The sequence below is a fragment of the Zophobas morio genome, unplaced genomic scaffold (genome assembly GCF_036711695.1).
Source record: "Zophobas morio isolate AGI-343-1 ecotype UQ-CSIRO unplaced genomic scaffold, CSIRO_AGI_Zmor_V1 ptg000599l, whole genome shotgun sequence".
In the NCBI taxonomy this organism is placed as follows: Eukaryota; Metazoa; Arthropoda; class Insecta; order Coleoptera; family Tenebrionidae; genus Zophobas; species Zophobas morio.
Window position 1 is genome coordinate 44223 of NW_026972702.1, and position 60713 is coordinate 104935.

General features: G+C 30.2%; 1 protein-coding gene, 5 long non-coding RNA genes and 1 other non-coding gene across 8 annotated transcripts; 2 read left to right on the forward strand and 5 right to left on the reverse strand.

Annotated features, from left to right (window-relative positions):
• Positions 1-9450: 9450 nt before the first annotated feature.
• LOC135121484 (superkiller complex protein 2-like) lies at positions 9451-27353 on the forward strand. The gene is made up of 40 exons (XM_064045797.1): positions 9451-9502; positions 9564-9673; positions 9756-9921; positions 9991-10055; positions 10114-10225; positions 11134-11214; positions 11800-11873; positions 11956-12045; positions 12365-12469; positions 12902-13021; positions 13159-13249; positions 13300-13354; positions 13536-13593; positions 13643-13731; positions 14455-14539; positions 15125-15231; positions 15282-15358; positions 15421-15520; positions 15938-16037; positions 16247-16323; positions 16377-16489; positions 16618-16715; positions 17368-17419; positions 19224-19261; positions 20055-20112; positions 20162-20256; positions 21074-21178; positions 21365-21448; positions 21885-21956; positions 22009-22110; positions 22683-22779; positions 22891-23003; positions 23101-23194; positions 23245-23350; positions 23412-23565; positions 24110-24241; positions 24805-24883; positions 24945-25084; positions 25873-25976; positions 27254-27353. The coding sequence occupies exons 1-40, from the start codon at positions 9451-9453 to the stop codon at positions 27351-27353; spliced, it is 3750 nt and encodes a 1249-aa protein (XP_063901867.1).
• A 2458-nt stretch (positions 27354-29811) lies between these two features.
• On the reverse strand, positions 29812-30275 carry LOC135121482 (uncharacterized). The gene is made up of 3 exons (XR_010278997.1): positions 30221-30275; positions 29946-30038; positions 29812-29871 (listed from the first exon to the last, which is right to left on the reverse strand). It is a non-coding gene; the product is annotated as an uncharacterized LOC135121482 (long non-coding RNA).
• An 84-nt stretch (positions 30276-30359) lies between these two features.
• Trnac-gca (transfer RNA cysteine (anticodon GCA)) lies at positions 30360-30431 on the reverse strand. Its single transcript has one exon. It is a non-coding gene; the product is annotated as a tRNA-Cys (tRNA).
• A 1780-nt stretch (positions 30432-32211) lies between these two features.
• LOC135121497 (uncharacterized) lies at positions 32212-33269 on the reverse strand. The gene is made up of 3 exons (XR_010279003.1): positions 33126-33269; positions 32842-33068; positions 32212-32763 (listed from the first exon to the last, which is right to left on the reverse strand). It is a non-coding gene; the product is annotated as an uncharacterized LOC135121497 (long non-coding RNA).
• A 335-nt stretch (positions 33270-33604) lies between these two features.
• On the forward strand, positions 33605-34687 carry LOC135121473 (uncharacterized). Its single transcript, XR_010278991.1, has 4 exons — positions 33605-33670; positions 33737-33868; positions 34025-34163; positions 34597-34687. It is a non-coding gene; the product is annotated as an uncharacterized LOC135121473 (long non-coding RNA).
• Positions 34688-36267: 1580 nt separating this feature from the next.
• Positions 36268-36834, reverse strand: LOC135121500 (uncharacterized). The gene is made up of 3 exons (XR_010279007.1): positions 36746-36834; positions 36473-36528; positions 36268-36423 (listed from the first exon to the last, which is right to left on the reverse strand). It is a non-coding gene; the product is annotated as an uncharacterized LOC135121500 (long non-coding RNA).
• Positions 36835-48000: 11166 nt separating this feature from the next.
• Positions 48001-48754, reverse strand: LOC135121471 (uncharacterized). Of its 2 annotated transcripts, XR_010278989.1 has the most exons (5): positions 48573-48754; positions 48372-48494; positions 48248-48315; positions 48139-48185; positions 48001-48085 (listed from the first exon to the last, which is right to left on the reverse strand). It is a non-coding gene; the product is annotated as an uncharacterized LOC135121471 (long non-coding RNA). The 2 variants fall into 2 exon arrangements; XR_010278988.1 differs by having other exon boundaries at positions 48064-48185.
• Between the last annotated feature and the right edge of the window lie 11959 nt (positions 48755-60713).

Consider the following 60713-nt stretch of genomic DNA (forward strand, 5'->3'; position numbering starts at 1 on the left):
CTTTCTCAAATGTTTAATCTAACACAAGTTGCCCCTTTTTTCCTATATTTTTATATCTAAATAGAACACTGGGTAATAAGAAACTAAGTAGGTGAGCACACAATAAAGGGAAAAGGAATACATTCAATAACATTTATTTAAAGCAAATAGTTGGTAGCATTGAGCGCAAACTGCTTAGGCTTGCTAAGAATTTATATTATTACCTAAGCTTCCGGCAGCTCTCTCCTTATTTCATACATACGAAGGGCGCCTCTATCCCTCTCGAATGTGCAAAATGCGAACGTCAAATATAGCTTACTCCCAACTGGGAGTTCTATCCGAATTTGTTAACTCGATCGAGCACCAGGAAAAGTCGTTTGTAAATATCCAAAAGTGGAATTAAACCTTTTTTTGAGTATCGTTTGGTTTAAAAATATATTAACTCTTTTGTTAAAAGAAAATAACTTTTGTGCTTAAATAATATTTTCTTGTTTTCTTACCTTTTTTGTTCATAATACTCACTTTTTAGGAGTTAAAATATTTTTTGTTAGATCACAGTAATGGTCTACTTAAAAACACAGCTTTATTTTCAAAATTAAAAAATGGTAACAACCCGAACTCTTATTAATTCATCATTCCTCAAACGGGGAAAGAATTAAATTAATATCACAATAGCTGAAGGGTTAAAGTGGAACTATTAGTTTTTTTTATTACTAAAAAATGTTGAAATTATTTCTTTCTCCCTTGAAAAGTTTTGAAAGTTGGGGTTTACTAGCTAAGCGCTAACCGTTTCCTAAAACTTAAAGTAGTTTTCAGTGTTTGTAAGTTATTGAGCCCACCTGTATACTTTGACTTTTTTTTTAAAGCAGTGGCATGCTACCGTCGTTATAATGAAAGTAACAAAATTTATAGTTTACTTTTTGAGTGGTGGGAAACTAACCAATTCTATGTAGCCTAATATATTATTTTTTTGTTTAGTTCTCCTAATAAACTTAGTCGGCATTCCCTCAAGTGAAAGGTTTGGGAGAGCCGTCTTCCAGAAGAGAAGTCTGCCTTACAAGGCCACAGCTAAGAAAAAAGTAAAATTACTAACACTGGTGGTACCTCCATAAAATCTTTTAATAGAAAAATCGTGAGCGGGTAAATATTTCATGAATTAGAGCTACAAATAAAAAAAAAATTAATTGTATAAACCTAAATTATTACTAATGTAATAATTATGTTAAAAAAGCTATTATTCACTGTATTGTGTTAATTTATATATTACTACGATGATTATAAATTGTAGTATTCCTATTTCTTATTAATACTATACTATATTTATGTTTTGACTTTATTATTTACTATTATGATAGCAATTAAAGTTTTTACTTTTTAATATATTAAGTTGTTGCTGTCTCGATATTTTTAAGTTAAAAGGATTATATTTCAAAAAAAGTTAACCTCGTTACAAAGTATCAATGGGATTGAAATGGAAAATGATTGCTTCTTCGCTGTGTTTTAGTTAGCTTATTATTATATTCATCAAAATTTATATAAATAATTTGTTATTGTCTCCTCCCTGCTAAAATATTTTTATAGTTTTAATATAACCATATCATGAGTTTCAAAGAGAAAGTAGGAGTAAGTGACGGTATATTAGCAGCTTTAATTTTACAAAACTAACCTTTCTTACAACTTGTCGATATAAGCTAGTATGTAAATCCTGCCACTTCCACTACTCAAATTCGGTAATAACACAAATATACTTATTATAATGAAACACTGTTACACCTTTCTAATACTTTTTCTCTTTGGAACCCACCTTTTTTTTACACACCCCACTATTAACGGACATGAATTTCATCAAGAAAAGAAAAACACGGTAATAGAAACGAATCGTGTAAAACTTATTAACAACTTTTATTATCCAAATTTGTCGGAGGTATACGAAACTTTTCATAAGTGATGACCAGATATCATTCAGCTTTTAAAGTTTTAGAAATACTTTACATAATACTTGCTTTAAATATTAAATTTCTCTGCATTCTTTTACTTTTCTTCCTTTGCAATAGTTCCTTAAGTCCATTTACTTTTAATCTGGTCGTGGCGTTTTCCTCTGCGATGCGTCCTTGTGTGCTATCATAACATTTATCACTTTCAAGTCTTTCGCTTATTAATTTCATATTAAAAGTTTCAAGTATAGTTGATTTCTTATTATAAATAAGCTGAGACCAGTGGCAAGGGGATAGAGATATATTAATATTCTTTATTGTTGAGGGTTTAATATTACCATTTAGATTTAATAAATATTCTTGAGGAACTTTGCATGTACTAGTAGTGTTACAATTTAGAACAGGATGAACTTGATTATAAGATTTATCCTGAATTGAACGTAAAGTATATGGAGCACTAACCATCGCGAGATCATAAAAACATGGATTAAAAGGTAAATTACGACAATTCATCCCCAAAGGAGGCTTTGGGCCACTGTGATAATTATCAATTAACCCCGCTTCTAATTTGGAAATAAGTGTGAGTTTGCAATTTGGGAACAGTCCGTTTTCAGTCATAGTACCTTCTCTTAATATTTTATCTAACCAAGAAAAAGTAGGTAATCTATGTCGTTTACAGCTTAATCAGTACAAATGATACTATAAAAATTTATACCTTTATATAACAAGGTTTGGCAGGTACTTGGAATTCCAGTTTTTCTTGCGATTCTCCGTTTTAAGGCATGAATATAGTCAAACTCATTCATTTTCACGCGAATGTATACATTGGAGGTTATATAAGTAACAATATAAACATAAAAAGATCTTTCCCACCTAAGAAAATGTAAAATGTGCTGAAATTTTATTATATTAGCGTTACTGTACCAAGGATTGTTATTTTCATTATTAAGTGAAGTATGCAAATTAGTTTGATGACGAAAGCTTTCACCACGCTCCCTGCACATTTTACTTGGATTTTCCTTGAGAAAAATATTATTATTATACCAGCATCTCTTGCACATCTCTTATTAAATATAATTTTTGTTTTTGCGAGGTGTTTTCTAATAAGTTTAAGGTTATACGTGTTAAAAAAAATATAACTTTTGTAGTACGAACCAAAGTATTAATTGTTCGGACTGTTCAGTTTTTAAATTAAAAACGTGAATATTAATAATTTTTAAAGCAACTTAAAAAAAGCACTCGAGAATCAAAAGTAAGCTAAATCACAAAACCACTAAAACTTTGTGATGGGTGCATATATATTGAAATCTAAAAAAATGATTTATCTAAAATAAAATCTTAAAATATTTTCCTTAGATAAAAATTGATCAAAGATTGTGTTAATTCCTTTATAAAAGTTAAACCCTTTTTTTTCCAAAATAAGAGATCATTCGTAGTCTCTGCCTTATTTAGTTTGAATAGCTCCTCCCTTAAAAAAACTAGATAAGAACAACACGCTACAAAAGCTAGAAAGCGTCATACTTCAATAACTTACATCAACTATATCTTTTCTTTATTTATTATTTCTTGTAAGGAAACCTTTTCCACAGAACAGCACAAAAAATTAACTTTTTATATTTTTTTTTGTAAAGTGTATTTTTCCTAAAACTGTTAATACTTGAATCATTAGTTAAAAAAATGTTTGTGTCACGTAAATCTATTATTAGATTTATAAGCAAAAAAAAAATGTAATTTGGGTATATGAAATAATCGATTAACCGAATTAAGAAATGTGGTAATACTTGATAACTTTTAAGTATGCAAACCTATAGTTAGTTCATTAAAGAGATAACTTTTCCCTAAAAGTTTACAGGCTACACTAAGTTGGTAACCATAGTAAATCAGCAAGTTGGATTATAGATATCTGTTACATTAACAAAATATAAGAAAGCACGCAAGTTTATAAAAATCAGTATTTTTCTCAGACCTCTGGTCATTACAACTGACTGGGAGCAGGTTTGGCTAATGTGTTCTGAGTTTTGCGTATTCAAATAATAACAAAAAAGGAAAAAATATTATGTGCCTCTAAGATACATAAGTATTTTTGTCGCAACTCAACTGATGAACCACATTGTAACTTGAAAAAACCTTAGTAAAAGTAGACAGGGAAAAATAAATTAAGCTACATCTTATAGAAGTTTACATTACTTCTCAGGAGGTGGCTAAATATACAATAAAAAATTTATAAAAGTTGACAGATTGCCTGCTTGCACAACTGTCAAAGAATTTTATTGATCTTTTTATAAAAAAACAAAACTTAAATTTTCCTATGACATATGGCTAAAATTTTAAATGTCACTAACATTATGTAATAATAGATGATTGAAAATTTTATGAGCTTATTGAACAAAAGAATTTTTTTAGCCTAACAGTCATATATCCTGGTATTCCAAAAAAAAAGCTGCTTGTTTTACCCCAGTGGCCAAAACTACTAGTTTTATAATAGATTTATTGAAAGCATTGCGTTTAATTGTGTTTCTCAAATATCATTTCAGAATGATTGGCCCCTGCTTTTTTCCAAGAGTTTCTTAATATAATATAGATGAACGGAATAGTAAAAATTATATAATACTTCTTTCCTTCGGAGTTTTAAGAATTTTTTACTCATTAAATTTTTATTGGAAACTGATCGCTCTCAGTTTTATATATTTCTATAACTGCAGTAATTAATGTTTTACTAAATTAAATCTTTCTGTAAGTTGTAGCAATTTAAGTATTTTTATTTACTTATTGAATTTATCTCATTTTCAGTTCAGGATAGTCATAAAAGTGTATTAAATTTACTTTAACTAAGTCCAGTGTGTAGCCTAACTTTGCAGCGTGAGTAATTTACTATTAAAAAAATATTTATTGGGCTCATTAAACTGAATTTGAGAAAGCAACGCAGCTTGTGATGTAGAAGGTAGTAGTCGAGTATACAATATAGTTGAAACCCTAAAAAATCATAAGTGGGTTTTATATTATAAAACTAGTTATAATGTATATAGGCTAAGGAAAGTTAGTAGTTTTCGCCGAAAAAGTTAATTTGTTATCGCTCACAAGTTTGTGATTACTTTGCTTTGGACATTGAGTCATTTTATGATCTTATATGATTTATAATTTTATATAAAGTAGCCTTTTAGGCAGTTAATGCAAGAATTGGAGCTATTTAAAATAAAAAAGTGGTTAGCATCGAATCAAGTGGTTTATTATAGTGTTTAGTAGATAAAAAAATCATGCAGTTATAGGAAACTATTATAAACTACTCCGAATGTTAAACTTAAGGCGAAAGTGCCACAAGATAAACTTTTTTCGGGTGTAAGGAAGGATTTATAGTTAATAATTTTTTAAAAATGACCCTAGTAACAGATTCATTCTTGCGAATTAAAAGTAACTGTTTTTTTCTTTATAATAATGCTTTTTTAATCATCCTAAAGTACATTTATGTTCTAAAGTAGCCTTCACATTCTTTAGATTAAATATATATAACTTGCTGGAAGCGCTTGTTTAATAATATTTACTTTTCGGAAAAGTAAAATTTGGTGAGCGATGTCACGAAATTTCGGGGAAAATAAAATAGTTACAAAAGAGTAAATCCCCCAATTTTGTCAATAAAAAACTTAGTGGTTGGCTGGTATAGAAGGGGTGGGATTTATTTATGACATTTCTTTAAATTAACATAATAATTTACTACTAGTTTAAATATAATGGGGTATAACATAGCTTCTACTAGTAGTACTAATAATAATAAATTTTAACTGAATATTCAACGTGACCTAAATAATATATTAGTTCAATATTTTATATTTCCTATGGAAGACCATAGGAAGGAGGATGTAATTCTACACTTTAGGCTTAATAAGTACCTTTGATCAAGTTAATAAACGTTAGAGGGAACTAATAAAAATGGTTTTTGACAACTAAAAAAAATAAAATAACTAGAATACAGTAACAACCTATACATATATAAATAATAACTTTAGTATTAAAATCTACTATGCCAAGGGAGGTTGAGGTTTTTTGTTGATAAAATTAGTAAAGTATTACTAAAAAAGGTCTGTTTATTAACTGGTCCAAAAAGTTCGGAAACTCCCGTCCAATGAACTCGGAGATCTCAACCAATGAGCTTTCTTGTTTTTATTATTAATTTATTAAAAGTTTTTTTGGGTTTGCAGAAATTAATTTTTTCGCAGCCAACAACTTGACTTTCTACGGTAATTCTATATTTGGCAATTTTATATTTTATTTTTGCGTTTTATTGTTTTGTATCGGCTTAAATTTTTATTTTATCCTCTGCGCTCAAACAATGCTAACCTCTACTTTATTGAATATTCTTGACCTCGCGAAAATTTGGTTATAGGATTCTGCTTTACTATAACTTATTGCTGCTTGCACTCCAGAGAATATACATTTTAGTTATGTAGAGCAGTTTTATTTTTAGATTCATCCCTATTATATGTTACAAGATAATTATGTTGCCTAGGCTGTGCACTAGGATAGGTTTGGCTCTTGTTCGGGTATATCGAAGATCTAAACACGATAAGGTAGGAACTTCTATAATTTCATAATACTTGCTTTGTAGGTCGTAGTAGTATAGAAACGCTCTTGTTACCAGACGTCCAAGGTAAGTGGCAGAGAGTAAAGAAAACTATAACTTGAAACCTGCATAAAATAACGAACAAACTACTTTACAAGATAGCTTGATAATTTTTATCAGTACTTAAGAATTTGTGTTCTAGATACAGCTTTGCTAGATTTTTTTGCTTTTTTGCATAGAACACAGGGATCTATATTTAAATAATCACTGTAGTACTCCATTTTGTAAATAATTATTTTTACAAAGTTAAAAGGATAATTTTACTTTGGCTATTACCATATCCCTTACATTATTACCTAAATGTTGCATTCGCTTAATTGCGTTCAAATTGTTATTATAGTTTTTAGCTTGTCATATGGGAAAAAATTATATAAACTTCGTAAAGAATCAAAAAATAAAAATTCAAAGGAGTTTGTTAGCGCAAAAGGGTAAATAATTTTGTCAACAACACTTTACTTTTATTGCTTATAACTAATAATTCTTCGTAGATATATTTATCTTTTCTTAAAAACTGAGTTTAAATTTTTTTTCATTCTCGGCTACTTATACACGCATATAATGCGTCGAATGTTAATAATTTTTTTTTTTTAATAAAATTTTTATTATTTTTATACCACTATCTGTTACACTTATAATGCGGTTATTCACGTTTTCAATGTAGTACGATGCTTACTGTATTGTTGGGAAATCTATAAGCTATTAAAACTTTAAAGTTTCAAATAGTTGCCATCTTATAATTCCTTTAATTTTTCAAGGCATTTTTATATGTTAACATAATTTCATATGCTGTGTACTCTCTGATTCCAGCCTTTGGGTACTATGAAGCTAGATTCACCTCATTGGTACTTTAGTGTTTTCTACTTAAACTCTGCACGATTTGCTTGTTTGTTGGGTTTAATTTGGTCAGCTCCTCCGGAGCGACCTTAGGTTAGTTATTTGATACTTTTAGCGTGAAGAACTTACTTCTGGTGTTAACAGTCTTTTTTGGCTTATCGATAAAGTTTTATTTGTCTTGTTTATATTTTCATTAATGAAGTTATTAATCGTGAGAAGCACTCGCAAACTCCTGCCTTGTTAAGGTTAATAATTCTTTTCTTTTCCACTAAAACTCAACTCGCCTACTTTTTTTAAAAATCCTGTGAACTATTTAGAATACCTAGGAATTGGAGATTAATCCCTTTATGGCATGCTTTTGCCTCTCCCTCTGCTTTAGGGTTTTCCCTTTAAATAAGTGAAATAATCCGAGCAAATTAATTGGAGGTCTAACTTCAATTCACCTTATTTAAGGCAAGCTGGCTTTTGGCGAATCACTTTTGTGGGGACATCTCTTGTGGTTCAATCCTTACCTGTGGTTAGCTACAGGGCTCCCGCGTGTTAAAAGAATTCTTATTTGAAAAATACAACTACTTAAAATTGAAATTCACGGAGCTCAAAAGCGGCAGCGGTGTTTACTCTACCGTATAAAGTGAGGCGCAGTACTTCTTAGGATAACTTATTGTAGTATGAAGAGAAAGAAGGCTTAGATACAAATAAAGAATCCTCCCCTAGCTATAGAACCGTGCTTTAGCTTATTCCCTATATAAGATAAGGATAAAATAAGAATATGTTGTACTAAAACCGAACTGGTTTATAAATAACTTTTGAGTAATCAATGCTAAGTTATTACGAACTAATTCTAATTGAGATTTTACTGAATTTACTAGTTGTAAAGCAATAAATACACTTAAAGATAGCTTTACCTTGCTAATAAGGCCAAAGATCTAGTTATATTATTTCGGATTTCAAAATAACAGAGTAAATTACCTAATTTTATGAATGAGAAGTGACTGAAGATTGAGAAGTTTGTTTTTTTACAGGAATCCCTTGGTAACTATTCAAACCAAAAACCAAAATATAAAGCAATGCAAAAAATTTTTTAAAAAGTTTTAAAATTACAAGTACAATTAACTCGAATGTCTTTTGCAATACTTGAAAAAACAGTTCCAGGGTTTCTAAGTATTTCAAAAGATCAAAGCAATTTCTACATCAGTCTTAAAAACAGCCGTCGCATGCCACTGGTAAAGACTTCAACTTGGAAGTTTGGAGAGCTCCTTCAGACCGGGACAATCTGCAATTAACTTTTTCTTAATTTTATAAGAGAATAAGGGTGTTTAACGAGCGAAAACACCTGTAATATTAAATCCACGCAGGTTAAATCTCCAGTCGTTTCCTCCTCGAACCAATCTGAATACTTAAGCAAGTAAGTAAAAAAATATCCTTAATAAGTGAGGAGTTGTTAACTTTTTTTTTTAAAGAAAAAGAGTAATAAAACCTCCTACGAAATAAAAATAATGTCGTTTCTATACATTTTAACTGTGGCTAATTCACCTTAAAATTCCCCAATCTTTAAAAATTGCTTTTAGCTTACGCTTTATTTCTATTAAAATCCAGGTTTCACCACATTTAACAAAATTTGCAAACAACACAATCTTTATTATTGCAACTAATAGTTTATGATAGTTTTACTTTATGCAAAAAGTTACATTCTAGTTGCTTATTCATCCATAATAATTACTCTTTTTTTTTTTTTTGAATGTTTCTTGTTACAAATAAACTACTTCTTAGGTAATAGAACCTTATCTTAGTTAAATTGCCTCGTCCTCTTAAAAATTATTTGAACATCCTTTCTAATTAAATATTAAAAGTTAAAGATCATAACTTAAAAAAGTTTTTAATTTCGTCATAATACAAGCCGAAGAAAAAGTAAATGTCACTTTTGTAAAGGACACTAACAGTACCCCACTGTCGCCATAGGAAACCTCAATCACCTCTGCTTATAGTATTATTGCACGCTTGTAATTTTTCAGGTGCAGTCTTCGCAGGTTTTAAAAAATTAACCAACTTTTTGTGTTTATAGAGAATTATATGCTATATTAAGCTAAGATGAACTCTTTTATGAAAGAATTAGAAAACGCAGAAAAGGACATTTTCGCTAGTAATTTGTTTTAACAATTGTAGTTTACTTTAGTCTTTTGTTATCTGACTTTTTAAAAAAGACTCAAGCTCTTCTGAACCTTTGGGCACCCTTAATTTTTTAAAATATGGAAACAGTAATCAAGTTCAAATTGAACCTTTAGGCCATTCTGCTTTCCTCTATACGAACTTGGTTTTAAATTTTTATAATCTGCAAACTTTACGAGATATGTTAATATTGTAAACAATATAATTGTTACTTTTAAATATACAAGAAAACTTTCGAGGTTCCTCCTCTTTATAACGATAACTTAGCGGAAGTTTTAGAGGAATCTTTTCTTACCGATACTTCTGATTTATCTATAAACAATCCGGTGCGTTTGCAACAATTTTGGGAACACGAATTAGACGTTACTTCCTTGTTTCACTTGGAGCCTACTCGTAGCGATATTTATATATAGAGATTTATTATTATACTTTAACTTATAAAATAACTATTACACCTTTCAGCCTGTCTGTATAACTATAAATTTCTCTTTGATCCTAAAAATGGTGAAATTACGAGTTTTTCAGAGGTTATTATTGTAACAGTTATTATATGTATAATTTCTCTAAAACAATTTACGTTTTCAGGAACTTTTAGTCGATCCATCTGAAGCAAGCAGTTCTTGTTCTCTTTTAAGAGCTCCCAGCCGCGCTCAATATTTCGTTAAAGGAACTTCAGAGCAATTACCCTTTCTTCCTGGTCTTTATATTATATCTTATTAAATATTATCAATATATTAATTATTTGTCTATTAATTTTATTTTACCAAAAATAATCTTTTAATTCTTTTTTCTATTAAGTAAATTTATTTTATAATTTGGACTTATAAATAATAAACTTAAGCTACACACCTATTTCAGTAAAGTTCTGGATGTCTATTATATTATTCAATATTTAGTTTGTTAGAATTGTACGGCTATTCAAAATTGCTAAGTTTTTTATGATATTAATTATAATTTTATTAGTATATTGCAAAACTTGTAGTAGTGCACAATTTTTTAATAACTTTTTTAATCAAAAATAGTTATGCATTTGTACTGCTAAGTTAACTTTACAAAATTTACAAACAATGTTTCATTTTAATTTAACAAAAAACATAAAGTTTGAAAGTTACTATAAAGTATTTTATAAATTAATTTTGTATTAATTATCCTATAATATAGTTCTAGCTGAACTGTACCTATTAACATTAATTTGCGAAAAATAAAATTTATAATAATTTTTTTAGTAACTATTTTTAACTAACTTTTTTTATTTTGAAGTAATAAATGTTATCTTCTTGTAAAGGATCGATTAATTACTATAAATTTCACCTTTTTATAATTTATTAAAACAAAATACTTTGATTCAATAATTTTTTTTATCGTAAATTTTAAGAAATTATTTGAAGCTTTTTCTGTTAATTTTTATTTAAATAAAAATAATAAATGTTAAGCGTTCAAGTGGATTCTTTAAAAAAAAGTATTTAATATATTTTTTATATTTAGTATATTTTATAATGAAGTAAACTTTTAGAATTATCAAAAATTTCTTTAAACTTAATAATATTTATTATTGATTTTTATAAATAATTACATTAATAATTATTTTTAATTATTTATTTGTAGGAGGAATGGCACAGCCTGAGAGTAGAGTTTGCGCTCCCAAACATGAAAATTCTAAATTTGAAGAGTTCAATTTTGACGATGGTTTTATATTTATATTAACTCCTAAAACTTTTTACTTTACTTTATATTATTTCTTTGATTAAATTATTTTAAATCAACTTTTATACTTTCAACTTTGAACTATTAATTAATTTAAGATTATAAATTTTTTCTATTAACACCTTAAATAAATTTTATTGTAATTTTTTTTTCTTGATATAAGTTCTTGATTACCAATTTTCGTTACGTAAGTTTTTTATAAATAGAGTTTGTTAAAATTATAGTATAAAAATACTAATGAAAGTAAATTAACTTAACTTTTATTTTATTATTTCTACTACCTTTGCGATTGTTGACTAAAATTTAATAACATTAAAATTTTTTAAAGAAAAGGAATTTATTAATTCTTATTGCGCTTTTTTATAAAAGTATATAAAAAATTTCAAATTATTTATAATAATTATTAATTTCTATTGAATCTATTTGGCCCAAATGAACCAGCAGCCAATAATACTACCTAACTATTTATTATTGACTACACTTACACGCACCCATTTTTATTAACCAATGAAATATGTATTTATTGCGCTTGAATTAGTAAGTGATGCCTTTTACTTAAAACTAAAGAGTTATTGGTCTTCCCTCCGGGCTTCCAGCATGGACTGGTTTTTGATAAGCCAGACTCTCCCACGTGGCGGCTGGTATTATTATAATAAAAATAAAAACTCTTTCTTTAACATAAATGTATTTAATTCTTATTAACGTTATTATTATTTTAAAAAGGTCGAAAGTGCCTCACGTGGAACGCCACCCTCAACCAGTAATCATATAATGAAAAGTGAAGACAATGTGTTTGTGTTTACATTAGAAGAAGTTTATATTTACTATTTTTTATTTATATAAAAGTTATGATATTTGTTGTATGGATTTATTTATTTGTTACTGTTTATATCTATTATTATTAGTTTTCTGTTGAACTTTATATGCTTGATATATATACTTTTTTTATATTTATTATCAGTTTGTTTATAATATATTGTATTTTTTCTATTTTTTTAAACTTTTTATTACTTTTTATTCCTTTTGTTTTTATTATTATTATTACTATTTTATCATAAACTTTGTATCCATCTATTATTAATGTTTTTCTTTTTACTCTTAACTTTTCTTTTTTATTAATTTGTTTATAAAGGAAAAAGTCGAATTTACTGAGGATAATGAAACCATGAACATGAACTTAACTATCACCAAAGATGATGAAAGTTATGAAGAGCTTAAAAGTTTTTTAAAGGTGGAGGTTATTTTCTTCGTCTTTTGAAAATTATGAACTTGTCTTATACTTCTTATTCGTATATACTTATATTATATATTTTTGACATTCCTTCTTATTTTATATTTTATATTATATATTTTTTTATATTATTGTTCTATATTTAAAATATTTATTTACTATATATTTTTAATGTTTTAATAATTACTTGTATATTTTATATTTATTTACCATACACTTTTAACATTTACTACTATTATTTGTATATTTTATGATTATTTATTTTATATCTTCTGATAGTACTGGTATATAAATAATAAATATTCATTTATTTAATATTTTTGATATTACTGTTATTATTTATATAACATATTTAAGTATCATATATCCTTTATTGTTATTGCTTGTATTTTAATATATAATCGTCTTATAACTTTAATAATAATTATTATCTGTAAGACTACTTCTCAGCCAACTTTGCTAAGTAAAGAACTTTTAGCCGAGCAGTTCGCGGAAGCGGTTGATATTACGAAAACTGTTCCCGATTTTTACACCAAAGTTCCTGACTTAGCGAAAACGGTTGAACTATTATCATTATTCCAGTATTTTTATTTTTATTTACTATTATTAGAAATATTGTAACTACGATTATGATTAGTTATTATTATTTTTACCTTATAACTACTTATAACTATTACTTATTATTTCTGTAAAAGTATCCTTTTGAACTCGATACTTTTCAAAAGCAAGCTATTCTTTGCTTGGAAAATCACCATAACGTTTTTGTTGCAGCTCATACTTCTGCTGGTATTATTATTATTTTGTGGTAGTTATTGTTATTATAATTATAATTAAAGGAAAAACTGTAGTGGCTGAGTACGCTATAGCTTTATGTCAAAAGCATATGACAAGGTTATAATAAAAATAAATAATAGTAAACATTACTAAGGATACAAGATATAATAATAATTAGTATTTAATAATAGGAATAGTAGTACTAAAATAAATAGTATATAATTATTCCCATAATTAAATATTAATAATTATTAATAGAAATTAATATAATTTCAATAAATAATAATAATAATTGCAGGGCGATCTACACTTCTCCTATTAAAAGTTTATCAAACCAAAAGTTCAGGGACTTCAAAGTTTGTATAATCATTTATTATTATAACTATTATAATTATTATTATTTAGAACATTTTTGAAAACGTTGGCATTCTTACTGGAGACATTCAGATAAACGCCGAAGCCAGTTGTCTTATTATGACCACTGAAATTTTAAGGTTCTCATTCACATGTTTTTAATTGGTCAGAAGATTTACAACTGCCAATAGTAAACGATATTTTGAAAGGAAGAACAAATTTATTAGAAACTATAATTATAATTATTATTATTATAATCTTATAATACCTAATATATTTTGTAGTTTTTTTACGTTATTAAATTTTTTATAGCCCTGTATACTTTAAACAAAGAAGACTTTAAATTACCGCAATAACAGTAAAAAATATATTATATACATATAATAGTAAAATAAACTGTATAACTGCGAATTCACACTTGTACAAAATGTATTATAAAGTTGCTTATGTTTATAGTCAAGTAAAAACTTTTATTTTCAAATATTCTGTTAATGAATATTTAAATAGTATAGCTTTTTTAATTTTTAATTATGCAACCTTACATATTTTTATTTGCATCCACTAAATTTACTCCAATGGTACATTACCGATAATTGCGCGCGCAGTTGAAAGTTAGATTCTTTTAAGACTGCATGTACATACCATGTGGAAACCAATGACAAAGCGCGTATACAACCATAAAATAGCTTACTTGTTTAACATCTTCTGGGTGTAGTGCGAAGTAAAAGTTCTACTCCGTCTTCTTTTCATTATATAATATCAAGGCGCCTATAGTTAAATCGAGCACTACGCGAAGTGGGGATCTAGAATAACACTTTTAAGGAAAACTTTATATTTTAATTTATCTAACTTATTATTTTAAGATCGATGCTTTATAGAGGAGCCGACTTAATAAGAGACGTTGAGTGGGTTATCTTTGACGAAGTGCATTACGTGAACGATGTCGATGTGCGTTATTTACTATATATTAAAGAGATGATTGGTCTAATTATTTATTTACCCAACCATTTCATAAATATGTGAGCCTATTTAGTAATTAAGTTTACGCTATTTTGTCTATTCCTTAGCGATTGGCTATTATACCCTCATTAATATCTTATTGGTTATCTTTAAATTGCATATTTTGTTTTTTGATCTAAATATTCGTTGGTTGGATTTTTTATAAAGTTTTCTGATCAATTAAATATTATTATCACTTCTATTAGTTAACTCTGTTAATGTAACTTCTAAGTGCTTTATATGATTAACGATTGGTCATTTTATAAATTGTTATGAGAGATAAAGTCTTATAAAAACTTTTATTAAATATTATTAATGATTGCTGTGTTATTGTTATGTGGTTGGCTATTTATACATCCACATTACATATTACAATTTATTGGTCGACCTATAATCTGTATTATATATTATTAATTTTTCCTTAATTATCAATTTATTTTAATGTCTCTTTTCATTTGCTTTCAATATTTTTTCTTTTATAGTTATGCTTTAATAAATAAAAAATAGTTAAAAAAATTAATTTTTTTATGAAAGCGTGGAGTGGTCTGGGAAGAAGTAATAATAATGCTTCCTGACCACGTGGGTTTGGTGATGCTCTCCGCTACCGTCCCCAACACAATGGAGTTTGCTCAATGGATTGGGTAATTATTATTATCATCATTATTTATTATTTTTTATTGTTATTGAATAGTCAAACGAAGAAAAAAAAGGTCTACGTTATTTCCACTTCTCAAAGACCCGTTCCATTGGAATATTATTTATTTACTGGTAGACCATTTTTCATTGGTTTATCTGCCAAATTATATATAATATGAGTGGCTTATAATGAGGACCTGTCCTTCCCACACGAAAAGACGTTAACATAAAATACTCCATTGATCAATCGCTACATAAATTTATGAGTGCCACCAAAGAAATTTTAAATCACGGGTTTTACTTGTTTTACAAAATTTGTTAATTTGTTGAATTTTTATTTTATATACCTTGGTTGAATGTTTCATAAGTTACTATTGAGCTTTACAAAATTACTGGATAACCACTTCTATATTATTTATTTCTGTTGTCCAATTACAGAAGCTCTGCTAGAATGTATCTAAAATAATTTTTCATTGGCTACTTATTATTAACGTTTTAAATATTGCATTTCTTCATTTTTTTCCACTTTGATAGGCTGCTTTATCACTATATTTTTATAATTTAAAAGCTATATGATAACCTTTCTCAGCTAAATAACCCCGCATTTGGAGATTTATTTTGTTTCCGTTTGTATACTTGTATAAAATCCCTAAAAATATTTTATTATGCTTTCTTAATAAAAAATCATTAAAAAATGCTTACTTTTTTCAGCTACGAAAGCGCCAAACTGGCGGTGGCTCCGCCGGCCAAGAAAACAAGCTCAAAATTTGGACCAGTTTCTGGTGTGACCGTTGTTTCCAATCCCCAATCGGTAACCGCCTTTAATTATTTATTGCATGCATGATTTTCTTTTCCATTGGTTGTTATTTTTTTATTAATTTTACTTTTTATGAAAATCTCAAAAAAAGTATTAATTTTGGTTACTGTTTTTTATTATTATTTTATTTATATATAATTTTTATATATTACATATCTACTTTGTATGTTTATTATATTTACTTATTATTTGGCTCACTACAGGATAAAAATTTATATATAAGTCTCGTTAATGTGCTTGAAAAACACATTTTAGTTCCAACTGTGATATTCACTTTCAGGTTTACTTATTATTATTATGATTATTACTATGACTCATTTATTATATTATTAGCAAGAAGCGCTGCGAAACGAATGCATCAAGTATTATTAGTAAGAATTTTACAGATGCCTCCGAAAAAAGTCATATCAAAGTTTTTTTTGATGCAGCAATGAAGCGCTTAAACGGTTCATTAGTAAATATTCTCAATAAAAAGTAATCTTAAAAAATTAATAAATATATCAGCTCAACAAAATTAATTATTAAAAAAAATGACTTTATAATACTCCAATAATATTAACTTAATTACCAATAGAGAATGACCGAAAACTTCCGCAACTCAAACAAACGGAAGCTTTTCTTATGAAGGGGATTGGCGTGCACCATGGTGGGCTCCTTCCTATATTAAAAGAAGTATTTATTTACTTTTATTTATAAAGAAAAAATCTTTCATCTTTTTTTATGAATATGCTACAAATGCACTACTTGCTATTTATAGATTGTGTTTTTTTTATATCATAAAAGTTCACTGTTCGTTAGCACCAGCCAATGAACTATTTTTTTTCTAACAATGATATGTTTAATTTTTAGTGCCAGGTTTATATTATTTTTTTATTTATTAGTTATAGATTTTTTGATTGGTGGAATTATCGTTTTATAAAAGTTTTATGGTAAATACATTTTAAATTCCACTCTTCTAATGAATATTTCTGTTCACATAAATTACGGTACATTTTGTAAAAACTTCCGCTATTTATTAAAAGTTTTGTCGCCAATTGTAAAAATTATTATCATCCTATATTATAGTGACCTGAGAATGTTTTAAAAGAATGCACGTAAAATAATGAACTTTATAGCAATTTTTAGCATTTATAAAACTTTTATGAAGTGAAACGTTAATTACATCTTTCAAAAGATAATGATGTTTTACTATTAAATTATAACTTACTTTATTGGTTATTTCATTTCATTATATTTACTTTATTCTTTTTAAAAAGTAATATAACTCAGGATTTAGTTATTTTATTACCTCATTTTTCTATATATTTATTATTAATGTTTTAAGATTGTTGAAATATTATTTTCTCGCGGTCTCGTGAAGATTCTATTTGCAACTGGTTCATTACTATTTTTATATTTTAAAATATTATTCATTATTATATTCATCACTTATTATCTATGTCATGTTAACCTTTACTATACATTTTCAAAATTTACTTTTTTATACAAGATATTTATGCTATTTTTTTGTAATACGAAATTTATAATTTTCTATTATTTTTTATATTTTTTTATAACTTTTCATTATTTATTTTTTAATATATACGCATAATTTTTTTATATTTATCATTTTACCAACCTTTTATTCATTATTATTTATTGATTTAACAGCATTACTTATTTTTTTTTAATTTGTTTATAGAATTTTTATTTGTTACTAGTTTGTAATATATATTTATAAATTTTTCTAGAGTGATTATTATTTAATTCATTATAATAATAATTATTTATTATTATTATTTTATTATTATCAAATTTCATTAAGTTTTTATATAATAATTTTATAACGTTTATTTATTATTGAATTTATTTTTAAACATATTTAACCATAAATATTATTTTCAGCTATTTTTATAATACAATTGTAACTCACTGTTACTTTTTTAGTACATCTTTATAACTTTATTATTATCTAAAATCTATTTTTAACTTTTATATATCCCTATTTATATAAATTCATATATTTTAATACTTAATTTATTTTTAATTTTGTTATCTTTTTTATTCACATCATCTTAACTTTATTCTTTTCTCTATTTTATTCTTATTTATTTTTATTTTTATTATTACTTTATATTAATAATATGTTTAAATTTTATTAATGCATTTGTGTTCCTTTTTACTACTATATTTTATTTACCGTTTATTGTCTTTAAAAATATATTATATTTTTATTGTAATTTTTATAAGAGTATAATACTTATAATTATTATCTACTTATTATTTATTATTACTAAAGTGACATCTATTATTTATATTATTATATTTTTACGTTATATATTAAAGTTTACCATTTGAATTTTCTACTAATACACTAATCATAAGACGTCGAGAGCACAATTGATAAAACAACATTTTAGTGGAAGTGCACGTGACATTTCTCCTTTGACTGATTTAATAAGGCCTCAGCGATTGGTGCTTAAACATTCATTCGATACCAGTGGGAGAGAACCGCGCGTAATAAGTATTGGAAGTGCTTTCAAGATGCTTTATAAACCAAAAGTTGATATGGGTTGTCAGTTGGCCAATCAATATAAACGTTTACCTCACGTGTTCTTTGCGATCTTTATTTGGTTTTAAAAAAGTGAATCTCGCTTAAGCAACCAATAGAAGGCATGTTAAATTTTTTGCTAATAATTATTGGCCCATGTTAAATAGAATGAACTTGTACTTAACGAGTTTTATGGCGCGTAGATGTGTAGCCACCTGACACTGGACTACAATAAGGTCTAGAGCGTGGATTGAATTTTTTTAAAGAACAAAAGTGGACTTGCTTTGACCAATGAGAGTGCACTTGTACTTCCAAGGACCAAATTTAACTTCGGCATTTCTTACGTAAACAGTAAATTAAGCGCTTCTTTAGGCATTTTTGTAGTACTTGAGGTGATTTTGCATCAAATTATCTCATTCTCCTATATTGCACGCTTTTATTTGATAAAAAGTTTTTCATAAGTGGCAACCAAAAGCACCTAAAAGCATGCACCTCTACATGTTCTTGTTATTTAGTCTTTTTATTATATTCTGCTCGATTTTCATTTTTTTTATTCACAATTTTCATTTTTTTTCCCCCTTTTTGAATAATTTTATTATTTTTAATAATTAAAAGGTATTACTACTATACTAATATATAATTCTATATAGAAACTTTTGCGATGGGCGTCAACATGCCCGCCCGTTCGGTACACTTTATATTTATATAAAGAATAAATAATAGTTTTTACAAGTTGGTGTTCATAGCACGTATACTCATCAACATGCTGAGTGTTGCTTTTGGTGACCAATCATTGCCATTCGTTATGCGCATTATTACTAAAACATAAATTCCGTTTATTTTTTTTTTTAATTTATATTATTATTAAAAAGTTTTTTCTATACTGCTGTTTATAATATTTATTAAGAATATTACCTTTTTATAACTTATAGATGCTTACCTAGTATTTACGTTTGTATTTATGTTTGTATAAAATATAACTTTACGTCATTATTAGTATTTCACTAAGTTCTACTTGAGATAAATTTTATGTTGTTTTGTACTTTATACATAAATCCAGCATATACATATATATATTTTTAAAATTAACTTTGTTTTTATTATTTTTATATTTCGGTTATAATTATTTTTTTATACTATTTGAATAATTTTTTTAACATTTTACTTTTCAAATTATAATAATATTTTTATTTATTATTAATTCTTTTTTTCTTTTAATGTGATTTTTAAATAAATATTATATTTCTCGTAAAATATATTATTTTATGCTTTATTTTAATTAAATATATAATAATTCTTAAAAATTATATATACTTTTTTTTTAATATTATCCTTGAGTTGCCATTTTTTTCTATCAATTCTTGGATGTATTTTTTGTTATTAATAAAAACTTGTTTATTATTATTATGAAATTATATATTATATTTTTTATAAATAAATTATTATTAAACGTAACAAGCTAAACTTTTTTTTTCGTTCAGGTGGTGTTTGACTCGATTCGAAAGCACGATGGAAACGAGTTCAGATATTTACTTCCTGGTATTGGCTCATTCTTAATAGTAATATATAAATAAATAGTTTCTTGTAGGAGAGTTTACGCAGATGGCTGGACGAGCGGGCAGACGTGGACTGGACTCTACAGGAACAGTTATACTAATTTGCAAAAATAATGAAGTTCCCGAAGTTCGTAATAATAATCATAAATAATAACAACAATTAAATAAATATTACTCGATATATAATAAATAAAATGAAGAAAAATTTAAAACTTTTGTATAGTAAAAGTATTTATATAAAAAAGTTTATTTGTGGACATTAAGGAAAAAATAAATTTATGATAATAGCAATTGTAGTAAATAATCTTATCAATTATTATAACCAAGAACTTAATAATAATATATAAAATTTAGAAAATATTTATGGATTTTTAAATGGAAATCAGTCATACTAACTAATAAAAGCTATATAAAACTTTTTATAATAACCATTATTTTAAAAATACAAATAACGCGAAATAGTAAAACATATATAAAACTAAAAACTTAATAATATTACAAAAGTTTTAAATGCTAAATAACAAATTTTTATCGAATCTTAAAAAAGTTTATTGTAATAGTGATTAGAATTTTTTAGAAAAGTTTTAAAAAAATACCTTTTTAATAGTTATTTTTAAAATTTTTTTACATTAGTTATAGTAACATAAAAAAATAATAAAAAAATGCTTTTTTTAATGTATATGATGCACAAACTTTGAGTTTTTGCAAAAAGTTTAATAATAATACTAATACTTTTAGAATATAGGATAACTGATTATATAAAAGTTCATAAACTTATCTATGAAATTTTGATAATAATAATTTATATGAAATAGTGAAAATATCACTACACTTTTTGTGGTATTAAATAAATAACAATAGGGAATTAAAAATCCTATAAGAAAACATTTAATAAACAAAAAAAATTTTCTAAATAAAGATAACTTGGCCAACTACCTTAACAGAAATCCTCACTGAGTCTTATGATGACCGGAAAACCCACGAAGCTCGTGTCTCAATTCCGATTGGCTTACAATATGATTATAAACTTATTAAGAGTTGAAGCTTTTGTACGATATTTTATATTGGAATCTCCACTATTTATTTGCTTTTTTTATATACTTATACTTATATTTTTTATTTTTTATTCATTACTTTTCGGATATACTTCCTTTTCATATTTTATTAATTTTATATTTTATCAGGTTTCTTTATATACACTATTTATTTATATTTTATAAATTTTTTGTATACAGAAAGTTGAAGATATGATGAAGCGCTCATTTTCTGAATATTCAACCCAAAAACAGGCGCCCCAGCACGAAAAAGAAATTAAAAAAGTATAACTAAATACAGTGAAACCACTTTTTCATAATATTTTTAATATAAATTTGCATGACACTTATTTTATTAAAAAAAGAGAAAAGGTTTTGTTATAAAACCTGAAAATTTCATTGTTTTTCACGAATTATATAACCAATCGTGAATACTTTTTTTACGTCCCATTCTCTAAATGGTCTATTTGTTGGGCAACACATTTAAATTGGATTATTGCAGAGAATCGTAAGTACTATTATTTCTGCAAGGCACGTGATTAAGCCGAGGTTACTAGTATTGGTTTCTGCAATACGATTTTTCATCTGATTGGTCCATGACTGATCATAACTTTAATACTATTTTTTGTGCTTCACATGCTTAAATTTTTTTATGGCCCCTAAGATATTTAATTGCTTCCCTTTCTCCTATTGCTCCACTTAAATTGTTTTTTTTGTATAGTCCCAACTCCTATTGGCTAGTCTAGAAGCCATCAACTGCTCTAATTGTACCGATCTGAATGACCTCTACAACGTTATTATTATCGATAATAACACGAATTCTTATTCACTATTTTCTTTGTAAGGCGAACTGCCAATTACATTTAATCAGTCCGGAAATACATTCCACTCTTTTTATGAGTAATCAAGCTAGTAAAGTCCTTTCCAGCGGAAGAGTTATAGTGTTGGTTCGTCACTGTTATTATTATTCTAATTCTTACTTTTATTATTGTATTATAATAATTACTGTTTCTATTAAAAACTTTTTTTATTTATTAGTTTTATATTATAATAAAATTTTTTGTTGTATTATTATTTCCCTAAAAAAATATTAATTTTTTAGTTTGGTGAATGAAACTTCTAAATATTAAATCGTATTTATAATTACTTATTTCTATATATTTTGTATTTAAATTATTCTGATTACATTCTGTATTAGTTTTTTATTTAACACTTTATATAAACAAAATTTCTATAAAATATAAAGAAATAATTTTTTTGAAGTTTTTTTCTATTTCATTTAAAAAGATCTGTTATAGATAAATACACAACTAATAAATATATCAAAATTCTAACTTTTAAGCGTGGTCTTTATATTATCTTATTGGTCCATCTTATTAGAACTATAAATTTTTTGGCCAATGGGATTTAGAATTTACTTGAATTTTTATATTAATTAATTTTAATTTTAATAAATTCTGTTTTTCATATAATTTTTATTTATTTTTTACTTATTAATTAATATTTTCATTTGCTTTAGCGTTCGTTTAATACAGTCGCTTGCGTGCTAAACTTTTCAATAACACGTGCAATTCCTCAAATCAAAGTTCTTATTTTTCGGAGCAAAGACTTTTCACGTTTATTATTATTAAAATATTTTAGAAAGTTCTTAATTTTCTATTTGTCATGAAAATCTTCATGTTTATTTCTTCCCCATTGTCGTTCTTATTCCCTTATTTATTTCATAGTCGCTCCGGTTATCCCTCTTCCGCGTGTCCACGCACCGCCAAGTTCCGCTCATAATGAAGTTCTCACCATTCAAGCGCGGGACGTCTTGGTGGTCACCAATCACAAGATTCGGGTTGTTCATAACCACTTTTTGTATTAAAAAGACCCGCTATCTTAATATGGGTCAATTTAAGCATTGTTATTATCGCTATTAATTATTATTATTAAAGTTTGGAGCAGAAAAACTTTTTCAATGCAAAAAGAACGAGGAATTCAAAAGGGTTTATGATTTACTTATGAAACTTTTCGGCGCCTATCCAAATGGTTATTATTATTATGATTATAATTATTATTAGTCATATAATTATTATGAGGCTTTGAACTTTTGAACTATAAAAAAGACTTCAAAGTTTCCGAGTTTTATTTGTGTGAAAAAGTGTTGCGGTTTGAAGAATTATATTATTCACTATCAAACTTGAAGTTATTACTACTGTTGTTATAATTATTACATTGTTTATTATAATAAATATCATTCCTCAAGTTGTTTGGCTTGCTCTGAACTTTTCAAGCATTATAATGAATATTTCCAACGAAAGTCATTGGAAGAAAAAATGGACTTTTTGCGCTTTTCTCTTTCGGATCAAAACTTAGCTTTACTTCCGGAATATCACCAGCGAATCAGAGTTCTACAGAAAGTTTATGATTTTAATTGTGATAATAAACCTTATCAATGTTATATTATTTCTTATTTTTAGTTGTTTTACTTTATTTTTTTTATTATACACTTTATTTTATTATGTTTTATTGTTGTACTTGTTTATTATTATTTTTGAATTAACTTTTTCTTTATATGAATATTTGTATATATAAATTATTGTATAATAATAGGCTATTTTTTTTGATGCTCTTGTTTTATTCATATATTTCTGAATACTTCGTATTCTACTTTTTTTCAAACTTTACATGTTCATTCCTTTTATAAATTTTTAATAAATATTTTTATCAATATATCTTTAATTACGATGTTTTATTTTTTTATAATTGTATTTTGTATATATTTTCCTTCATGATACTATTTATTGTTTCTAATTTATTTAGAATTTGGATATTTTTTATTTTAATTATAATTTAATATATAATATAGTAATAACTATTATAGTGACAATATTTTCTAGTAAATATTTATTATTCTACTGAATAAACTAAAATTCTACACTTTATTTTTTATTTTCTGTTCAGCTGAATTATATTAATGAAGATTTGGTTGTCCAATTGAAAGGCAGAGTCGCCTGCGAAGTCACCACGTGCGATGAGCTTCTTGTGACCGAACTTATTGTGAATGGCGTCTTCTCCACTGCCCCGCCTGAGCATGTTTATTCCTACTATTATAACAATTAACTTTGTAAAGCTTAACTTATGGCTACTAGTGCTTTTTTTTAGTTACTTAAAGAAGTATTGTAGAGTTTTACTAACTACTCTTCTTATTTGTTTTACTTAAACATGTAATTTATATTATACTCTTATTGTTTTGTTTACTTTGTTTTTATACATTCATATTTTCAATATCTCTTATAATCGTTCGCTTTACTTATTATTGTATGTACTTTGCTATTATTTATTATTACTATATTAGCTATGATTACAATTTTCTTTCTCACTAATTTTACTTTTCTATTATATTGTTTTTAAATATTTTTACGTATTCTTATTACTTGCAAATTGTTGTAATTATTTTATTTACATTTTATGTATGACTTGATTAACTTTAATAATTTTGAATTATTTATTTACATATTATTTGTTTTACTATATATCTTTTCCGAGTGAGTTCTACTTTATAGTATATATGTCGTATTTTCTTTTTAAGTATATTCCATTGATATTATTTTTTTTCTTTAGAGCGTAATTTACTTTTGTTGTTATTTTTTGTAAAGATTGTCGCGTTATTGTCCTGCATGGTATTTCAAGAAAAAAATGCTTCTCAGCCAATCCTCTCTCCCTTCTTATTAAAAGGCAATTACTGTTATTTATAACACGTTTTATTAGCTATTACTCGTATATATATGATTATCAGGAAAAGAGGAAGTTTTAAATATTGCAACTGTCATTGCAGAAACACAACTTGAATGCGGATTGGATATCCCAGTGGACGTCTACTTGGAGCAACTAAATTTTTCGCTGGTAGAAGTGGTCTACCATTGGGCGAGAGGAATGGTCGCCAGCGTTACTTAGTTTTTTTATTTAAAATTTCAATATTACTATTGTTAGTCTATTAAAAACTAAGTAAATAATAATATACATTTATATAATTGAAAGTAATAAAAAACGATAAACAAATAAGAGACAGTAATAACTAAAAAAAAATAATAATAAAGCTTAATAACTAATTATGAATAATAAATATAATAAAAGTTAGTAAAGAATAGTGATATTATAAGAATAAAATTATTTTATAATAACAATGGCCAACATACGATAAATAAAAAAAATAAAAAGTGATTAAGTCATGCATAAATAGACCTTTGAAAAGTTTTCAAGTATTTATTATATTCTTAAAATGTTAACTATTATGATAATATTAGTAAACTTTAATTAAATATATATTTAAATTTAACTTTTTATATTATGAAATAGTATACACTTTTTATTTATTAACATTCTTCCAATTTTTTCAATTATTACTATTATATTTAAAGTAGACTTTATAAATATTATTTATCTATTTAATACTTTTTTACTTATTTTTATTATTGCTATATTGTTATTTAATTATACCAAAAGTATACATTTGGAAAATAATTTATACATTGAGTAAACTTTTTTAAAGTTTCATTACTTATAAACTATTATATTTATTATTGTTATCATTCTTCTAATATTATTTATTTGTACTAATCATTAATACTGTTGTTACTATTTATATATCTTCTTTCTTAAGTTCTAAGATATATTTGAAAGTTATTATATTTTTTTAAAAAAGTTTATATAATATTATTATTTAGCCGTTTTCAGAAATAACAGAGCTAACGGAAGTTCAAGAAGGCTCGATTGTTCGGTGCATAATGAGACTAGACGAAACGTGCAGGGACGTCCGTAACGCCGCGAGGTCCTTCATAAAACTTATTTACTATTATTATGCATGTATATATGTATTCGTTTTTGTATTTGAAACAGTTTAATTTTTTTTTAATTTACTAATTATACTTGCCTTTTTAATAAGTACTAGTGTGTAGGAAATCTATCAAATTAACAAATAAACTTAAAGTTTTATTATTTTATAACGAAATTATTATAAATTTATTATGAACTTCTATTGTATGTAAAATAAAAACTTTATAGTAATTTTATATACTTCTTACTCCATAATTAAAATTTTAATATATAAACATTTATTAAACATTATAATATATATTTTATGGAAATTTTGAACAAGTATATATAATTTTTACTTTATTTTTTTATAAAATTATTATTGTAAACTTAGTAACTTATTATTTTCAACTTCTATTTTTTAATAATTTTGTAAATTTTTTTTAATAATTTTAATTCACTTATAAGTTTATTTAAATTAATTTTTTCCTAAAATTTGAAATTTACTTTTATTTTAAGTTATTTGGCAAAAAAAATAATTTCGTAAATTATTTTTATAATATACTTTTACACGTTTTACTTTTTATATATTTACTAATTTATAATAACTGATATAACTAACTTATGTTAAATAGTAGTAATGTACTTTAATTAAAGTTATTTTGGTAAGGAAATAATTTTCATTTTTATTATTGTAAATTTAACTTTTTATTTCATTTGTTATTATAGCTTTATGATTAATCTATTTTAGAATTAATAATCTACCTTTATTATATTTTCTTATTTCAAGTTACATTTTTTAATGTTTACTAATAATTAAAATCTTTATACATTTCGGTAACTAATTTTCGCATAATCTTTTTATTCCAGTTTACTTTAGTGAATTGTTGTAATCGTTAATTTTTTTTATAATATATTTATTTTTAACATTAAATATTTACTTTTAATTTCTATTTGTTTGCTAAATTTATATAATTCGTGAAAGGAGGAATTTTCATAAATTTAAATGTTATATTACATTTTATTTTATAAATTTTACTTTTTATATATTTAAACTTTTTTTTGTAATAAATTTCTTTTTTTTACTGAATTTTGTATTAAAATTTTTTAACTTTTAATTGTTTTTTTTAAATTTTATTTACTACTCAACTATAATAATTTGTATTAAATTTCTATCATTAATTAATTTTATAAATACATAGTTTACTTCCTATTTATTTTTTAATTATATACCTTTTCTAAATTTTAGTCTACTAAAATTTGTTACTAATTTCATCTCCTTGTAACATGTAGAGTAATAGGGGACCCTTTGCTATACGAAAAACTCGAGCAGTCCTCAGCAATGATAAAAAGGGATATCGTTTTTGCTGCAAGTTTATATACCTCTCAATAACATATTGCTATATTCAAATATTAAAATTTATTTATAAAATTTTTGGAAATCATTCATTAACATTTTTGAATTACTCATGTATGAAACTTAATGATTTTGCACTTCCTTAAAAAAAATAGTTAATTTTATTCATAAAATGCCTAGAGTTAATATATCTATCCGACCAATGCCCCCACGCAGGTCGCCCCGCAGCCGCAGGGTTCTCTAATTACAATGTGTGATAGGACCCGTCAATAAAGGGTTCCATTAACATAGTGAATAGCAAGGCGCTGTAAGAAGAAACGAATACAAAAATGGTTTATTCAATTAATACATATAAATTCTACACTAACAAGTGAAACAACGTAAATGAAGTTAACATTCCCCATTTCTCTTGTACCGCCTTTTTGTTCCTGCTTTAAATCAATGAAAAACTTTGCAAACAGTAACAGTAAAACTTACTAATTAAATACGTACATTTGATAATTTTCAAATGTAGGTGTTTTAATTTCTAAATTATTAACTATTGAATAAGATGTTATACTTTTATTCTCTACTCTTTTTTTTTGTTAGTCCGTTGCTATAATACACTTCACTATACTCGCACTACCGGCGCTTCTTATCTTCAACAGCACAGGGGTTTCTTGGGCTGTCGTGGCAGCTGCACATGGTGAGGAAGGTCAAGGCGGCTACTAACGCGCTCTAGCCCATACTTTGCATGAGCGAACTCTGTATGTACTGTGCAATCGAATAGTCATGATGCGCGTTGTCGGGCACAGTGACCTGCTGACAAGTAAGCTTACTTTCAAACCTTGCTACGACGCCATGCCACCCTTGTCCCACCAAGGATGGTGTTAATAGGCTGGTGACTTTAGCAATAAATCAATGTATGCGGCCATTCCTGTTCGAGAGCTCGAGTATTCGAAGTTTGTGGACTTGAGTGAGGATAGGGGAAAGTCATTTACTAATACGTAGCCGAGTATACTTGGAATTGACTACAATAAATACAGTGCTACCACGTGTTACACTACTTCGTTGCTACCAAACCACACAACAAACCGCGTACCTATGTAGTACGTGTTATGGTAAGCTCCCAGTAAATCACGTGCGCTACTAGATCACGGTACCTCGCGTGCCATCAAATCAAGTGATTTCCCTTATTACTCCCAAGGAACTAGTCACGTGTCATCACACGGTAAAGTCACTGCAGTAGCAATCACCCTCAACTGCTCTGCTTAGCCCAAAATTCGGTAGATAAAAGTATTTTGTATTTTTAATAGTTTATTGTATTTAATTTTGTTAGAATTTATACTAACTTATTTATAAAATTTTAATTACGGTTTCCATATTTATTTCGGAATAGACCAGAATTTGTATTGTTGACTCATTTAATGTTTTAAGATATTTATAAAAAAAAATTATTTATTTAAACGAGCCAAAAACTTATACAGCAGAAGGCTAATTATGAAAACTAACTTATTGGGAGAAAAAGAAAGTTAATATGGCGAAGTTTTCAAACCAAGTCAGCTTATCTAAAAAAACTATTAACAAAAATTAACACCTATTATAAAATTATTTAATAAAGAACGAATAAATATGCTAACAATGTATTTTGATTCTACTTATAGTAAGTGCGTAGGATGTGTGAAATATGCATCAGCCTACTTATAAAAAATAAAAAGATGTTAGTTTCGATATTAATTTATTTAACTAAAATTATTATAAATTTCTATTGTTATGCGCTTTTTCCTTGTTAAGTCTTTTTATATTTTAAGATTCACAAATTAAATTTCTTAAACGTGAGGCTAACCAGTCATTGAACGAGCATTAAGAAGAAACAGCTAGAAGTATTCTACAGAAACTAGTCTTACAGTGGTTCATTTTTAGTTTCTGCACTTCCTTGGTCTACAAGTGCAAAATAAATTTTTTTTTTAGTTTTTATCCAAAAGAAATCATGTACTGGTAAAATATATAAATTTTTATGTTTTCAGATTAAAGAAGTAAAATAATATTAAAAGGTAAATATAGAAAGACTTTTAAAAAAATTTATAATCTTGTGCGAAATAGTAGCCGAGCTAATAATTTAAAATTTAATAGTGAAGAAATCCGGCTTCCACGTTCTTTTAAACAAATAAATTTTTTAAACAACTACTTTAATAAAAAATATTAAAAAAAACTTACCAAAAATTAATTCTATAGTTATGAAGTGTGTTTCTTTTTAAAATCCTTTATAGTATAAAACAAAGTAATTATGTAAAAACAACCAATAACTTCATACCTCTTTTACTTCTAGTGGGAAACTGTCAAGGTAAGCAGAAGTGCAGTTATTACAAAACCGTCTTGAATAAAAAATACTACAATCTAAAAAGTAAAAAGTAAAGGGCGACTTATAAAAGAACTAAATTTGAAAGAACTGCCTTGGCATACAGCTCTATTGCAGACAGCACAAAGAGATCCCAAAATAATATGCTTATGTGTTGTTTCAAGTTCGGAATAAGGTGAAAATATATCTTTAAGGACAAAAGCTTTTTCTAAAAGACTATTAGTTAAGTGTTATAGTATTATAAGTAATAATTATCTTCATAGCAATAGCGTGATAAAAAAGCTATTTACACAACGCGCTTTGAGACAAAAGGTGGGCGGTTTCCGTAATAATCATATTTTGCCATCAACTTACAAAGATGACACTTAAACAGTTTGTTTTCTCTAATAATTAATAAAATGATGAGTAACTTAAATATAATTTAACACAGAAAAATAAAAGATTTAGTTTTCTCTAGGGTAGTTTTTTTAGCTTAACCTAATAAATTATTATAGTTATATTTATTAGAATAAAATAATTCAATTAGTAATTAGTAATAATATTTTGTAAGGTAATTTTTTAATACGACAAAAATTGGATAACTTCATTTTGCTCATCCCCCAACCGTTTTCTATTGCTTACAAGAGCTTTACAAAAAAGTGGTCGTAAAAACGGGGCCTTCTTTATTATACTAAGAGGTCACAACTTGGAACTTCACAAAAACGAGGAGCCATCCGGATTCGAACCAGAGACCTATGGAACTGCAATCCATTGCTCTACCGCTGAGCTATAGCTCCGTGCCCTTGAGCGCCCACCTATTAAGTTTTACTTATAACTAATATATCATAGCAAAAAAGACCAAATTATACAAATGCCGATGAAAAGATGTTTTTCTATTTAACTAAGTTTCATTATATAATTAGTCTCTTTTTAATTAAAAAGAAAAGATATTTATAAGAAGAGAAGTTAGCATTTAACCATCGGGTATATGATATAGCACTCCGTGCTACTTCCTCTTTAAAAAGTGGGTTAATTAATTTTTTGGCTTTATATTAATTTGCCAAGTGAACTTAAGATCTTATGTTGTATAGCCACATAAAGCTGTATTTATTCTAATAACTAATATATATTAAATAAAGTGTCCACGCAAACTTCAAAATAAAAGCCGACAATGTACGTCACCGAGATTAACAAACGGAGAACACGATATACACAGAAATAAATTTCATTTAACTTTTTTGTGCAAGTCCATAATCACTTTGGAAGCCTTCACGAATAAAGATGTAACCCAAACTATATATGACAAACTTGATACTAAGAAAAGCGGAAGACCTGATAAAACTTTTACTAAATATAATGCTTGAAAATTTTCCATTCAGCACTTAATTACCTTGTAAAGTTAACAACTTGATATTAAACCCATGGTTATTTTTCAATAAGATGGAAAAACGCTGATGTTGTTTTTTATTACACCAGGCATTAGCAACTACCATAAAGCTTATACTTACTTTCTTGCTATGAAAAAGTAACAGAACTTAGCTTCTTTTAGGGTTATAAAAATTTGTAGACAATGAAAAACTAATTTCAGTTTATTAGTTAGAATTTGAGGTAGAGTCATTTCTCCCCCTCCAACAAATGTTAAGGTCGGTGGAAAATATAAAATACCCAGTTTTAAGTTTTTAAACATTTAAATATTTGTGAGAAGGTATAACATAAAAATGTTATATATAAAATATTTTCATGTGCATTTTTCTTATAATAGATACGAACTATAGATTTATTATTTAGCACTAGATCCTTTACGATCTGTGCAGGCATAAAACTAGCGGAGAACAAACTAGTTAGTTCATATGAATCCCAAGCATCTTCATTACCGCCTATTTTCTTTCTACTTATACAAGTTTGACAATCCTATTACTCTGCTCAAACTTTCTTGGCTTTAAATACACCAGTGATACTGTTTTTTATAGTAGCTTAACATCTTCGTCTCTTGCAATTAAATATTCGCCACCAACCTTAACTTGTTCAAGTTTCCTCAACGACGTGAAAGGCAACGCCATGCTCACCTCCTCAGCGTCAATTTGTAACAAACTAACTTGGCAAGCCCACATTAAACCCTGGCAAAAAAAATAAAAATATGACGCACTCTTTATATCTGCTAATATGGAAAAATAGTGCCCTAAACCCTTAAAACAAATTAATTGTCTACAAAGCTATTTTAGACCCGATTTATTATAACGTTAACAGGAACTGAACCGTTTCTGAACTATACTAAGAGCTTAGCCGAAAATACAACAGAACATCTAAAAATAATGGTAATGAGTTACTAACTACTTTTTAAAATAGTAATCCTGGTCAGTTTTCTTATCTACCGAAACACCTTACTACGCTAGATTACCTTAAATGCAAGGTTTTCTTGATAATATTAATCATTAATAACATTTTTTAGTAGTAATAGAAAATAATAAAAGTTATCATAGCAATTAGGACATATAAATAAAAGTTGCTATAATAATAATAAATACGTAGTTTTATTAATAAATTTTTTTAATTGTATCCATAAAGTCAGTGGAAGTTTAATCACTGTCGACCGAATTATTTTAATAAGATGTCCTCATAAAGGTAAATTTACTGTTGGCAACTTTACTTTTTCCTAGGCAGGGTTTTTGTAGGCAGCATGCAGGGAGAGACCCTGTCGTTGGGGGTGGGTGATTAAGCAAAGTTTTTCACTATTATCGACTGTAGCATACCACCTGCACCTTAATAATAATAAAAAATAATTATTTCCATACTAGCTATTTTGTATGTTTTTCATGAATTTATACTCTTTTATCATAGTTTTTAGTTATTAAAAAAGGCTAATAATAATTTTTTTTCGAATTATAAAACATTAAAACATTATTGCAATATAACAATTAGTCGGGGAGGCCTGGCTGTTAGTTACGGCCGGGGTTTCTAGAAGGCTTTCAAGTTTAAGTCAAATGGCTGTTTCCCGTTCCTTTGTGGCGGTCTCGATACTTCCTTTGAAGAATACACTAATAAACATTCCCGCTAAAACTCCTCATTAGGGGAAAAATAAATAATAAAGCGATTCGAGTCCTTTTACGACTGTCTGTTGTGTGCCAATGCCTAAAAAACAATGAAATATATTTAAAAATACAGTTTCTGCAGGAGCGCCTTTTGACTACTAGTGCTAGTTGAACAAACCTTTTATTAGTTGCAACCTCATAGCAGAAACCACACTAAGTACGACCGGACTCCAATGTTAGACTCGATTACTTAATATATAAAGAAGTTTTAATATCTACCCTGGTGGGAAATCTAAGATGAACATAAATCTTTGCTCCTGGCTTTGAAGGAGTCAAGAATGGCTTTGATAAAAGTGCAGTCGAGATTAGGTATCTCAAATTAAGATGCCCAGGAAATCTTTTTTACTGCTTTAAACATTTGATTAGTACGCATTACCATCTTTTCAACACAACTTTAAAGACCTTTATGAAACAAGTATCCGCAGGCAGTGACTTTTTTCACAAAAGGTGTCTCAACGGTAATAATTGAGAGTCAGTTAACCTTTTAACAAAAAATGCTGTGGTTTGACTCGGAAGACTTCATCACTGTCTCGTTGAAGTTTGCTGTGTAGCCTATAAAGAGTTTTTATCTATTAGCATAATTCTTTGGTATAAAAAATTAAATAGTTACGCAACATTACTTTTTAACCACCCGTAGGTCAAGCAACGCCACACTGAGGAGCTGACCTAATTTATATTGGGGAACCTAATAATAAAATTTTCCTATATTGGCTAACTTTTACTTGGAGCTACTAGCCTATCCGAGTATCTAGAATTTGTTTAAAAAAATAATTAGGGATAATAAATTAAAAAGTGCGTCATGGCTTTTAAGGAAGACACTAGCGCTATCTTATATGTCACCGTGGGAACAACGCGTTTTGATGAATTGATTAAAGTTATTTCAAAAGAAATCCTCTTAAAAAGCCTAAAGAAAAATTTTGGTATCAACAGAGTAATTGCTCAAATTGGTATGTGTCCCTACTTAAAGTTTTACTTTGACTTTTTTGGAAAGAATTATATAATTTTTTCTTTAGGAAATTCATTCGTATACGATATACAGGAAGCCAAGGAAAAATTTAAAGAATGGATGGTTATTGAAATATACCGATTTAAACCTGACATTAGAGAAGATTTGCTAAAGGCAGATTATATTATAAGCCATGCGGGTAGCTATTTAATTTGTAGATTAACATACTAAAAGTTTGTTCTTCTCAATTTTTTTTAAAAAGAATAATAGAGTATAGTAAAAATATTCTTACTTACACCCTTTGAAAATGAGCTAATAACAAAAAGCCTGTACTAAGGACGGTATCTATTTTAAGGTGCCGGAACAAGCCTGGAAGCCTTGCATTTAAAAAAAAAACTTATAGTGGTAGTCAACGAAGTTTTGATGGGTAACCACCAGATGGAACTGGCTACCGAACTTGCCGAAAGCAAACATGCGATCTTTGCCACTTGTAGGTATAGTCAGAACTTTAGAACTATTATACTATTTGTTATTATCAATTTTCTGTAAACCAATTTTTTTTGTAAAAAAAATAGTACACTAGAGGAACAGTTATCTAAAACTACGCTTTTTAAGGATTTGGTCCCTTTAAAACCTGCAGATCCTTATGTTTTCCCAAATTTTTTAAAAAAAATATTGCTTTGAGAATCATCATTAGTTACATTTTTTTTTTAAATAACTAAATTGAGTTAATAAATATATTCTTAAAATAATAACTTAAGTATGTATAAAGATTTTAAAAAAAAGTCATATTATTTTAAAGGTAACTGTGCATAAGATGCCTTTTTTAAATTGAAATTATTTTTACCTGAAAGTACTAAAATTTAAGTACTTTCATTTATATACCTTCACGTTGACTAATTATAATTTTTAAACTTCTTTTTCTAGCTTATGAACCTCCTTTAAACACACCGTAAAGGGGTAGTTACCAATCAACTATAGCAGTTTCTAAGCACCTTCCTTTGGCCGTTCTCGATTAAATTACGTAACTCGAGTTATCAAAATCTCTATTATTTATTTAAAAAAATATTAAGTAGTTCCTCCAAAGTTAAAAGGCGGATGTCTTAGATTTAAGTGTCATTTTCTTTATAATACTTGACAATAAAAATTTTACCTGTGTTACAAGTCAATTTTAAACGTTTTTTTTGGCTTAAATAATCTTAACTGTCAACAGTATATTATCTTACAGTATATAAATTTATTTGACACAATATACTTTAGGGCCTAATCGATACTGATTACTGTGTCGTTATTAGTGTTAACTTTACAGGCTTAAAACTTTATAACTAATATTTTATAAACCATAAAGTGTATGTATATATTATGAACAAACAAAATATAAAATTAAAGATTAGGAGAACTTATATTCTACTTTATAGTCTAAAAGCAAATTCGTTACTGTGTATAAATTTACTAGCTGCTGGTATATCAGACTTTTTACGCGTCTTATTCGTATACCTTTCAAATAATTTTGATAAGTCCACAATTTATCATTTTCTAGCCCTCGTTTTCGCTATTTTTACACTAGCACTCATTTTTAAAAAGTGAAAGCTCCATATTTACGCTCATATCCCACTTATATCCAATATGCCCAGTGATCATGGTGGCGGACGTTCTGACTAACCAAAGACACCATGCTTAGTTGTAAAAGTTTAGAGCATTTCTCTCCGCTACAGTATTAGTATTGTTAAATAATTTTAAACTAATTTTATTTCCTTATCTTTTTAACTTGCTTCATATTTTTTATCTACAGGGAGCCCTCTATAATGAATACAATCAAAATAAACCTCCATTACTATTTTTTTTTATACTTTTCTGTAATAATTTTATTAAAATAATTTATAAGTTAATATTTAATTTTATTTTAATTCTTTTATATTACACTTTCCATTAATTAATACTTCAAGAATAAATTGGTATAATTATATTTTTAATTTATTTTTGTAGTTTTAAAAATATATAACACATTACTTAGATTTTTTTTTCTTGAAGTCATCTTTTATAATAAAGGCTGATAATTTTTTATAAAGCAACCTTTCTAAATCTTTTTGATATATTGGCAAGTCAATCTTAATTACGCAATTTAATTTTTTGGGTTGTATAGTTTTTTTTTCAAGAAGCTTACTACGTTTTACTGAAAGATCTTTAGTAAAAAGCATGAACTGCAAGTTACAAGTAGAGAGGTTTTTTAGCCTGAGATTAACGCGGTAAAATGTAAGGTGCACTTAAACATGATTCCTCGTTGAACCCTGGACAACCGTATTGTTACCCACTAGCAATGTTTAGTAACGAAGTGTAAAGTAAATGGCTGTAAGCATTGTGTATTCACCTAATTATGACTACAGGACTGCTAAGTACGCTTATAACTCGGAGTAGCTTCAACCAGTATGCGAGAAGGCAAGCTTTTTCGCTTTAAGACGAAGAAGCCGTGACTAGTGTAATATTATTTAACCTTTTTTAACCTTTTAAAACTAATCACAGACAACTTAATGAGGATGTTTTTTTCTATCGACGTCACCTTGAGCGTTCTTGAAGTCTTGGCCAATTTTTACTTCGAGATATTCAAAACAGATCCTTTATTAAAAGCTAATTTATCTAAGTGTACTTACCGGCTGCTGATAGAGTAGCCCAATTATGACGTGCGATTGACGGTTTTATTATCGCTAAAGTGCGCTTTCAGCCTCAACTTTGAGGTAATAACGAAAAGAATTTTGGCTAAATAAAATGTTTAAAAAATTATTTTTTTTGTTCAAATTTTTGTTACCATCTTTTGCAAGGATTCGAGTATTTTAAGTTTACTGACCCGATCGGGCATTAAGTCTAACATTTATATTTAAAGATATTCATTTTATATAACTTTATTTTCAGTAACTAACAATAAATATATATGTATATATATCACACAATTTTTTATTACAGGTATAACTATTAATTTCTAAAGCACTTTTTCAAGTTTAATTACCTACTTTTTATAAAAAAAGCAAATTTGAAATGGCAGGACAAAGCAAAACATGCTTAAAAAAATGTTATAGCTTACTTAACCAAGTTCTACAAGTTGACTTTAACGTTTATCTATAAATAGCGTTCCTTGGTGCCCGAACGAGTTAATCACTTCGAATACACGAGCTGTTAAACAGATTTTTACTCGAGTACAAGTTAATTTATTGACAAAAGTGTACTCTTCACTTTCGATTAAATTCCCAACTCAGCTTTCAACCATCATGCTAAGAGTGCGCCATCTCACAACTTGATGTCTTCCGCTATAAGGCGATTATAGTGTCCACCTATCCGTTCGTAGAAGCGACGGCATTAATTATAAATATCTCGGTCGGCAGCTCATTCTGTAGTACGTAATTAAATCGCAATTATTTAAAGGCGAAGAATTATTGCAGTCGAAGTGAGAAGGTTATTGCCGATGTCGTAGACCCAGGCTGGAGGTAAATATCCCATAATCAGCTGGATCCACAGCACGTAAAGCCTTCGTTTTTTGCGCAACAGAGGATAGCCCGGGACGTCGCCTTGACCTTCTCATTCACGTATTTTACGTGTGGACGCCACATTGACCCCCAGGTATTCTAACTGAGAACACGAACTTTCCATCCCGTTATAAGTTAAGGGTTTCGGTAGTGCATGGGACAAGAAGCGTATCTTACTTTTTGCCTTTCAAATGGATAAGTCACATGGACGGCACCAGCTCGCAAGCGTGTCCAGGAAAAATTATGGGGAGAGACATAGTAAAACGGGTTGAGCACACAAATCAGGCAATATAATACCGATATTGAAAAAAAAACGTCCCATATAGACAGCTTTACAATGATACCAAATGAAGCTTTGACAGCATAAACCAAAGGACAAGAAAGTACACTTCAACACGTCCTAATCGGAGGGGTACACTTTCGACATTTTTACGAGGACATCTTGCGTTAATAATTTTTACAGCCTAACTGATTGAAAATTTCAAATATTGGAACTAGGAAAAAACGAATCGGGAGCTTTTGTTTTTTCGAGCGCTGGGATTACATCTTATCAAGCCCTAAATTGATTTGCGAGTACATAATATCTGTCTACACAAGAATGTAACCTGTACCGATAGGAGGTATTTAAGGAAAGAGCTAATGGGTCTCCCCTGTTCCATCATTTCGTGTACAACCTCAGTGCACGCCGACTAAAAGGTAGCTTAAAATCGCTCATACCGATTGTGGTAAAACTGTGGGCGGATTCAAAAAAGTTTACGTGTGCCCAGAAGAAAGACAATGAAGAATCAAAACATTTTTTATTAGCTTTGTATTGTGTTAATAATTTTGTGAAAAAGTAATTTTTTCCACTACTGCTACACACTTTTTTTACGAATTATTTTGTAATTGAATTTTGACCGCCTGAGGGCACAACCCTAATTAATCATTTAAGGGAAGTTGTGAGCGTCGCCCTCTTTCTTTTTTTCGCCTCTTTATTTTTGTCAGTGTTTATTAGGTGGTGAGCGTAGTGATACACAGTCTGCTCGAGAGCAACCAAGTAAATTATTACAGCCCTTTATTAAAAATTTTTGGCCAACTCTATATTATACCATTGTAGTATAATATATTATATTAATAATATATTACATTACTCTCTTTGATTACGATATATTAGTTCTTAAAGTTATAAAGTCAGTGAGATCAACAGTCATTAAAGTTAAACTGTGTTCATTTTCTGAATATTCATAAAAGAAAACAGAATATCTAAAAATAGACATGTGGATTATAGGTACCGCCCCTGGTCCTGCAAGATTTAAAAGGAGAAAATGGGAGGAAAAAGCATGATAGATAACACTCGCCTAGGCATCTGCGAAAGATCTAGATCTCCAACCAAATGCACGTTAAAGAGGTCATAACATTGAAAAAAAAAACGCAAGCCGCGCACAAATAGATAATATATACATATAATAGTAAATAAAACTTTATAAATACTGCGTAGAGCTCCAAGTCAGTTGCTCTTAAGCATGATTAACTATAAAAAAAGATTATTTAGTTTAAGATTGATATCAAACCGTAATAAGAACTTATGTCATTACTAATTACGCCAGGCTTAGTTTTTAACTGATAATTTCCAGACGTAAATACTTGTGGGGTAATGAAATTGCTTGCCTAACTTAGTCGATATCAAAGTTTAACCTAAGGTATGACAGGTTCTGCTTGTGCACCTCTTAGGAGCTACGATTTTACAGGCAACATCAGTATTCAACACACAAGCGTCGGCAAAGGGTTTATAATTGAAGTTATTTAGCTTTTTCGTTTCTATGAAAAGACACGGAAGTCTTGCATTAAAGTCTAATTATTACATAAAAGTAATCTAGCGAGATAACCCTAGTAAAGTACTCACCGATATTATGTTTTTAAAGCACAGGTAAGCTAGAATTTTCGCTCAGTACTTAAGTCAAACAACGAGTTTTTTCCAATTTTAAGATTAAGTTCTTCGACCCGCACCTAAGTAAACTCTCCTAAGTAGAGACCGACAACCCTAAGCTTAGAGGCTTCGTTCAGGAAGGTGCCATAATCCACAGTATGTTGGCTGCATAGTTAAAAGATAGCTAGAGTATTACTAATTACATGAACTCTGCAACAGGAGTTATTTCAGTAAACCCAAGAAATCAAAACTAAAAACTTAGAATCAAAGGTAACATGACCCAAGCGAGTTAAGTCTACATTCAGAGTTTATTCCACTTTGTGCTGTTATCCGCATTTTGACCTTATCATGAACTTAAGGACACAAAAGGTTTCGCTGCGGACTAACAGCACTGTTGGAAAGATCTTTCTCGGTCACTTTACGAAATTAACTTAGGGACCAACCTCAATACTCTCTTTGTAAAAAAGGTACTTGATTCTGCGGTGGCGCGACGGCGCTCACAGCGATGCCCTTTGACGGTCAAATATATATAACACTCCCTCCCCCTCCAAATCTTTATTATCACAAGATGTTGATGTAAATAAACGAAGTTTTAGCTTAAATAGCATGCACGAATTTAAAATTTATGTAACACGAAGAATCGATCTGGGTGTTATTAGTGAAACATCTTCCCAACGTTCCATTCAACCTCTGCAACTTTTCGACCTACCGATAGGACCGCCTTGATAGGGGCGGTGAAAGCGTAACTATTTTGGTCAGACGAAACATTTAACACAGTGTGATATTTTTTTTCCTAGCCCTGCAAAGCATTGAGGCGGTTGGAGTTTCCCTCCACTTAACCAGCCAGGGGCCCCTGTCGGTAATTGTAGCTCACAAGGCCCCCAATATACCACTTATTATCTCGAATCTTGATGCTCTTTTTGAAACTTGCTCCTCAGTTATTGTATGTGGGGACTTTAACTGCAAGTATCCCGCCTGGAACAGCCAAGTTAATACCCCAAACGACCGAATCCTCGAATCTTACTCCGACGAGCGCGAACTGCGCGTCTTAGGTCCACAGTACCCAACGCACATGGCAAAGACAGGAGACGTATTAGATGTAGCCGCTTTGAAAATAAATTTTTATTTCAACGGCAATTAAAGCTCTTTCCGAACTCTCGTCGGATCAGCTGCCAGTTCTGCTTGATTTGGGCGAATGCAAGGAGTTAATGAGAACACAAACCAGAACTTTTACGGACTGGGGCTTCTTCTCTGAGACTCTTGATATAACCTATTCAACAATTTCCCCTTGCTTAACACGCCTGCCTTACTTGACGTTACTGTTGCTGAATTCGAGGGCGCTTTGACCATGGCGTATCCCACCGCCACGACAACACGTGAAGTTGAATCCCGCTCTTTCCGCTTGCCTATAAATTGAAGGCCTTACCCCGATCGGCGAGGCCTTATTCTAGTGGCGACGGTATATCGCAACACCCCGAAGATAAATTAGCGCTTAATAGACTACTCCGGCGCATTTGGAAAAGATATTGGCGCACCATAACCGATTGTGGGAAACAAAGTTAAGTAATATATCGGATACTAACCTGTAATGGTTGCGTCTCTTTCTGGAAGTTCATAAGGAAATACAAAAACCGAGCTCGTTTACCATTACCTACTATGCGACAAGACAATTTCTTGGCGGGAAATAATGATGACAAAGCGACAGTTTTTGCCAATCACCTCGCTACGCAGTGTGTGCCACCTGCTTATTTAGTTTTTGATGAAGTGCTCTGTGAATTAACTTCCTTGCTGACGCCGAGGAACAGCTTGAGTCAATCACTATAGCCGAAAATCGTAGGGATTATTAACGCTTTTCCGAGAGGAAAGGCACCTGGCCCCGACGGTATCACCAACGTTATGTTAAAGCAATTACCAATGATAGTTGTAGAACTTCTATGCTGCCTCATTGACTCTACGAGGGCTCTCGGCATCTTCCCGTTGCGCTGGAAGACGGCAACTGTTGTGATGCTCCGAAGACACCAAGATCAGCATTTACGCAAACAAATACAGACCTATCAGCCTCTTATCAGTCGTCGGCAGAAACGACCATACTGCGATCCTTGTAAGTACTGTTGACGCAAGCCATACCCTGCCAGAGTTCCAATTTGGATTTCGGCAAGGACACTCCCTACTCGTCAACTCCACCGCTTGCCAGAGTGGAGGATCCGTCCTCAACTCAAAGAAGGAGCGGGCGCTGTCCTTCTTGATGTCAAAAAAACGTTCGACCATGGTTTCCACAAGGGCTTGCTACAAATGGCGCCCATAGCCCCTCCTTCTAAAGTGATCAAATCTTACCTTAAGGACCGCGTTTTTGATATACGGATGGGCGATGCGCGCTCATCCCTAAGAACATTAACAGCCGGAGACCTCCTTTATCACCCTTACTCTTTGCAATTTATCTACGCGATCTGCTACAGCCTGACGACCCCCACATGCGGATTCCCTTATATGCAGAAGAGACGGCCATTTATTCCTCGTCAAAGTCACCTACCCTATTGCGCCAGCATCTGCATTACTACCTAGTGACGCTTGACAACTGGTGTCGTCGTTGGAAAATTACTTAAAAATGCAGGAAAGTGCAGAACTCTTTTTGCCACAAAGAAGCGCACCAGTACACTACCGCCGCTGACCTTGAAAATAAGGTAGTTCCTTGGCGTCCTCAGGCGAAGTACCTGGGGGTCATTATTGGCGGTAAGCTCTCGTGGACCGCACGTAAACTATATCGCTGCGAAGGTCAAGGGGGCGGATCAAATCTTTAACCCTTTACTTTGTGCTCGAAGCAATCTCGCTGCACCACAAAGGGCGCTTGTAGTTGTTGAGCTTTTGACTAATCATGCCATAAGCGTCTACTTCCTGGGCCTACAACTCATTTGACAACAGTCTCTCCGCTTCAAGTGAGATAAACAAGCTACTACGCCTTATGATGAGAAGGCCGTGCTTTGTTTGCCACGATGACTTACATAAAGATCTCTAGATTGAAACTCTTGGTAACGTTTTTCTACGAAAATGCTATCGCCACCTACGATCGGCTCAGTCAGCGCACCAGTCAATTATTGACAGGTGAGGTAAACTAGGAAATCTAGGCCTGCGCAAGCATCGCCGGCCGCGCACTGAACTCTAAATATATAATATGGGTTAGGGGTAGAATTATTATTTTTTTTTTAATACATATATATGTATTTGAGATTGCTTTAACATAGGCTTAAAGCTAATGTGCACACTATCATGCTGTTGAGAGCTGAAAAATTCGGTGTTTCCTATACAACCCGATTAAGCACTAGGAAGTATCATTAATAAAAAAATATATGTATATGTTTCATAGTGAACCCAAGGCTTTCATATTCTTCATTGTTGTCATGTGTTGCAAGAAGGCTTAATTTTTGTGTCTTTAGATATAGAAGTACAAATCTTGGTTGCTGTGTTTATACGATATAAATACAAGGTGCTGAATTGTAGAATCTTTGACTAAGGGAAATAAATTATTGATTAATGTTATTTTCTAACACCAAAATTTTATTGAATTAAACCTAAATTTAGTATTTTTAGTATATATTATTAGGAAATTTGTAAGCGTCTCAAAAAATGTAACCAGCGACATATATGCCAACAATAACATCGAAAATTTCCGAGTAAATATACATTGTTCCAGTAAACTTTGTTTATATTCATACTTTTGTAATTATCGAGATGTGTCAAGATAAAAAAGTTTAGCTGATTCTTTAAAAACAAATTGCAACGTTTATTTTTAGAACATCCTTGACTGCTATAGAGTAGTGTCTACCTAATATCATTTTCCTTCTGAGTTTAGTAAAGTTTTAATTAATTACATGCCTTGAGGCATGTAAGTGTACAGTGGTTTTTTAAGTTTTGTGTGCAGAAAAGTAGTTGTCTAAGCAAGTTGTATAGGCATCTGTTTATATAAATTGCAATGTGGAGTAGTAAATGAAAAGACTCTTTAGATAAAACTGGAGAATATAGTTCATTGTACCAGCTATTTGTGGATAACCCCTCCCTGTTAGTCTTGCCTTATACTGATAGTTACTTTCTTTCTGTGAAGTATCCAGGTTGTGGATAAAATTTATTCATCCGTAGGAACTTCTTCAATGGTTATAATATTAAATCCTCTATGCTTAAGTAAGGAAGTAAGTTCATTAGTGGCGGCATCCATATGAAGTGTTTTGCCTTCCAAACTTTTTGCTTCATTAAAAGTAGATAGGTTATTGCGAAGTTATCCTCTTTAGTCTTTTTAACCTTATCTATGTTCTCTTCAAAAGACCTAAGATTTCTTTTCTTAGTGTCAGACAAAACTTTATCTAGTATTTGTTCGAGGCGATTTTTGAGGATTAGATTCTGAGGTTCCGAATTTATGTTATTGAAATCTTTTATCATCAAACTCTGACTTTTGTAAAAAATATGAAGTATATTTAGAAGTTTCTATAGGAGTCGCGATATTTACAGCATCAGAGTTTGGCTTATCTTCTAGATAAACTTGTTTTTTAGCTTATTGTTTTTAATTTTTGGTATAAATTTTTTGTTAATCAAACTGATAGATAATGGAATAGGTTTTAATTTGAGCTGGTGGTTGTATAAAAGGTTTGCGAAGAGGAAAAAAAAAAAAAGAGCTGAGGTAATTATGGTATTGTTTTCCTTTGTTTTAGGAGCTGTGCATTTTGCAGTAAAAGAGATATTGTTCACCTTCAAAGTTGGGTTCACAGAGAGGACTTGCTGTTTATAGGTGCTATATTCTGTGCTTCTGCAAGCGTGTTTTCATTATCGTCTTAGTTAATTCATTTTTGTTATTGTTTACTGATATTGGAAGGGCCTCTCTTTTATTTTTTGGCTTAGTCTCAAATCATTAATATTACTGATATTTTTGTCGGTAATGGGCAAAAGTTTGATGTACTACCAAGGTATGGGGTAAAAAAAAAATTTTAGTTCTAATATTGTCAGTTCCACGCTTAATGTTTTCGTACGGAAATGTGTTTTCATAACAGATAACATCCTTCGACAAACTATTTTTTATTGGTACTGGGATTTAGGATGCTGTATATATCATTTGTTGAATCTGTTGGTTTTCTAAAGTAGGTTTCCCTCTGTTGCTATAAACTGAGATTTCGTTTTGTGCTCGGGATTATAAAAATAAAAATTTTTCAACCTGAGGAAATATATTTTCTTAAGTTAATAGTTTAAAGGCCATATAACACTGTAGGTGGAAGAGTTTTGCTGCCTTTCGAAATATTGTTATCTATATAACAGCATCTCTGAAAGCATCATTCCAATATTCCGAAGGTAACCATGATCGCTTTAAGATGCATCCAGTTATATTGCATAAGATCTGTATACCACGTTCACTTAGCATATACTGTGGTGTATTCTTAGGAACCGTAGTAAATGGGATTCCTTAACGTTATAATTCGCTTTTTAGTGTGTCATTAACGTATTCACAACCTTTATTCGTTCTTACTTCCTCGGTTATGCTTGCATAGGAAGTTGTATTATTTAGTTTCCTGTTTTAATATAAAGGTAGTATTTTAGCCAGTTCGATAGTTCATATTTTATATCTTCTTAGGTTTAGATTTTTCATCTTGAAAACCATCAAAGATGTTATGTCCCTTTGTAAAGTATCAACATAGAGTAGTTGACAAGGTTCACGAAGGTGATGCGTTCGACTTATTTTATTTACTTTCTTTTTTTTCATTTTTACATTTTGTGCATATTTCACAATTATCAGTAGAAAAGGTTTTACGTTAGGTATGATATCTTTCAGGTATCCATACTTTATGTGCCCATATTTGTAGTGTTCTTCAGGTATTTTGTTACCCTCTTCAGATTGTAACCTATTTAATGCCGTTGTATTATGTGTTAATCGGGTTCAGTCTATATGTTCCGTTTTTTGAAAAACTATGGGCAACAGGTGTCTTATTCTTTTTCTAATTACTTTTTTATCTCCAGATCGGGTGGTGTACCCATATTCATTTAGTTTTCCCATGAAAATAAGTTATGTCTGAAATTGGCGTTGTTATTAACTTACCTTTATCAAAAATTTTTAGATGGTCAGTTGAGACGCATTTGCATTCTCGTTTATCGTATTCATTGTTACATTTTCTTCTTTTATATTATTAAGTAATTCCTTTTTATTTATAATATGTGGATAGGCTGTAGAGCCGATAACTAATTTGTAATCTTTTTCTTTCATGAAACATACCACATCAAAATGACCAAGTTTATTCGTTTGAACAAAATTTCTTAATGTGTTTAAGGTATTTAATGAAACTTATTCACGAAGTATTTACTAAGTTGTGCCCTAGACCACTAAGCTATTTATTAACTTCCACTATAACGCCCTCTAAACTAAAAATTTTACCTTTATAATATCGCTGGTCCTCTAGACCAACGTAAACTAAAACACTCAACGAGTGGCAAAAACCGAAAAAGATAGAAAGCGAAAAAAAAATTGTACGAGTCACTCATTTAGTTTATTTATTTATTTATTTATTGCACTGGCATGCTAGAGTCTTCATAAGTAAAATAACTTAAAATGCTTAACTTAAATTCCCCCAAGTCAGAGCTGTTCGGAAGAGCTTTCTCCCTGCCAAAGATGCTGCTTTTAAAAATAGTTTTTAATTAAAAGTAGAACCGCCAAAATAAATATTTCCTTTATAAGACCAATTTTTTTTTTTCTAAATTTTAGATTCATATGAGTAAGCCTTCACTAGCTTTATGCATGTTATATAAATATAGAAATATTACTAATATATTATTATTACTAATAATACTATTACTGACATTATTACTATTTATTCGCCACTATTATCAGAGTTATTGTACTATTTTTCAGTAAAAATTTTGCAGTTAAAATTATTGAACATAGTAAGATGTTTCGGTCTTCTATATTTGGTAAAATGAGAGGGTTATAATTTAGGAAATTTATTTTCAGCTGTTTTTATGCACTCCTAAGCTAAGCGCTTAATAAACTTCAAAAATGGTTCCAGTTCGCATTCACGATGTATTTGTGGAGGTCTCATATACCAAGGAGCTCCTGTAAACATTCTTAGAAATTATTTTGCATGTGGCAGTCTATCTATGTTGGAGGTCGAGGAATAGGTCCAAGCAACTGATGCATAACTCATCACTGCTCTTAAAATAGCTCTGTAAATAATTAATTTCTTATCCAGGTCAAAGCGGATATAAAGCGTGTCGTGTTTTTAATTTTTTTAACCAAATATTCAATGTGTGCCCAGTTAAGCTTGTCATCAATGCACCACCGTGGTAGATGACTTATTTATCCCAAGCGGGAGAAATATGAAAAAGAAATGTCTTGTAGTACTCTTTTCTTTCTTTTCTATGAGATAGGCATGGCTCTTAAAAGGTTTAATGGTTACTTTTCCCGTTGTTAACCAATCTTTAAATGAGTTAAGATTGGATTGCATATATTTGATTGTAAGAGGCGAAGATTTTGAGCTGTTGTAGCTAACAGTGTCATTGGTATACAACAATGAGGAAGTTTGAGCGGTAGGGGGAGGTATTTCAGACATGTATGGGAATAAAATAGAAGATAATATGGGCACCTGTGGGCCCCTAGCGTTAAGTAGTGTGGAATCTGTTAGTCCTCTTCCTACACGGACCAAGAAGGTTCTACTGCTAAGGTATGCTTCTGTAATTTGTATTAAGTACTCGGGTAATGCGCATTAATCATTTTATATAGGGGGCCCTTATGTCATACCTAGTCGAAAGACTTTTGTATGCCTAAAAAAAAACATAAGAGTGAACTCCTTGTTATTAAGGGCTTTATTTGTGTTTTCCACCAACCTTAAGATTTGTTGAATGGTAGAGTGGCTTCTTCACAAACAAAATTGATAAGCTGGAATAAAGCTTTCATCATCAACCAATTTTTCAAGCCTTAAGAGAAGCCAAGCTTCTGCAACTTTTCCTAAGCAGAAAACTAGGTGATAGGACAATAATCTTTAGCGTAGTCGCTTGGGCAAAATATTTTCAGTTCTTGAGACGTTCGCATCATAACATACACACTTTAACTCAATAATAGATTAATATGTCGGCATGAGGTTTGTTATCGTAAAAGCGGCCGAAAAAGATCGGTCCCATTCTGGCTAGATTGGTACGTTTGTTATTCCCTGTGTGAAAACAACTTCAGCTTGCTTTCATCTTAAAGATTTATAACCCGAATAATAATCGAGTTAATGAGCTCAGTAAGGTAATTAATTGTGGGTATAGGAAGATTTTTAAGCATTTTATTTGAAGTTTTTTTAGAAGTCATGCTCTTCCTCATATTAAGTTTGTCGATTAGAGATTGTGTCCCATCTTTATTCGTAAGGGCTTACGAGAGAGTAATGAGCCCCACGACGGAAGAAAAGTGAAATTTGCTTTTCGTTGCATGCTTCGTGCTCTCTGTCCACAGATAATGGAGTCGCACATCGTCCGTATTAAATTTCAGCAAAGAAATTGACTTTTCGGAGTTTGCGTAGGTGGCTTCCCCGTTCTTGATTATAGGGGTCTCGAACCTTTTTTTTTCCAGGTTTAAACACATTCGTCATTTTCCACAAAGTGTTATCGGTAGGAGGTAAGGATTGCAGTTTTGTTTCCAATGTTATGTTTCGAAAAGCACACATGTATTTTATTATAAAAACTTTATATATATATACTATACATAATTGATTTAATAAGATACCTACTAAACATAGTTAGTTTTACCCTAAATAATTCGAATTCTAAATCTGTGCTGTAAGGAGATTAAATTCTAAACATTATTAAAAGGTGCATTTTTTATGTAAGAAAGAGCAGTGTGTTCTTTAATGATTTTTCCCACCCACCTTTGCATAAATTATTGTAACAATTATTTTTTTGAAACTGCGTTGTTTTATTTAAAGGTTTGCAAATTTTTAACTTTGGCGTTAAAAATGTAGAATTTGGTGGTTAGCTTGTATTTATTTTCTGGTTTCTAGTTGTAGAAGGAATTAAGAACTTAGTAATGTGGGAGTTTATGGTTGTTACTAAAGTGTTGCTCCAAGAATGTTTTTTTTTATGTAAAATCGTCTCCGCTTTTATATATAAGAGCAATAGATATTATTTTAGATACGAGGAGATTAAATCAGGAATATACACTGCTCTTGTATTTGTCGGCAAGATCTGTTGGCATATCGTCCTAGAGATTCGTTTTCTCTTTGAAGACTGCATGAACAACATAAAAGTAATTAAAGATTTTCGTCCGAAAACATTTTTTATACATTAAACGTTCTTTCTGGGTGCAGTACATTTATTACAATTCTGCTCTTAACATTTTCGTATGAACTGCCCATTAACAATTGTAGCCCAAAAGCTGTTTTTTGCAATTTTTCATGGAAAGGAAGCTTGAGTTTAATTTTTTTCATAGTAATAAAAAGGTCGTCTAAATCGTAGCAAGTTAGGATAATTTTAATATCAATAACCCATTATCGCAGTTGAGTAGGTTTCCGTAATAGTTGAGAATGCCATAAGAGTGTGGCGGGGGTTGTTTGAACATTTGAATGTAGCATTATTGCTGTGTAATCATGAAACTAAAGAGTTCGTGCTTGTAACGTATTAACATTTTGAGAAAAATACGAAAAATATAAAAAATATGTATGTTTAAATAAAAATAAATAATAAAGGTATAAAATTAAAAACGAAACAAATAGACAAGGAGAGATAATTAGAGTAACCGATGCGGTGTTGTTTCTTCTTTAAAGTGGAATATATTATTAAATAATCTAAAATCTCTAGATTAAAATCAATCTTTGTTGGATATTAAATAAATTACTTGTTTAAAAAAATGCTTTAAATTTTCATTGGTTTAAAATCAAGTTTTACACTCGACTTAAATAACCCCCCCCCCCAACTCCTTTAACTCTCTAAAGTAGCAGCAGTTGGCGATCATCTTTTTTGAACACAATTAACACATTAAGAGGGCCGATATCCTAGCAAAATAAGTAGTCATGGGGCTCACCACATTTTAACACTTAGCAAAACATTAAAAGGAATTGTTAATGCGTACGTATAGTTGCACCGTAGACGCAAGTCAATTTTACCGGAGAGTTTGAAGGTCCACTGAAGTGAATAAAGCTAAATACTTGATTCTGACTTTAAAAAAGATCCCCCAATGTGAGATGGGCAATGTTATTCATTAATTGTCAAACTTTCGAAAAAGTAATTTTGCTCGGGTTAAATTCTAAAAGTATGAAATCTATTTTTAACATCTGCTTTCAATATAGGTAATATTGCATGATTACAACTTTAGGTTTTTTTCGCAGGGAAGGCAATAGCTGTAGCGGTGTAATAGTTCGTTGTGATTGAACAATATTATTGGTGATGAGATCAGAACACTGTAATACTAATAAAGTCAGAATATTTGCCATTTACTTTTGTTTAAAAGCAATAGAAATAATTCTGAAAGCTCGTTTTTAATCTTTCTACTATTATCATTATTATTCCTACAGTATTGATATTATATAATAGGTATGATTGTAGAAATTACTACTTATTTTTAATCATTATTATCATTTTTGTCACTACAGCTATTTTGTTGGTACTAGTATTACTATAATATTGTATGTTATTACTAGTTTTACATGATCTTAATAATAATAGCATTAATGTTTACATTATAAAAGGAAGTAGTAGGTAGAGGACATAGTTCAACATAAGTGTCCGTTATCCCGTTCACCTTTTTAACCGCTTCAAAATATTTTTTATGATGCTGAGATACCTTCAAAAACTTAAATGAAGAATTAGAATTCCTGGAGGTATTCTACCTTTTCAAAGTAAATTTTTTAAAATTCCATGTTACTCGTAAGGTGTTGGTATGTCTTTATTAATGAAAGAATTACCTGAAGCTCTTTCAAAAAACTTCAAATACTTCTTAAAAAAGGCAGGTAAAGCTTTGATTATGAGTTTACAACTTCCAATTTTTTATGGTTTTTCTTTTCAGTTATACTGCAAATTTTGTTACCAGTAATTATCCCTATGACGTTTCACGCTATTTTAAGGCTGTCACTAAAGACACTATCGGAAAAACTTTTAAGAGCTTCATCTCAGACGAACAGCGACGCAGTTGTTATAATTCGGAGCGTCTGATTTGGTAGCACATGAAGAAGGCACGCTATTGCTAACGAGTTATAGTTTTAAACGACTAACCACGTTATCCTGCTCGGCTAACAAATAATGCATTGGACCCTCCCCCTTTTTTTAGTGTAAAGTGGAGATTATAAGCGTTCAGGCTACCGCTTTTTAGTCTTTGCCACTACGTAATTCACACGTGACCTCACAAAAAGCGTGGAGTCGATAACGCCTCTTAAATAATACACTGGAGTGCAATGAAAATTTTTGCCGTTCCTGCTCGGCAGTGTTAGTAACGCGATGTATTACATGCAATAAAATACGTCTCGCTATTTGCTGAATTACTAAACAATCCATTGAAATCATAGACAGCGTACCAATATAGAGTAGCCGATGACGGCGCTGTTGGACATCGTTGACCTGCTGGTGTCATAAAAAGCGACTGCATGTACGGAACTTCCGCTTTCTTGGAGGTGACTGGGCAGCAGTTATCCGCATGCTGAAAAAACCCGGATGTCTTGCACGATGTAAAGGCGACGCAGGGTCGTTAGGGATGACACGCCCTTTAATTGTCTTGTGTTAAGAAAGACACTCCCCTCCATAGTTTATTAAAGTTAAAAGCCAAGGTTTCACGCGGCTAGACCGAAGATATCCTCTTCGGATTAATCGATGACTTTCAGGTAAGATAATTGCCGTCCAAAAAATAAAGCCGATTTACTTGACTCAAAGCATGCAAAATTATATCCTTAACTTGGGTCGGAATCCCATAGTAAACTCTTTGTTTGTCTACGGTTTTAGCTCTACATTTTGCTGGTAATTTCCAACCTCTTATCCTCAATTAACGTAATGGTAACTATACCAAAAATGAGCCCCAGTACGTGCCCTTTATTAATTACGTGATTATTATACGGGCTATTAAGATTATCTCTTTTTTACTAATTAGTCAGTCGCATGTGACCCGCGCTATTTATGAATGCATTTATTTTAAGCATTTGGGCATCCTGAATTTTAAATCATTACTCTGCCTCATCTGGATTGATACATATACTTTTAAATGACTCACCCTCAAAGCAGAATTCGACCCTTTGGTATGGTTTTATTATGAGCTCTTGATTAGTATAATAGGTCAACTAGTTAAAAATCATCAAATGCCTTAGATTTGGTATTAATCATGTTAGAGGGTTTATCTGGAGTATATTTGTGGACGCTTCTTTAGCGGTATTGTTTCATGTGAGTAACTTTTTAGTAACTCACTTTCATTCTGTGCTTTCATGAGAGCTCTGTTTGCTATCGTTCCTACCTTTTACGACGGTTCTCTGTTATGTTCGGAATTAATAGTAACGAATGCCCTCTGGAGCTGTGTATTTTTGTTAATTTACATTGGAGCGAACTTTAGATTTGTATTTTGACATTATTTAATCTATAACGCCTTCAAAGAAAAGTAGATCCTACTGGTTGCTATTGAAACTCTTAACGGGGTATACACCTCATTTAGTCAAACAAAACTTAGTGCCCTTTAGTTTCCTGAGAGATTGTATAGAGCCCAGGAACAATTTAAAGTCGAACTTCATTAGATAGTTTAGTGAAATGAACCTCTAACTAATCTAGATCTCTGTTTACGGGAGGAGGAATGAAAAAGAGGTGGTAACATACACCCTGTTGAGTTGCAGTCCTTTTGCGGTACTTATTAAGGTGGACCTAGGAATTTGATAATCTTGTTTTTCTAACTTTGAACAAAGCGTCTTATCTTAAACAGTAAAATGACGCTTTTCCTTCTAACTCTTACTAAGGAGTCTTAGCTACAAAGCCTTTATATCTGAATTTGGCTTCTGATAGATAAGACATTACAAATATAGGCTTTTTAACTGAGGGATAGACAGCTTTTTTTAAGAGTTTTATCTATAAGATAGTAAATAATAGACCAAACTCTAGTAAATAACATAATAAGCGGTACTGATAACTGGTACTATTTTTACGTACTAATTTCCTCTCTTTACTCCTTTTGTGATCGCCAGTGATGTTGACTAAATAAACATTAAGTAAAGACCTTCTTAGGTAACTGACGTTTGTTGGGCTCGTAGTGGGAGAACTGACCGTAGCTAATAACCCCTTGAGCATCTTCGCGTTAGTTTGTACACTTTCTGGCTGACTGAAGATTATCCTTTGTTCCCTGTGCTATCTATCGTACAAGTGCTTGTATGCGCGGTACGTGTCGAGTACGTGTCGAGTCATGGTATTATTCTTCGCGATCAACCCGGGGGTAGAAATAATTATGATCAACCTGGCACCTCCCCTGGGTGGTGCACATGTTAACCGTGGTTCAATCTAGTTTTTGATTATGTTACCCTCTACACTTCTAGGTGTCCTTGTTGCTAGTGTTTTTTTAACTATCTACTCACTTCTAATTCACAAATTGAAAGACTGTGGCTATGGGTACCTTCCTTATGTTAGCTCTGGGCTCAGAGTTGGACTGTACCGTGGAAAATTTTATGTGCTTCGGTCCGCTCTTAAAATGGTAAAAACCTAGTCCTCACTTAAATCTTTAGGTAAGTACTATCTTCCCAATGTTTCTAAAAGATATTTGCTTACACAGAGCTTACTTTGGCTGGTCCCACTCGGCCATTGTCTTTGACTCTTATTCTTAGAGATGCGACTTTCGTAGCTGTAACTGCTCACTCGCTACAGCTTACGCATACTAAACCTGGTTCTATTTGATGATGTTGCTTATTCTTAAAAGTAATTTTTAGGTAGATCCTTCGACCTATGGTTGAACCTTTAGTGAGACTGGATAACTTAATTTTGGATTTCCCTAGTAAATAAATGCGTCTAAAATCTAAAGAACATGGGTTGGCATAATGAGTGATGAAACAACACTTCTGCACCTTTCCTGTGACATCAGTAGGGTTTAGAACCACCTCGGCTGTACGCTGGGCTTGTTGATTGAATCTCGGCTATAATATTGTAATTGTTCGGTTAGGAGCAGAATAAGCCTTGCTGGTGTTAGATATTGTATGATCTAGTTTTCTAGATAACTATTAGCTCCATTATAGTATTTAAATAGTGTTGTTACTTAGTATTCTTAAGTACATTCCGCGGCTCATTGCAAGTTAAAATACTTCAATTGCAGACTGGTTTATAATTTAGTACTTAAGCAGTTTAAATGATGCAAACAAAATCTATAAGGCCTTCGCTTTGGGTAGCACCTATAGGCGATAACCTTCTTAAATTCCAGTAAGTTGGTCTGTATTATCAATGTACAGTTAGTCCGAATAAACTTAGAGAACCACCAGGAATAACTGTCATGATTAAGTGCGGACAATACCTCTGAGTTGTTTACAGCCAACATAACTTTGTTTAAAAGTTCATTACTAGTTCCTACGGCCTAAATAACACTACTTTAGTACTGCCTACAGCCTCAAAGTAGCTAGTTCTTTAACATACTTTCTAGATTATTTAGCCAACATTTATTAGTAATCGTATAATCGACTGGAACAGAGAGAAAACCCCTACGAGCTTATCTTTTACGTCCTACCCGAGAAAAATTGTTGGCCAATTCCGCAAATCTGTAATGAAACTACCAAAAATGAACTAATAAACTTGTTTATCTATAGGTTATTAATAAACTTTGCTCTTCCTACAAATTTAAATTATTCTCGATGTATTCGGGTCCACCTTGGCTTTATGCTTAGTTATACAACTATCTACTGGTATACTTTTTAGCGGAATAATAAATATTAGGCATAGAACAAGCTTTCAGTACTATCCATTTTATAAAGAGAAATGTCTCTTGTTCTTAACTATTTAAGTATGTACACGCCATAACAACTTCTGTGTTTTTAACTTTAACTTACTTGCACGTAGAAAGAGGCTTCTATCACGGTAGTTATACACGCTTAGGTAAGTCATATCAGGTTTCCTCATATTTTATTTTATGTCTTATGACCACTACTTTTCTTGACTACAGCCTGTCATTCGGTTCAATGTCTTTATGAGGCGCTGTAATAATTACAAATCTTTTCAATGCTTTCCTTGTGATCGAAACTGAATTAGTAATTTAAATATGAGGGAGCTTAGCGCCAGCAGTTCAATTTTATCAAGGTTTTATGCCTCCTATTACTTACCTCTTTTAATAGCAAGTATAACTTTTGTGCACACTTATTCTCTTAAATGATAATGGATCTAACAACTCTCTGGCTTAGAGTGAAATCAGTTTTCTCCTTACTTGTAGTCGCTCCTAGCTATGTTAAGTAGCTTTTTCCTTATTTACCGAGACAACTCGCACTAGTGATACCTTAATGTATTGTTCCCAAGTTTTTTCCCACCTTTATTGTGTAATCCTAAGAGCTATACCTCAAAAATTAGGAGTGGTGATAACTCACCGGCTAAGTCGAAGTCCACAAAGTTTAAATTCCTAAGACCCTGGGGATCTATTGCTATATTCACATACTACCTAGGTTGATTAGGGAGCCAACTGACTAGCCCACCCGTCAGTGTTTCTGCAGAATCAGTACTTTATTTTATTACATCTATTTTATACAATTAAATACGAGTCAGTTAACTAGCTAAGTTTAAAAATTGATTAGAGTACCTAGAATAAACTAATAATTTACAAGCTACTTCCGCCGAAAGCAGGAAAGAAAAACCCAACCCTGATGTCCCTAAGTTGATCAGCTCAAGTTGTAACAAACACAAGTAGCTAAAATTCTGGTTATTAATCCCTTCAGTCGCTTGTTATTCAACCCATCCATGGTTTATGATTCTGCGCCTAGGAAACGATAAAAGAAAATAAAATGGTTGACAAAGAGTCTCTACGTAGAAGTTATTCTAGCACAGAAGGCCATTTACTTTACTCAATGTGCTGAATTTCACAAACACTTTTGATTAACTCGAGTACAGTTCTATGCCTCTTCCAGTTAAATAGGAGCGAAACAGTATGTTATGTACACTCTTATACCATCTGTAGTTGACTATAAGTTCGAACTTTCGGGAACCATTTTTATTAAACCTTTTATCCTACCAAATAATATTAAAAATAGTGGGTTGCACCAGGCTACCACCTTTAATAAAAAGAGTAGTAAACACTTTGCTTTATATTTGCCGCAATGGTTGCATTTGTAAGTTCTAAATTTTATAATGCTTAAAGAAATTAAAGTACTAGTGACCATGAAGCCTTAGTCTCACTTTGGTGCCCTGCAAAACTTATGGCCCAAATAGAATTGAGTGGAGATAAGTTTAAGAAGTCTGCTAGGGCTTGTAAAAAAAAACATTGAAAATGACCATAAAAGAAAAACGGTTGAACAGGTAGAAACAAATGATGAATTTGTTACATGGATATTGCAATTTTTACCGGGAGGTGATAATGCAATTTCTGTTTAACTCTCAAGGCTCGTTAAAGAGTATAGTCAAAGTTCACAAGACTCAACGGTCAACTGAAGGTAGAATTGCTAGAAATTTTGTCCTTACTATGCATTAAAACTTGTTTATACTAAAGGAAGAGACGCTTTATATTTAAAGGTCTATAGAAGAGAGGGCCTTTAAATATGTGGTAGCGGACAATTGTGACGCGCGCAAAAAGTTTGCTGGTAAGTGACATCAAAGTGGGAGCTGATGCATATAATAAGCAGACCTAAACTACAGTTTTAAGCTTATCCATAGAAATAAAGAAATTAATCAAAAGCAAAACGAGCTGTGATAATGTTTTTGTAATACTAGACAGATTTACACGCTATGTATGGGTTAAGAAACTTATGACTTAGCTTCTAATATTTATTACGAACTCTCCATAGAATTGAGAAATCAGATGAGTTTATACGCATAAATTTATTGTTTTGTTGCTAAGAATAACATTTAACACCATATAGTTACGTTAATAGACAGCAAAATAATGGTATGCCGAAAGTGCTATCCAAGCAATAAGAAAAGTTCGACAAGAGGATGTTGTAATAAACAAACTGAATGTTATATGAAATTAAAATTGGTTATATATATTGTTATAACAGTTTATCAAATGTTAAAGGTGTGTCTCCAACGCTGTTGCTTTCTAAAACTCAGATTAATTACATCGATTGGGTAAAAGATGATTGCACTAAGAAAAAGATTTCGGGAAATAGACCCAATAAAACTATCAGAACACAACATAGATTATAATAAGATAGCAATATGAAGATTTGTAAAAAAAGACAAAAATCATACGAAACTTAAATGAAAGATAATTAATACGAAGGTCTAAAAAGGGCAGGGGCAGGGAATTTTAACATAGGGGCTGTTGTTTACTTTGAGAACAAAAAACAGTCTTTGGCGATATCCGGCTCGGACCAGCTGAAATAGTAAATGTTTTCCAGGACAGTAATTTACGAAATGTAATACAATGGTAAACTGCTTAAAAGCCACAAAGATCACTTAAAAAAGACTTCTAATAAAGATTATGTAGCCAACTTGGGAAAATTAAGCAATATGCTAGATAATTAATAAAACTAATATCAATTCTACGAAGGAAAAATGCTTCCAATTTTTACTATGAAGTATGGCGGTCTTGGTTGGGCAGAGTGCCTCCACCATGGACGGATGCATATGGTGGAAAAGGTTCTTAGGTCAGGATTCCATTAAAGCATCAGATGATGGAAATTTTTAAATTTTCATTTTACCTAAAATTCACTAATAAGACGATTAAGCCTAAAAAGGTGGATGTTTTGGCAGCTTGAAAATTTACACCTGCAATTCTAGTTTCCAAAAGACGGATAAGGTGAAGAGTTTGTGGTCTAAAAGTCATTGCAAATGGATTCCAGACTCTTTGTCGTTTCTAACAATGTTGACAGGTTTGTCGTCAATAATGCAAGCAGTTGTCGAAGTGATATTCGCGGCAGTTGAGGGGTTGTCGGGGTTACATTAATAGGGTCTGCTTTTGAGGTTTTGGTGGAGCAGTTTGATTAAATGGTGTAGGTCTTCGCGGGTAATGTTTGCGGCCACGAGAATTGGCATTGCGCTTCATCGCAGTTAGCACAACTGGTGGGACTTCCTCGTACTTTTGTGCACCGCGCAGTCAATTTGCCCTCGCCACATTTAACGTATCGGGGGGCTGCAGAGCAGAAGCTTACGCTGTCTAAATACCTGACAGCGGTGGCACTGCTCAACTCGATTACTCTTTCGGAGCTCTTCCACCCTAACCTGAAGATAGAAAACCGCCTTTAATTTTAACAGCTCTTGTCGATCACAACCCGGGAGATGCACTAACACCACCAGTAGAGGTCGCTTCGAGCATTTCCCGCCGACAGTGCCCTCTTTAAAGAACATATCTAACAGTACAAGGTCGGATATAGCATAGGTAACTACCATTTTAGCTACAAAATAGTAACGAGGAACACATGAAAACTGCTAAAAATGCTTTAACTTATCTCTAACAAACAAGGTATGTGAAACTTATAACGATAATTATTCAACTAATAACAGTTTTATTCTAGGGTGTGATTGTGACTCTCCTTGGGCCAATAATTATGATTATCGTACTACGATGGATTTTATAATTTTTTTAAATGAAAATCCATTACAATGGAAAAAAATAAAATTGATAGAAGCACTAAAAATAATCTTCTTGTGAAGCTGAGTATACAGTTTAGTAGCGCTACAACCAATAGTATAGCCGTAAAAATATTTTAAAAGAACTTAACTCAGATGCACCTATTACTATTGATACAGACTACGAGGCTGATATAAATATTTTTAGTGGAAACGTATCATTAAAAAGGTTACGTCATATTCATATTGCATATCATTACGTAAGACAGCCTGTAGAGCGAAGAAACTAAATGTGAAACACATTAAGTCTGAAGCAAACATAGCTGATATTTTCACCGTATCACTCTCCTTCCAAAGACACAGTACTTTTTAAATAACTATTAAAACTTAATAGGGAGTACGAGTTGTAACAAAATTTTAAACCAAGGAAAATTTAAAGCATTCAATAAAAAAAGTATTTAATTCAAAAACCAATAATCATTGATTTATGAAATTAATCTAGATATTTTAGATTATTTAATGATATAATCAACTAAAAGAATAAACAACAACCGCATCGGTTAATCTAATTATCTCTCCTTGTCTCTTTATTTTGTTTTTTAATTTTATTTCTTTATTATTTATTTTTTTTTAAACATACATATTGTTTATATTTGGTTATATTTTTCTGTATCGAGTGGCGTGGTGAGAAAGGGAAATCTAACACCGAGGATGTACATACTAACATACCGCAGGTGCACATACGTGCATGTACTTGCAATACTATTATGCCCACTTCTAACAAGTTTACTTTTTACGATTGGATTAAGAAAGAAGCACATTTACCTGAACAGAAGGGAATTCGCTTCATTAAATCTAGCTATAAGAAATTTTAATGGTTGGACATGTTATTATACTTTAACAATGATCAGCATTTAAGTAGCTGTTCAGGTAAAAAAGGTTACAGAACTTCGCATTATTAGGGTGAGAACAAGTATACCTTACACATCGCACTGTAGCTATGCTTATTAGCAGAGTTCCCCTTCTCCCCGCTCTTTGAATTTGAAATAAAGGCTCTTAAGGATCTCAGTGTTTCGTTTCAGAATTAGCCAAATAAAATTTTTCTCAGCTTATAAACCTTTAGATATAGCGCGATATTAGACTAATTTGACCTACACACTTTTTAAACAAAAATAAGAAACGTCCACTACATCGCGGTACTAAATAAAAAAACCTCACCTTAAAAAAGGTTTCCCGCACTATTTCAATCTTTTGTTTAAAATCTACTTTACTAGAAACCTCATGATTGGGCAACGCTCTACTTTTTGGTAAGAGCCCTTTTACAAATAACCGGGTAACTTCGATAATTTCACAACTTAAGGGAGCCATACTTATAACGCTTTTAGCTATTATAGATAAGAGATATTTTTCAGCTTTTAATAAAACTATTATTGATAAAAGCTCCAACTCTCTTCCAAAGAGAAGTTTTTAGAAAGCGCAGAGATACAATGAAATAGGAACTCAGGTGTTTTAATAAAATATGGCTGACCTTAAAATAAAAATCTCTTCAAGTACAGCTGCTTGGACAATAGCTAAACATCTAAAGTTGCCACATAATTATAAATCCAATATTCTACCTATAAAAATAACGGAGAGCCCTCTTTGCTGCAAAGGAAATACCGCATATCTGACTCTTTTGCTTCATACTAACATGATTAATGGAATAAACTTAAAGAAGTTTGCTTGAAGCAAGTAAGAATGGTTTCCAATAAAAAAGATGGGTGATATTTAAGGAAAAAATTACTAATGCTACCTTGCCAACATCAGAGGAAAAAACTAAATAATATTGCGTCAAGGGCCCGATGCGACGAACGACTTTATTTTTAAATTCCTCTCTCATACGTTATAAACATTTATTAACTCTCTTCCTTATTGTTTCTCTGTTTAAAATTCCCTTTTAAGCTTTTAGGCCCCTTTAATAATACAACTTCCAACAAACTATCCCGTAGACATTACTATCAACATTTTGTTCGGCCCTATATACCAAAACAATATATTAAACTTGCTCTTTTGGAAATAAAGCTAAAACTCCTTTACAGCCCTTAGACTGAAAAGATGCCACAAACGAAAGATCGGACCTTGTTTTTGTTGAATTAAAATGAAAATGTTTACACAATTTTAAAATAATTTTGATAGATTAAATCTACCAGTTAAAATTAAAATAAATGCAAAGAGCATACCACCAGTTGTGTGAAGCTACCCCTTTTTTCTTAACTGCGCACTGTAATTGGATCATATAATAATTTTCATTCAGAATTGCAATGTTTTAATCAGCCTTTTTTTCATGCCCTGAAGCCAAAAGCAGAATAGTTATTCTTAAAAAGGCAACAGAGACCCTCATAGAGCATAATAAAGTTAAAGAGATACTAAAGAGGTCACTTTATTAGTTAGTTCACCTCTCTCTGTAATAAAATTTCGGATACTGTCGACCAATGAACTTCGAGATTTTGGCCAATGAGTTTCTTTGTTTTTATAATTATTTTAATTAAAATTTTCGTGTTCTTGTTTGTGTTTTATATCGGCTGAAATTTTTATTTTAACATACCTTAATGTTATGTGGTGGTTAATAATTAGTGTTCAGTAGTTGTCTAAGGATGCGTTGGTGTTTCTGATGAGATAACTTTTTAGTCATTATATCTGCGATGTTTTTAGAGGACGTGTAAATTAAACCTTACAGTTCGAGTTTTTTAGCGTTTCTTTAGCGTAATGGAAGGCTATATCCACGTGTCTTAACCTCTTGTTAGGAGCATCGCCTTTAATTATTTTGCACACTGGTTCGTTGTCGGTGAAGATGGAAATAGTTGTTTTTCTATTGAAGGTATATTTTCTTTATAAAGTTTTCTAGTGCTTTAACTTTTGTGATGCTCTTGCTCAGTGCTACATATTGAGATTTGCACGTCAACTCGTGTATTTTGCATCTGGTCACAATGATTTCCATGAAATAA

Excerpts from the sequence above, each read along its gene's own strand:
- LOC135121484 (XM_064045797.1), top strand. The coding sequence starts at position 9,451 with ATGAACTCTTTTATGAAAGAATTAGAAAACGCAGAAAAGGACATTTTC. Across the intron at positions 12,046-12,364 it reads TTGTGTTTACATTAGAAGAA|GAAAAAGTCGAATTTACTGA; the intron begins GTTTATATTTAC and ends TTGTTTATAAAG. Across the intron at positions 21,957-22,008 it reads ATCTGAATGACCTCTACAAC|GCGAACTGCCAATTACATTT; the intron begins GTTATTATTATC and ends TTTCTTTGTAAG.